This window comes from Emys orbicularis, chromosome 4 (genome assembly GCF_028017835.1).
Source record: "Emys orbicularis isolate rEmyOrb1 chromosome 4, rEmyOrb1.hap1, whole genome shotgun sequence".
Taxonomy (NCBI): Eukaryota; Metazoa; Chordata; order Testudines; family Emydidae; genus Emys; species Emys orbicularis.
Window position 1 is genome coordinate 44,214,637 of NC_088686.1, and position 52,670 is coordinate 44,267,306.

General features: G+C 48.8%; 2 protein-coding genes across 3 annotated transcripts; one reads left to right on the forward strand and one right to left on the reverse strand.

Annotated features, from left to right (window-relative positions):
* Positions 1 to 3,903: 3,903 nt before the first annotated feature.
* Positions 3,904 to 24,609, reverse strand: DLST (dihydrolipoamide S-succinyltransferase). Of its 2 annotated transcripts, XM_065402431.1 has the most exons (15): positions 24,502 to 24,609; positions 18,015 to 18,048; positions 16,454 to 16,502; positions 15,223 to 15,278; positions 14,709 to 14,783; positions 14,227 to 14,282; positions 13,152 to 13,263; positions 12,333 to 12,488; positions 11,926 to 12,011; positions 10,988 to 11,085; positions 8,850 to 8,980; positions 8,115 to 8,188; positions 7,290 to 7,373; positions 6,130 to 6,297; positions 3,904 to 5,488 (listed from the first exon to the last, which is right to left on the reverse strand). In XM_065402431.1, the coding sequence occupies exons 1-15, from the start codon at positions 24,568 to 24,570 to the stop codon at positions 5,354 to 5,356; spliced, it is 1,383 nt and encodes a 460-aa protein (XP_065258503.1). In that variant the 5' UTR covers positions 24,571 to 24,609; the 3' UTR covers positions 3,904 to 5,353. The 2 variants fall into 2 exon arrangements, with proteins under 2 accessions (XP_065258503.1, XP_065258505.1); XM_065402433.1 differs by lacking the exons at positions 15,223 to 15,278; positions 16,454 to 16,502; positions 18,015 to 18,048; positions 24,502 to 24,609 and adding an exon at positions 15,087 to 15,168.
* A 15,418-nt stretch (positions 24,610 to 40,027) lies between these two features.
* Positions 40,028 to 46,780, forward strand: PROX2 (prospero homeobox 2). Its single transcript, XM_065403288.1, has 5 exons — positions 40,028 to 40,379; positions 41,085 to 41,149; positions 43,249 to 43,356; positions 45,114 to 45,308; positions 46,595 to 46,780. The coding sequence occupies exons 1-5, from the start codon at positions 40,028 to 40,030 to the stop codon at positions 46,778 to 46,780; spliced, it is 906 nt and encodes a 301-aa protein (XP_065259360.1).
* Positions 46,781 to 52,670: the final 5,890 nt, after the last annotated feature.

Consider the following 52,670-nt stretch of genomic DNA (forward strand, 5'->3'; position numbering starts at 1 on the left):
CTTGCAACCAGTGCTCCGTCCCCAAGGTTACTGACTTCCCAACCCGCTGGGCTCTAAGGCTGTGGGCAGGAAGAGGTTGGAGGATGAGGTGAGGGTGACTCACTGTGGAACGAATGTCTAGGGCAGGGCCTGCAGCTGGCGTTTAATTTCTGAGAAACTGGCCAAGTGGCAGGAGCAGGCAAGGTGTTAACCAGCTAGAGCCTTAAACCGCTCTGTAAATGCAGTGTAAGGAGAGAGGAAGGCAAGGGCTGTTCCCTGACCTCTGGCAGCTCAAGCCTGTGCTGCAGCAGCCCTGCTGCTATTCCAGTCCTTGACCCAGTAAGCAAGGGCCAGATGCAGGGGTGGGCTAGGTCCAGCAGGGAGCTAGGAGCGCCTGGCAAAGGGACTAAGTTGCCATGTGCCACCTTTGCCTCTGTGCTTGTTCTGCACCGCCTCAAGCTGGGTGTTTGGAGCAGAAACTCCCCAACAGTCTCTGTGGTGTAACAGTGTCTCCTGCACTCTCCTTAGTGGAGAGCAGAGGGAGGGTCCTAAGCCCCAGGGGAGAATGAATCCCATTCACAGAGCCACATGCTGTGGGGGTGGACGGCTGGGAGTGGAATGGGCCTTTCTAAAGTAAACAGCTGCTGGTGTGATGGCTGAGAATAGGGTGGGGGAGCCATTGGTTCATTTCCCCTTTCATCCCTCTTGTGGTAGCCAAAGAGCTGAACATTGACAGCAGGTCTCCTGCTGTTGCGTATTCTGAAGACATGGCACTTGGCTCGCAAAGGGCTCAGTGGCTGCAGTGAGAGGCTCTTTGCTCAGCTCTTGGGTGCTGCCTAGCTAATGGAAGGGCCAGTGGCAGCAGAATGCTAATGGGCTGTGTGCTGCTTATCCTAAGCCCCTCACAGCCATGTTTCCAAGCCCTGTCCCACAAGGGGCCTGCAGGGCAGAGCAGCAGGGAGCTGGTACAGACGGCAGGGAAATCACTGGAGGTGCCAATGAAGCTGCATTGCAGCTGGGCTCCCCTTACCTGTCTGGCAAAGGAAGGCAAACCACCTCACAGACATGAACAACACGGAGTCTGGTGGCACCTTAAAGACTAACAGATTTATTTGGGCATAAGCTTGTGTGGGTAAAAACCTCACTTCTTCTTCGTTTTTACCTACGAAAGCTTATGCCCAAATAAATCTGTTAGTCTTTAAGGTGCCACCAGACTCCTTGTTGTTTTTGTAGATTCAGACTAACAGGGCTACCCCCTGATACCTCACAGACATGGTGACTGGTTCTAGCTTCTGCCTAGCTCAGGCCCTGCCCGTTCCTCATTGATTGCCCCTAGTCAGTGAGCTGGATGGCTGGGGGACGCTTCTACTCAAGAGCAAGAAATGAAACTTAGTAACTGCCTCTCCGGGCTTGTCCTTTTGGCCAGTATGTGGGACACACAGGCTGGGGGTGGGGGGGACAGGGCAGAAGGATGCACGTGTCTGCCTGTCTAGCACAGACATTCCCCTGATGCTCACCCAGTAGCTGGCCAGCTCTGTGGGGCTGCATTGCCCTCACAGTGAGCAGTGTCACGAGCAGAGCATCATGCCGAGGAGCTGGGCAAGCAGGTAAAGAGGACCCATGCAAAAGAAAGCCAGTCCCTCCACCTGACCACCAGCACTCAAAGTGCTTCTGGCAACCACCTCAGGGAGGGAAGCCCTTCTGGAGCGGTGTGCACAAGAGCACCTGCTGGGCAGACAAGCTAGAGCAGCTGGCCTCCAACTTTTTCATCACAGGGGCCATATTTTACTAGAGCAGCCACCTCTGAACACACAGGAACTGGGCTGGTTGGGCACCATCTGTAACTATAAAAGCCCCACTTTGGGAATCAGAGCTAGCAGGGGGTTGGGGCAAGACATGGTTGCTGGAAGCAGTTTTGCCTGGTGAGGCCATTTCCTCACAGCTTTTCCCGCTCAGCTGAGGAGCTGGTTTCTGTGCCAGTGTCAGCTATGTTAAAGGTATATTGTACATGGGCAGAAATGCTAATACCACACTGCTCTGTTGTATTTGCATTAGCCACAGCTGCTGCAGTTTTCACTTCCCAGCATCAGACAGGCATGGAGTATCAGGCTTAATCTGGCCAAGAGACAGCTGACACCATAAATTAGGAGAGTGGAGCATAAGGGTAAAACAGGAAAACTTTAACCTCCATCCATGAGATTCATCCTCCTTCCACCTACAACCCTTAGCATTTGGAGGTGGTGCTGGCTGCATCTGCCCCCAGTGTAGGCAAAAGTGCCTCCTTGCAGCTATTAATTGGTTAGACATCTGTGACCCTTTTGCCCGATTCAGCTCTTGCCCCTGTATTCTGGGCCACTGTGGCATTTTAAGATGATTACAGGGCATGCTGCATGGGCCTTTGCTCTGAGACCTTGGCAAAGCTCCAGCTGCAAAGTGGGTTTGCTCACTGCAAGGAAACAGTAGACTTGTTTTGTATGCAGTTGGGAGACATTTCTCACCCACTGAGCCATCACAGGAGCAGATGAGATTAGCTAATAGGCAAGCTCACAGCCCTGAGGTTTTATGACTTGGGGGAGGGAGAGGTACCTTTGGAACTCACTCTCCACTTGGTCCAAAGGCTTTACTGAGCCTCCAGTCACAGTCCAGGGCCTATGTTTTCCCAGGACTCAGCTCCACAAGTGGGGTTTGCCTTTTGTGTTTTTAACTCTGTGCATGCAGCAGGCTTGTGATATTGGACACATTTTATAACATAACCAGGTGAGCAGTTCAGTTCCACAGGGGCTCTCCCTGCAGCCATTCAATAGCACAATGGCTTCTTCTTTCTTTACGTACAAGGAGAAATATTTTGTACCTCATGGCTATTTTTCCAAACGAACATGAGCCTTCCTGATTCTGGACAAGCCAGAGTCCATCACCAAAGGAAGCAGCCTTGACTCACAGGACCCAGCAGCACAGCGAGCTTTCAGCTACAGCCAGGTGCCTGTTCCCTCTCCTTAGTGCCATTGCTGTAGATACAATTGGATCCTTTAGTAGAAGAGGCTGTTCCATGCTCAGAGCTGTGAAACGGGCAAGTAAAAGCAACTGCTAGGGACCTACTCAGCACCCCCTCAGCAAGGGCTGATGCAGTCCGTGGACAGGAGCTGTTATCTAATGTTTATCGCCCAACGGAGAAGCCCTAGCCCTTGAATGTCACACCATGGCAGACTGTCATGTCTGAGATTCAGCTTCCGATTTTAATTTCTTCATTTTATCTTTTAACCTTCATTCTACCCTCCTCTGCAAACCTAAATGTTCCTCTACCCGCTCAGTGAGAGCACTCTGCAAAGAACACATTAATGGCACCGCCATGCTAGAGCTTCACTTCTCAGTCTTTCCCCAAAAACCAATAGCTCCAGCTCCCTCATTGCTTTGGAGACCCTGCTCCGCGCAGCCGTGATTTGTCAATATCCTGCCAGTACTGGGCTGTCAGTGATGTTTTCTACCTGCAGTGGTCCAGGTGCCACAGAGTAGGAAGAGTATAATCTGTCTTTGTTACATTAGACCCCTGCATTTGCAGCCTAAAATAACACTGCAACCATAACCCCCTGCAAGTTCCTATCCAGTTGGGGTTTGACTAAACAGGCGTCTTGGACACCTAACAGACAATCATGGAACCAAACTACCACCTGTGTTTCTCATTCCCATAGCAGAGACAACAGGCACAGCTCTGAACCCGCCACAGCTGCAAAGATAGTCAAGCTAACACCCATAGCATGATGAGAAACAAGAGTTGATGCTGCTACAGACAGGCAAATAGAGCTGCACACCTGACCCGGTGATTGGAGAAGCCCCCCTACATGACAAGCGAAGGAGCCAGCTGAGGAGGCCACTCCACGCTATATACCCCTCCCCAACAGCTATCTAAGCCCTGAGACAAAAACAGGCTTGCAGAGTTAATGAATTTATTCCCTTGACAAAAAAAAGGCCATGAGAGGGACCTGGTGCAGAGAATGCAGTCAGAAAAATCTTGCCTCAACTTCCATCATCACGCTGGTGGCAAATGCCCTGGTGCAGGGCCCAGCATGAGATTTCCCTCTGTGGGGACTACTCTTCCCATGGTGCTTCCAGCTAGTTTCTTGCACCAAGTCAGGGACACATATTCAAAACCCAGCGCCAGCACGTACACACTCCTGCTCCCCTTTCCCACCCCGCTACACCCCACCATTAGATCATTTCCCTGGTTTATGTCTTTAAAACCCATTGCGTTAAATACTTTAATTACAAAGTTGTGTAGAGGGTGAGAATAATAATAGACCCGGCAGGGACTCCAAGTGCCCCTTGCTCACTGCTTCATGTGCACGCTATGTACTAAGGATATGCCCCCACACACCAGCAGCCTGGGGCTAGGATGCAGGGGCCCTTTGCCCAGCTGTCTCACAGCAGGGGGCAGGCCAGGCCATTGCAGACAGGAAGCTGATGGTTTCACCCATCAACACTGGGCTGTAATTCAAAGGCAGCTGCAGGGGGGGGGTGTTTCTTATACTAACTGCTGGCAGGTAGTGGCCTAAGCCCAGGGGTGGCCCCTAGGGCCCAGCAGGGAATGGAGCTGCCTCCCCTGCCCGAGGTTGCTGACCCTGCCCTGCCAGACATCAGACATTCACACCATGTAGACCAGGCCAGAGAAAATGAACCAAACCGCAACACAGAAGAGGGTGGGAGGGGCTATTTCTGCCTTCCTGTCTGGGAAGGGAGGGAAACAGTTGCCTGAATTCTAATGGCTGCACCTCAGCTGCTAGTTTGAAGAGCAGGAGACAGCAGGGGAGGCAGACAGCCTTTGCAGTGTCCATGCCTCTGAGATCACCAGAACAGGGGGGAGTGCAGGGGTGCCATCAAACACTGCTACAAAGTCACCCCGGGAATCCCAGGCTGGCTTTGTGGGGTGGATGAGAATGGGGTGTTTTCAAGTGGCAGAGACACACAAGAGCCTTTCCCTCCCTCCCAGTGCTGGAAGTAGACTTGAACTGGCACAGGAACCGCTGGGGAAGGCCACCCTAGCGCAGTAGCAGGCAGTTTCTGCTGGAGGTGAGGCGCGCTCAGGTGCCTGGGGAAGGAGGGGAAGGCGAGAAAGAGGCTACATAGGTGGTTCTGGAGAGCCCAGGCCATTTGGTAGTTTGCCCAGTGGATAACAGCCCAAGGGAGAAACTGAACCATCTCTCGAGAGAGACAGCAGGAAAGAAGGTAGGAGCTAACCCCAGGGTTCCCTCCAAGACCCCTCCTGACACAGGGGAGGGGAGGAGACTGGAATGAACTCCTGCTGGTTCCTGAATGCCCTATATTGCCCCTGCTGGTGCTGCGTCCCTGCCCTGGTTGGGTTGTATGGGATTGAGGCTGTGCTCTAGAGGCCCAGCAGCATCACGCGGGGATCCTCCACCACGGCCTTGATCTTGCGCAGGAAAGTCACTGCCTCTCTGCCATCAATCAGCCGGTGATCGTACGTCAGCGCCACATACATCATGGGCCGCACCTCGACCTGAGGAGGAGGAGAAATGGAGCCCGTGAGCTCAGCCCTGCCTCTCCTGTACTGGCTTCCATCCCACTTGAGAAAGACCTGGCTGTTCCTGCCCTGCGTGATAAGGAGGGGGTGTAAAAAGATCACCTGTTCAGCAAGGTATATGCTTCTCCAGGAGAGAAGAGACAACAGCAGGCTGACAGGGCTCAGCTCCGCACCTTCCTAGTGTCATGCACTAACTAAGCACAAGCTCTGGGTGGGGTTGTGCGAGGTACCAGGGAATGCCGTTCAGGAGGGGAGCTGATGTCTCGCATGGAGACTGAAGGCACCCTCTCCCAACAGCATTAAGGGGATCCAGGAAATCCCTTTGCCAGCCACTGCATTCTTCATTGCTACCCACTGCACCAACGTGGAGGGGTGAGGGCCTGTCTGGTCCCCAACACCACGGACTGGCACCATCACCAACATTAGAACCCTTTACAGGTCCCACTGTGTCCTTCCGAGTAAGTAACTTTGCAACAGGAAAGCCTTCTAGGAGGGCTTCCTCCACTCCATCTGGTGCAGCTACAACCAGGGTCCCCTCTGCTGCTGAACCCCTCACCTCTGCCCATTTAACTACACTGAATACAGCCCTTTGGAGCCTTCCATGCAGCTGCACCTACTTTGCCTCCAACAGCAACAGGCCTGTCAAAGATGCCATGCATGCCCAGTATGGCAGACTGGGGAGGGTTGATGATGGGCGTCCCAAAGAGGGACCCAAAGACCCCTCCATTGCTGATTGTGAAGGTGCCCCCATCCATGTCCTCAATGGCCAGCTCATTCTTTCGGGCCTGAAACAAGAAGAACAGGATCTTAGAAAGCAGCTCAGACTGAAGGCACCCAGGACACCAAAGAGGAGCAAAGCTCCTCACTCACTACATTCGTTGGGTGTGGCCTCTTCTGAAAACTCCTCACAAGCAACAGGTGATGGAAAGAACTTCACTTGCCAATTTAGACTTGCTAGTGTAGATGTTTAGATGGGGTTACTTTAAAATATGGGCTCTGTCCCTTTAACGTTAGGGTTTAGCGAGATGCTGACACCACCTCAGCCAAGATAGACAGTAACACGGGGTGGGGAGGAGGGGAGAATGCAGACTTGGAGGCAGTGACAAGTTCATAAGTCAGTGGTGGTACGCTACTGTACAGAGGAGGCACTGAGCTGTACTGGAACTTTCGATATGGTTCCATGGTTTGAACAGCTCCATGTCTCAGCTGAATCAGAGCCATGGCGCGACTGACAGACCACAAGGGACTGACAGTCACTAAAGTTAGGAGCGGGTTATTATTGTTTTCCTCTAGTAGGAGCACTTACAAGGTTTATCCCTTACTTTCACTGAGTTCCACCATTTGATTTGTGATAGGATTCTCTTGCCTTGATTTCCAATAAACCTGTCAGCTGGGGAATTACCTGCCTCCGAAGAGGTAAACAAGCCTTGGTCTTAAGGAGAGGTAATGGGAGCAGGGGGGCAGCAGGAGCCCAAGCCTGCTTGGGAGTCTCAGTTAAAAGGGAAAGACTTAGAGGGATCTGTCCCACAAGAAGAGGTCACAGGTAGGGCTGGCAGCTAGTACAATGCACAGAAGATGCCTAAAGACAAGCAGCAAGTTAGAGGGACCAAAGGTAAACCCTCACACAGAGTGAGCCCACTTGTGCATGGCCAGCAGTCCCTGCCAGAAATCAATGCTGCTTCTGCCATGGATTGAGCTGGCTGCTCGTTCCTTTCCTTCTGCACCCCTCTCAGAAAGCCATGGCCAGCACCCCCCCTACAGTCCCACCTCCTGTTACCTTCTCCCCTAGCTCGTTGATGGTTCGCTCAATGTCAGCAAAGTTCATAGTTTCTACATTCCTGATGACAGGGACCACGAGACCCTGTGAGGGAGCAAAGAGCCCAGTCAGAGTCAAATGTTGCAGCAAACAGGTGCATGGGGAATCTGGTCTCAGGCAAAGGACGTTACCACTGGAGTACACTCAACCACCTGCCCTTCTGAACAGGAGAGATGGGAGCATGAAGAGCAGAGCACATCATTTACTCTCCTTCCCCTCACAAATCCAGAACTTCAGTGTCAGGCAACATTCTGCCTCCCAAACTAGAAACAGCAGATCCACCATCCGACCTGGGGAGCGACTCCTCTCCTCCCTCCTTGAATGCATGCAGCACCCCTGCTCAGGGCCAACTAGGTCTGAAGTGGCAGTGTCCACCTGGGTGTTGTCCAGGGTTTACAGAGACAGCGGTTCAGTACAGCAGGGGAGGCAGCTATCTGCACTGCTCTGTGGGTTGAAGGTTGGTCTCTAAACATAAAGCCAGGACACACCACTTCCCCCACTCCCTGGTGTGCCCACATCAGTGAGGCCAAGACGGGGGGGGGGGGGTCTCACCAACTTGGACTTTCCCAATAACCCGTAAGAGCTGTGGTGGCCGTGTCCCCTGCCAGCTGGGCCAGTGGCCAGCAGCTCTCTCGCTGCAGGACCAGACAGTGTTGGGCATTGGAGTTTCACGTGAGTAGCTTTTGCCACCCTAGAGTGCCATGGCTCAGTTTGCTCAGCTAATTGTATCCCCCCTTCAGAACCTGGGCTGAAGTCTGGGCCAGGTAAAGAGCCCGCAGGGCATACCCTGGGAGTTGCCACCGCAACACTGATATCCACATAGTCCCTGTACACCATCTCTTTGGTTGTGTCATCAATCACTAGGAGAGAGAGGAAAACAGACAGTTACACAGAGAAAGCCCAAGAGCCAGGGCTCTGCAGTCATGAAGGGCCAGAAGTAGTCACTGACCACCAACAACTTGCTCATCTCTAACTTCTATGCTTTTAAATGTAGTGCCAGGGGAGGGTTAAACCCCACTGCCTCTTCAGGGAAGCATCAGCACAGAGGTAAAGATGGCTGGAGAGACGGGGAACTGGCTAGGATTAGCTCACTCCCCTGGGACACCCATACCTCCCCCATGTGTTCCTCTCCCTTCATAGGTACAACTGATCCCCCAGGAGACACCTCTTAAGGGCCTGCCCTCCCCAGACAATAGCCATTCCAGTGAAATATAGTAGGATATGTCCTCTACTAATGAGCAGCCCTGGGTTGGGATGCACCTTAATATACACGGCACCCACCCTGTCAGAGTCTTGAAAGCTCCTGCTGGGGTCACTATGAAGGGCCCTTCCCAGCATGCTGGCTCCTACCTGCATAAGTGAAATCAGCTAGGCTAATTACAGCCCAGAGGTAGTCTCAGCCTCTCCCTCTTCTCCACCTTTCACATGTGGGGATGTGGATCTCTGGAGCCTTTAGCTCTCTATAGGCTTAGCCACATGCTTCAGGAAGCCCCTTGTCTCCACACAAGCTGGCACACTCACCCGCATTCACGATGGGCTGCTCCTGCAAGGCAAAGGCTGCAGCTTTCACAAAGGCTGACATAAAGCCCAGTTTCAGGTTGTGCTTCTTCTGGAAGGAGTCTCTGTGCCGGGCTCTCATCTCCTGGATGTTACTGCAAAAACCAACAGACAACCATTACCACCAGGAATAGAGGGGTGAAGGGGAAAAGAGATGATTCACTTCTTCCATAACTGACAGATTTCCTGTGTCAACAAACCTGCAACAACAAATGTTCTATCCCAAAGCTCCTGAAAAATTCTGCCCCAAGTAACAGACTGGGCAACTTTTAGCTTGTTTCAAGATTGCTGTCAGAGAAGCTGCTTTAGGAATCCCTCCAGAGCCACAAATCCAACAAACCCAGACGAAGCAGCGTAGCTCTGCTGCAGTTCCAAGGATGCACTGCCTGGCAGGAATGTGCTGTGCCCCAGATCTGTCAGAGCTCCAGGGCTGGTGTTACAGAGAGCCGAATCTCTGGCGTCACAACCACTATCCAGTGTCTGGTGCTTTGGGCAGTGGGTACAGGTGAACTGTGTGCTCATTCTCCAGGGGCTGCCCTGCAATCACTGTGGGGATGGGAGGCGAGACAGCACGGAGTGCCAAGGGGGAAGGGACAGAGAAGACTCAGCAGTGAAGCAGGCAAAAGGAGCGTCAGTGCTGGTTTCTGGGGCCCTAGCCACATGTTGCTGCTCCAAGACCTGACCCTCTTGCTTGGTGCTGACAGGCTGTATGCACGTGATATTTTGATCCCCACAGCGAGAGGCCTTCCCAAAATGCCACAGAGATGGCCTGAGCACCGAGCACAGTGTCTGCTCTGCCCATCCTGGAAATAGCTAGTCCCCTCACTCCCATTGACTGGAATAGAGACCAGTTACACACACTGCACTGAGCAGCATAGCCTCAGCTCTGCCCATGCTGGGCTAAGACCACCTACTTTGGAATTGTACCCCCTGCCCTGCCCCCTCCACAGACCATGCGTCTTTGAAGAGGCAGTTTTAGCAGGAGGTGGGGGTCGGGGCTCAATGGGATTAGAATGTTTGTTTTCCTGCACCTAACCTTGTTTACGGCTAGGATTACTGCCCAAAGTCATTAGCGCCTCCCAAGACACAAGGGCTGCAGAAGCGAGGAGGAGGTTTGCTGAGAAACCGGCTCATTATGGCTTCCTCCTTTCAGACGCTGAGCCCCAGTGGGGAGCAGGAGGCCTCAGTGTAGGCCCTTGCGAGTCGGCAGCAGGGCATACGGCTAGAAGGGCAATCAATCCAAACCAGATTATTGGCTGCAACAAGAGCCCGAGGCTAGCGTAAAGCGACACCTCGATTAGCCTCGGAGAGGAGATAAAGCTGCAGCACTTCCCCTCCAATCAAGACTATTTTGCCAACCTTATCGTTCTGAGCCCCAAATATTTACATGTTTTGTCTTAAGAAGCAGAGTAGGATTTCACAGGGCAATTCAATTTGGGCACAATTTCCCTTAATGCACTGAAATCTAAGCTGCCAACCCTCCAAACCCATTAGTGTGGTCGGCCCACAAGCACTCGGCGCGAGTCAAGAGAACCCCACCGACCGAAAGAGATAGGAAAGGGATGCTGACCATCTTGGAAAGCTGCTCTACAAGACTGCCTGGTCTGCTCACTGTGCAGGGCACAGCTGGGGGGATGCCCACATCTGTAAGGTGAGCTACTTGGACCTTACCTGTCCTGAAGCAACTCACATTCCAGTCTCCCCAGCAGTCACCTTAAGGGTTAAGAGGAAGCAGGAGATTGTCTTCATATCGCCAGTAGCCAGAACACAGGCTGCTCCAGCTTTTCCAGCTCAGAACTACCCAGTCCTCAACCAAGAGCTTCACAGAAGAGGAGCCAGGTTGCTCCTGTTACTTCTGAGAAGCAGAGACCCCATGGAGTCCCAAGGACCTTGGGTGAACTACACACCTCATCCTGGGACATCAGGATGGCCTGGAGGAAGCTGCCCAGAGGAGTGCAATGAGAAACCTGACCACAGGAGCCCCAAAGTAACATTGCCCCAGCCTGCCCAAAAAGCGTGATCAGCGACACTTGCTGCTGGTTTGGGTGCAATGAGGGAGAGGCCCCACCTTGCTAGGGCAGAGGGGAGAGCATGGTCCTCACCTCATATCAATCTCATTGAAGGTGGTCAGCATGGCACACGTATTTTGAGCCTCTTTCAGGCGCTGAGCAATGCGCTGACGCATCCTGTTCATTTTCACCTGAAATTGAAGAGACAGTGAGCAAGAGCAGCCATGGGGTTAACAGAAAGGGGAGATGGGCAGAGGAAAACCACAGGGCCCTCAGTCTTCCATCCTGATGATTAGCAGCCTGTGCCTTGGGCTGAGCTGTTTACTTGATCACTCTGGGCAGGGTGAGGTGGACCCATTACCAGCAGTGCAGTGGGCCCAGAGAGCTGCCACAAGCTCACTAAAGAGGCTTCCCAGCTCAGGAAATGGTCTGATTGAAAAACAGAACTGAATCATGACAAAGGCAGAAGGTGGCCCAGATCTGCACCCCCCTGAAGCTCTGCTGAAGGGAAAGTTCCTGGGGCAGAGCTGGTGGGTGGGCTAGCGTGAGAACAGCAGCCTGCAGAGAAAGCCACAGACCAGTGTTCCTGAGACGTTATTGTGTGAGCAGCTCAGCCACATTCCCTTGAGGTTTCACACCTACGGCCCTGGCAGCAGCAGCATTGCCTGATCTCTGCTGAGGACACTTGGGCAGCACAAAACCAGTCATTACCTAGTAGCGACACATCATAGCTTGAGACTCCCTTTTCCTGTCTAGAAGCCCTTGCCCCCACGGTAGTTGAGAGAAGGCCCTTCCTTAACCTCACCCTCAAAACTGCCTAGCCGCTACGGAGCACCTGGGCCAGAGCATTTACCCAGCCACTACAGCCCCTAATTGACCTGTGTGTGAACACTCTCCTCCCAACGCACCTGGGCATGATCATACCCAGACAGTTTAGATAGGCTCCTCAAGGTTTACTCCAGAGAAAGGTCCTCGCCTCTGTTACCCTGCAATGAAGGCACTTTGAGAAGCCCTGGTCCCCTGAACCTTACCCTATGTTCTGATCTGGCACCTTTGCTGGCTCCTGGCTCCACACCAGGAGCTGCCACTGGAGCTGCAGTCGGCTTCACCGCAGACACTGAGAGCAGAGAATACATATGTCAAGATGGGATCTTAAAACAGGGTTAGCCAGGCCCCTGCCAATAACAGCTCGATTATAGGCCCCTCCAAGCCCCGTGTTCAATCAACAGGATATGTAAGGAGTGAACCATGGCTTGTGATTATGGGGAGAGCAGGCTCCAGGCTGACTGGAGAGCTCAGGCCTGGAACATACAGGGCAGCAAAGCAGAGAAGCTTCCATCTCAAACTTCAAGATTGCTTTGCTGCCCTTAACTTTATTTCCTCTCCCACTCAAAGGCAGGGTTTGCCAAAAGAGGACTGAACAAGGCTGCAGCCTCACCAGGTTTGGTATTGATGGGCTGTGTTGACACAGGGGGCACTGGAGGCATCGTAGTGGGGATTGGCTCTGCAGGGGGAGCAACGGCAGCAGCCACAGGCTCAGGTGCAGGGGCTGCTGCAGGAGGGGCCACTGTTGGTTTGGCCTTGGCGGGAGCAGCTGAAAGACAAATGAATAATAATTGTAAGTGCAGCTGCAGTCTGGAACGCGAGACAGCCATGTCCAGGCTCTCACCTGCCCAGACAGGGCTGCGTCTGGCCAGTTACCAACATTCACCTTTCCGGATTCTCGGAGTGCATTTCAGGGTTATAAAAACCTAGAAGATGCTCCTTTCAGCTCAGGAACAACTAAATGGATCTCAGGCTGAAGCTGAGGCCTCAAATATTTATGGTACAGTAATGCTCAGAGGTTCCTTGTACCACAGGGCAGAGAGTTCCACAAGCTAATTATGTTTTCATCCTATTTAAATTTGCTTCTTTTAACCTAACTGAGTGTTCTTAGTTTTGTATTAAAAGACGGGGAGACAGTAACTACTTATCAGTCTCCTGCAGACGCATCCTTACCGTATAAATGTATTCTCTCTCCATTTATTCTCCTTTCCACCTAGAGTCTACTAATCTCCAGCCTATGCACATACAACACAGGACCCCTGTTGCCCTTCTCCATTTCCACTGTCTCCCACTGGAGAACCCAGGAGGGGACATCACTTCAGAGAATGACCATGATACTATCCTATCCCCTTCACAATGCAACTTGCACCTCAAAGTGTCACTGCACATTCTCACACTCTACCCCTGGACTAAATACATGTTCCTGACTTACCTCCACTTTTCCTGAGTTTGAACAGAGGGGTCCCTCCTTCCACTTTCCCCCCATCAGGTACTAGAAGGGCTTCAATCACGCCAGCTGCCGGGGATGGAACCTGCACTGATGTCTGCAAAAAGGAGAGGAGTGAAATTCCCCCTGACCATTGAAAGTGAACAGATATCCAAGTAAATATATGGAGATATACCTATCTCATAGACCTGGAAGGGACCCTGAAAGGTCATCGAGTCCAGCCCCCTGCCTTCACTAGCAGGACCAAGTACTGATTTTGCTCCAGATCCCTAAGTGGCCCCCTCAAGGATTGAACTCACAACCCTGGGTTTAGCAGGCCAATGCTCAAACCAATGAGCTATCCCTCCCCCCAGTAGGAGACCCTCGCCTCTAGCAGGGGGCATGAAGGGAGATGTCCTGTGTCCCAGATTTCACACCACGAGGGGAACCAGAGCTTTGTATTGCCCCTTTTGCACAGGCACCATCTCACCTTTAAAAAAAACAAAAAACTGCTGCGATTTTGAGCCTTTAAAAGAAGCCAGCTGCATAACAGCCTGATCCACCTGCCTCATTAGAGAGGGTACAGCATGAAATGGGGAGGCAGTACAGCAAGCTGCCTGCCTGGCAATGACACAGGAAACACAGCTCCCATGGATTCAGGGGCAAGCAAGCACTTTAAAATAAAATAGTTTGAGGAAAATTCTTTTAAAAATTATTCTGGGTAATTTAAGAGCCAAAGTGACACACTTAAACTAGCCATTTTTCTAAGATCTGAACTTACCCTACACAGTCTCGGATTTCTCCTGTATTTAAATAGAAGCAGATTTCCTGAGTCCTGCTATGTAGACTTGAGTCCCTGACGGGAAGTATCAGTAAAATGGCAGCCCCCAGCACCATCAAATGACCAGAGAGAAGAGAAACTAGCAAGGATTTCACTAATTTAAGATGCAGTCAGCATTTATACTAAAGAACTGAAGGTTTTAAATTGTGAAAGGAGCAGGGGCACAGGCAGGGCCTGCAGTCTTGTGGAACACAGACCCGGGAAAGGGAGCAGAAGGGGACCAGTACAGAACACTCCTACCTTGTCTGTTTCAATCTCACACACCACTTCGTCCTCTGCCACTGTGTCTCCAACAGCTGAACAACATAAGAACCACTGTAAGCAGGAAGCTGTGCTCTGGCCTCCCCTTCCAACCCACAGCACAGGCTCCCAGTAATCCAGAATTTTCACACTAGACTTGCACGACCTCTTTTGTGTGAAGCTGAAGAGATCTACTGCACATTCAGGGTCTTCCTGATCCTAGTTCAGGTATCTCTCTCCAGTCTCATCCTTCTACACCATGGACAGAGTGGTCCTTAGACAGGCAGTGATAGTGCCAAGAGGTCTTTGCCCCAATGGAAAGTGTAGTTATCACACTGCTGCCTCATTCTTCCCAGGCTGAAAGGCGTTAAGAAGCAGCACTTCAGCCAACCAGCTACAAACTGTGCCCAGGGCTGCCCCATGGAAGCATGGAAAAAATGCAACAGCAATGCAAAGTCAATGGGGAGGGGGCAACTTCTTACCTTTCTCCCACCTGACATCTCCCTCTGTGACTGATTCTGCAAATGCTGGTGTGTTAATTGTAATCACGTCATTCCCTGTGGGGGGGAGGGGGGGGAGAGAAAGAGAGAGAGAGAGAGCCTGGTACACATATTCTGAGCTCACTGCACACACTCAAACACCTCTCCATTTTGGCCACTGGGAATTGCCTGGAAAGGGGCAGCCCAGTGATTGTCAGATGAAGTGAGGAAGATGGGCAACACCACACTTTTTGACAGCAAATCACACAGAAAAGAGCTTCTCCCATGGACAAGAAGTCACATAGTACCAGAAACACCCAACACAAGAAAGCCACACACTACAATGGGGCCGAAAGCACAAACCCAACCCCCACCACTCACCCATGGAGGATAGAGTGAAGCAGGCATAGACCAAGAGTGGAAAGGTGGACTCAGTTGTGGCTCAGGGCCACGTGCACTCCAGTCAGAGGGGAGCAGACCAATTAGCCCCACTGGTTCCTGGTTCTTAGCTACTTACTGCACACTGCTGTGATTCTGAAGTAACGGACGGAGAAGACACTGGAGGTGTTTACCCTGGAAAAACAGAGAGAGAGATGAACACAGAATGAAAAAGCCTACGGTGTGGTCAGCCCAGGCCTCCCAAGGACAGCTGAGTGAGGTGCAGAGTTTACACTGGCTTGCTCCAATTGATCCGAAGGCCACTCAGCTGCCCTGATGATGCATACACAGTTGCTCCAAGGGACATTTACGTATTGGTTTATGCTGTAGTAACCCTGCTAGGCACCCAAAGGAAACTCAGCAGCCTGCTACCTTTGGGGAGCCAAGAAGTCCAGGGACAACAGGCATGTACAGAATTTGATTCCAAGCATGTACCCCAGTAATGGCTGTGTTAAAAAAAGCAGCAGGCAGAAGTCTTGGGGCTTCAGAACCTGCCAAAGAGCTGACCCAAAGTCCAATCCCATACCCTTGGCTAGTGCAATAGTGATTTGTTTGTCTCTAATTTAGGAGCATCAGCACTACAAGGGGTGCTTCAAGACTGACACTATCACAGAAAGCCAGCCAGACACTTCTGACACCCCCCTTCAAGGGGAGCCAGGCATCCCAAGTGCTCTAAAGAGATGCCGCAGAAGTGTCATTCTCAGCAAGAGCTAATACATTTGGGAAGCAAGAGTGAACATGCTCTAGCACTACCACAGATTCTTGTAAAGCAGGCCACACAAATTCAGCACACATGGCCCAGTGGGTAATGCTGTGGGCTCCCAGGGGAGGGAGGCATGCCGTGTCTGGGAGAAGTACCACGACCACCCCAGCAGTGCAGGCCTTGCCCTCGCATCACTTGCTCCAGAACCATCCCACTTCTCCTCAAGGAGAATCTGTCTTGCTGTGCTTCCAGTAGGTCCCTGCTGGGAGGCCACCACTAAATATCACAGTGATAGGCACAGTATTAGTGAGAACATGAACAGGTGGATACATGAATCATCCTCTCCCCCTCACCATTGACCTCTTCATTCTTGTCGTCCCTTCCACGTCCCAATATTCAGATCCAACCAGCACATATTTAGGTAACATTCTCAATTCCTGGCCCATAAAGCCAGAGCGCACGAATTCCCTGAGACTAGCTCTGAGCCCCTAGGATGTGCAGAGGGGTTGATGACAATTAGAGCAGACACACCACCAGATACCAGGGCTAGAGCAGCCCCTCCCCTTGACATGCTGCAGCAGGCCTTAGCTTTTCCATGGATACTTACACAAGCTTGCTGCTGTTGGTGTAAGCCAGCCCCTGGCTCCGAGATACACCTGCAAGGTAGAAACCACTTCAACTGAAAACCTCATTATCCTACAGGCAGCTACCCAGCCATACACCCACCACAAAGGGGAGGGTTTATAAGGTTAGAACCAACGCAAAGAGACCCTTCCAAGCATGCTCAGTGGAATCTATTCAGATGTTAACAGAGCCTAAAGAAGGCCCCATGCCATTACTGCCCATCCTGATTGAATGTGGGGCTGCAGCTGGGACAGGGTGCAGTTGGAGGCTGTACAGAGGCCCCTCTACATCAGCTGCCCCATGCAGAGCCTGTCAGCGCATAACAGCAGCTTTGTTATCGTTTAGATTTCTAACAAAAGAAAAAACACTCCTGCTCTGGGATCTAAGCTCCGTTGGATCATTTTTAAAGGGCAGGATATAAACCAGCAGATGTCCCAGAGCCACAGAATTTAGAAAATGGCCAACTAGAGAGAGAAACCAAACCAAATACCCCCTGGCAAGGACCTTCCCTGGGCACTGCTAAAACTTCATACATGTTGGTATTAGAAACAGGGGGCTCCAAATAAGGATAGGACAAGAGCCCCTTGATCCCCAAGAGGCACCCACAGGAAAGCCTGTGGCCCTGTGAGAAGCATAGACAGGGAGAATCTCCCATAAAGAAAATTGCTTTCTGAAAAAGCACTGGAGAGGAAGGTTGTTCCCTCCTGAATAATTTCTCAGCATTTCTTAAACCCTGTAGGCTCTACCATGTTCATATGCTCTCTGGTTTCAGGATGGAGACTAAGCAACCTTTATCATATACTTCTAATTCTGACCTTTGCCTCTCCTGAGATACCGGGTAATTAAGATTCTGGCCTGATCTCAGATTAAGGAGGCTTGGCATAGCAATCTGAGAACATACTGATTTCCTCAGAGCTATGCAAGTGCAGAAGGAAGAGATCATTTCACTGGAAAATGATTCTGAGGAGGTAAGTTGCGACTCTGACATTCTGTTCCCTGCTAAAATACATATTCCCTTTAAAGATCAAAAGCTTGGGGTTTACGACTGTAGACACTGAGCAGCTTTAACTGTTGGTCAAAGCAGAACTGGAAAAATGGAAGGGTGGACATGGACTATGTAGTCCAGAGCAAGAGCACTTTGGGATCCAGTTCAGGCCTTCAGGAACAGCTCTGAGGGACTCATTCACACTAGAGTCTGAAAAAAATGTACTGTAAACTCTAAAATCAAGCACCATTATCTCCAATGAGCTTATTTAGGAGTTACACTCAATCTCTCTGTTGCCTTTGGGAATCTTCAACTTAGCTGAATGGACTGATTATCATTTATACTAACTCATCAGACACCTGTAGAAACACAACTTGTTTTGCTTCTGATTTAATTTGTAACCAACTGTTCGGCTTTATGATGATTTTTGAGGATATATTTGACTCTGATAGCTCCAGTTTATTTCTATCAGCAGCTCTGGTTAGTTTCGCTTCCCTTTGTCTATGCAGTTATGAAATGAAATAAAATACAAGTTGTTAATCCCAAGTGTAAGACTCACCGGACAGAGAGCGTCTCCCCAGATTACAGTTCCCCTGTCAGAGAGAAGAGGGACACTATCAGACCTGCAAACAACAGGAAGAAGCAGCTCCAGAGGTTACTATGTTTTCCCCAGGATTCCGGGCTATAACCTGAACCAATAGGTGGGAGACAGGTCACATGTCCCACTATGTGAGCATATTACTGCATTGCAGCACACTCTAGTCTATAAGAATCTTTCAAATACTCTGACATCTTTTTCCATAGAAAAGGGCCTGGGAAGCAAGACATTCAACTCAGATTCCTTGGCTTCCACCTGCATCTCCTGCTGTTGTGTCCTTGAAAAGGGATGCCCACAGGCAGTGAATAAGGAACAGGTTCCGGAAAGCCCCAGGCACCTCAGATTTGCCATTGCACATTAAGGCAACTTGTAGCAAAGTTAGAATTGCAGCTCCAAACTGCTGGCTCCCACAGCCTCAACAGCTCCAACTGGTGTCCTTTTTTAAAATTTTTAGTTAAGGGACCTTTGGATGAAATCCTGGCCCCACTGAAGTCAAAGGCAAAACTCCCAATGACTTCACTGGTGCCAGGATCTCCCACTTTGTAACCTTCCATTTAATCCCCAGGAACTCATCAAAAATGTTCCTAACTCAGATCAACCTTATTTTAAAAACAAAAACAAATTTCAAGGTGCAGTCATACAAGATCCCTGCCCTACTAAGTATTGTAACTCATATTCAGATAGCACCTTCCAAGCTGGAGCACTCCAGAACTCCTACAAACTATACACAAGGATCACTTCAGCCACCACTGAAATGGAGCCAGTTCTGGGGTGGGACACGACAAAGCATCACTTCTCATTAGTCAAGGCAGGAAATGAAAGAATCCTATTTCAGTAAAATTTCAACTTCTGAGGGAGAGGAGAGTTTGCAGATGAAATCTGCCTTCAACCTCAGTAAGACACACGATATCAGCTATAACTGGGCACTGACTCCTGGGCGTTATGTCTCACATAGACGTATTTCTGAAAATTCTTACAGATCCGATAACACAAACTGCCAGGATTGATGAGATGTTACAGATGCACCAGAGTCCACAGTAATTGACACTTTGTAGAAGATGGAATATAAATGGAACATTTTATACTGTGAAAAACTGGCACAATGTAATACAAGGAAACTCAGTCTGAAATTTTGGTGACTGGAGCTCTGCGGCTTTCACAGTTTAGTCACGAGTACTCCCTTATGGATTTACAGTCTCATGTTACACGGCTCCCTAAACATTTATATAAATATTGAATATACTGAGCAAAGTGAGCTCCCTTCTGTCCCTGATGCCTCTCTTGGGGTACTTCGTGGCAGGGATAATCCTAGCATCCCCAACAGCATTTTTGTAGAGGAACAGGTTGTGTTGTCTCAGATTCTGTAGGAGCACCAGACTCCTATGTGTGCCTGCAGAGACCCTGCGCTGCTAGGATCCAGCTCACTACAAGCATAGACTTTGGGAAGCTCATGCTACAATGGGTGGTTGTGGAAAACAAAATCCACAGATGGTACTTTCCATGGGAGCGGAGTCTTTGTGTGTTCTAAGAGCTGCTGTTATGCCCAGGGAAATTCTAAAATGCTCTAGTGTAGCTGAACCACCCTACCCTAAAGAACTGAAGTCTTCTGTAAGAGAAGAGGCAGAGGGCCTTATAGTGAAGGGGAGAACATCAGAACAGCCATTCTGGGTCAGACCACTGGACCATCTAGCCCAGTATCCTGTCTTCTGACAGTGGCCAATGCCAGGTGCTTCAGAGGGAATGAACAGAACAGGCAATCCTCAAATGATCCATCCCATCATTCAGTCCCAGCTTCTGGAAGTCAGATGCTAGGGACACCAGAGCATGGGGCTGCATCCCTGACCATCTTGGCTAATAGCCACTGATGGACCTATCCTCCATAAACTTATCTAATTCTTTTTTCATCCCCATTATAGTTTTGGCCTTCACAACATCCTCTGGCAACAAGTTCTACAGGTTGACCATGCATTGTCTAAAGACAGAGGAGACAGGTGGGAAGACATTCTGATTCAAGATGTTGAGGGTCTGTATACACTGCACTGTGTTCATTAGGGCTTTCTTGCTTCTACCCCTCAGGGGTGGTGTTCCAGAACACCCAGCCTATAGAGGATGTTTGGCAGGGGAGTCATTAACAGGCAACATCCCATTTCCAGAATAAATCTGCTGGGACCACATCTACTCTCAGGGACACTTGGCATTAATGTCTGACCGAACAACTAATGCTGGCACACCCTTCACAGGAAAGTAGGGGCCTGAACAGGAAGCAAGAGCTTTAGGTCTAGCAAGCTGACCTTAGCACAATGGATCTCTTAAGAGAGCCAGCCTTAACATGGAAGAGTGAACCGCTAACAAAAATTTGACTAATACCTCCCCAGATCAAGCTATCAATTTATTTAATCTTTCCCTAACTCCACATAACTTCTCAGGACCATTCAACATGATGGAATCAATCTGACACCAGAGGCCCATCTCCTGCATCCTACCCTTTATGGAAGTGCCATCCATCACAGCACATTTGAACCCCCACTCTATGGAATACATAAACCCCGAGATGGCTGTGGGCATGCTGTGTGTCTGCAAATTCCCTCTACAGTCTCCTTATTTCTATCCTGGAAACAAGAGCCAGTTCAGATAAGAGCATTGAGAGAACAGAACCACGCCAGGCAAAGCCAGTTTCATGGCCCCAAGTGGAACTTGCATTAAACTGAATCTAAGGGCTTGACAGCTTTGGAAGTGGCATGACAGGAAGATCATAGAAGAGAGGGACCAGCGAAGCAGCAATCAGCCCTGTGGAAAAGGCTGCAGCCCACATATAGGAACTGGTGGAAAAGCTGCTTACAGCAGAAATGATTGCTGCACTAACAGGCAGGGCCAGCACAACCCATTGCTGCAAACAAGAGATGCATCCAGGTCTTCCACTTTACTCACTGGTTTCAAGTCAGTAATTACACATACACCTCTATCCCGATATAACGCGACCCGATATAACACGAATTTGGATATAATGTGATGAAGCAGTGCTCCGGGGGGGCGGGGCTGCGCACTCGGGCGGATCAAAGCAAGTTCAATATAACGCGGTTTCACCTATAACGCGGTAAGATTTTTTGGCTCCCGAGGACAGCGTTATATCGGGGTAGAGGTGTAGCATTACTTAGGTAGAGAAAAAGATGGATGCTGAGATGAGATGCAGACAGTAATGCTGAGCAGATGGAAGATATTGTTACCAAACTGGCAGCTTGACCTGTTCTCTAACTCCCCACCCATGCAATTGCCAACCTCTCCACTAACTTATTTATGGCCTTTTTCTGGATTAATCCAAAGGTCTCATTCACCTTGAATTCTGCTGCCTTCAGTGCTGTAGAGTACACCATCTTTCTTAAGACCCTCTCCTCTGTGGGCTTCTGGGGCCCTACCTGCTCAACCACTCCATAAGTGGTGGTTCTCTTCACTGTTGTGCCCAAGTGGCAGTGGTCAATGCCCTTCTCTTCTTCCTCTCTCTCACCACCTCACCACTTGTATGTTCCCATGATTCCTATGCTGGCAACTCATCTCTCTTTTCTCCAACCCCATAGTGTTGCTTGTCTCTTCAAGTTCTCTTTCCACACATCCTTTCTTCCTCATGTCAAAACCCAAACCTCTCTTCCTTCCCCCTTCCTCTATTCCTGCTGACCACTCCCCTATCCTCCAGTCACTCAAGCCCACAGCCCTGAGGCTTCTGTCTTCCTCTCCTCCCATTAGACTTCCATCAAATCCTGGTGCATCTCCCTCCACATTTTCAAAATCTGCTTCTTCCTCCTTACTCCCAATGTCAAAACTCTTTGTCTATGTCCCTATTCTCTCTTGCCTGGATGATCACCACCTCCCTGATCTCCCTGGCTTTCTTCCCTCTCCACTATATTCAACACACTGAACATAAGAACATAAGACTGGCCATACTGGATCAAACCAAAGGTCCATCCAGCCCAGTATCCTGTCTACCGACAGTGGCCAATGCCAGGTGCCCCAGACGGAGTGAACCTAACAGGTAATGATCAAGTGATCTCTCTCCTGCCATCCATCTCCACCCTCTGATAAACAGAGGCTAGGGACACCATTCCTTACCCATCCTGGCTAATAGCCATTAATGGACTTAACCTCCATGAATTTATCTTGTTCTCTTTTAAACCCCGTTATAGTACTAGCCTTCACAACCTCCTCAGGCAAGGAGTTCCACAGGTTGACTGTGCGCTGTGTGAAGAACTTCCTTTTATTTGTTTTAAACCTGCTGCCCATTAATTTCATTTGGTGGCCCCTAATTCTTATATTATGGGAACAAGTAAATAACTTTTCCTTATTCACTTTCTCCACACCACTCATGATTTAATATACCTCTATCACATCCCCCCTTAGTTTCCTCTTTTCCTAGCTGAAAAGTCTTCTCTCCTCATATGGGACCCGTTCCAAACCCCTAATCATTTTAGTTGCCCTTTTCTGAACTTTTTCTAATGCCAGTATACCTTTTTTGAGATGAGACCACATCTGTACGCAGTATTCAAGATGTGTGCGTACCATGGATTTATATAAGGGCAATAAGATATTCTCCGTCTTATTCTCTATCCCTTTTTTAATGGATTCCTAACATCCTGTTTGCTTTTTTGACTGCCACTGCACACTGCGTGGACGTCTTCAGAGAACTATCCATGATGACTTCAAGATCTCTTTCCTGATTAGTTGTAGCTAAATTAGCCCCCATCATATTGTATGTATAGTTGGGGTTATTTTTTCCCATGTGAATTACTTTACATTTATCCACATTAAATTTCATTTGCCATTTTGTTGCTCAATCACTTAGTTTTGTGAGATCTTTTTGAAGTTCTTCACAGTCTGCTTTGGTCATAACTATCTTAAGCAGTTTAGTATCGTCTGCAAGCTTTGCCACCTCACTGTTTACCCCTTTCTCCAGATCATTTATGAATAAGTTGAATAGGACTGGTCCTAGGACTGACCCTTGGGGAACACCACTAGTTACTCCTCTCCATTCTGAAAATTTACCATTTATTCCTACCCTTCGTTCCCTGTCTTTTAACCAGTTCTCAATCCACGAAAGGATCTTCCCTCTTATCCCATGACAACTTAATTTACGTAAGAGCTTTTGGTGAGGGACCTTGTCAAAGGCTTTCTGAAAATCTAAGTACACTATGTCCACTGGATCCCCCTTATCCACATGTTTGTTGACCCCTTCAAAGAACTCTAATAGATTAGTAAAACAGGATTTCCCTTTACAGGGAATAATTACAAAATTATGTTCCTTGCCCAATGCCCTGATAACCTCCCACCCCAAACACATCTCCCATTTACTGACTTCCTGGCTCATTCTACATCAAGTACAAACGCCTTGTCCTTGCTATCATCTCTCTTCCCTAGCTACTCACCCATTACTGGGGTATCCAACTGCCACTCCTTGTCTTCTGCCACACTTCCACTTATATTTTGCCAACTTCTCCTACCTTAACAAATCTTCCCACAACACTGCTTTTGGAGCAGAGATCAGTCCTTGTGTGCCTGTAAAGTTTTATGAACACCTAAGGTGCTGTAGAAATTACTAGCATCTCTAGAGTAACAATACCAAGACAAGACACAGAAACCGGATAGAGAGCTGATACAAGAAGGGGAGATACCTGTGTACTAAAGGGAATATGTATTAGGAGAGCAGGATATGAGTGGATATAAAAAAATCCTGGTATCAGACAGCTACAAAAATGTTTAGTTGCATGCGCTGTACCTTTCTATTTATTTAATGGAGGATGACCTGACAGCAGTACTGCCCCTGTGAACAAGAGACTGTCCCTGTAACTCCATCTCAGAAGGCTCCTCCAGCACTCACAGCTTGTAACAGCTGCCTGCTCCCGATATGAGCCACAGCGATGGTGTCAGCCTACCCTGCATTTGCCCTTTCAACTCCCTGTCAGGTTGGGGTTGACGTGGCCCTGCTAGCCCAAACGGTGCAGCCTGTGGCTACGCTCAGGACCAACTCCACCAGCCCCACCCTGATGGGCCTGCACTCAGATACCCCTGGCCATTCAGGAGTCCTTTAGATTGGCAGGCCCTGGGGTTGGGGCTTCCCCCAGCTACCACTCCCCACGCCAGGCCGGTCCACCGACAGACCCCACGAGGGATTTGCCCCCCCGCCGGCTCCTTGTCCGCAGTGACCCTGGCAGGAGCCCCAGCAGGGGAGGGGTTGGGGGTCACGTTCCCCTGAGGCTGGCGGGGCGCACGGCAGGAAGCTCGCGGGGGTCCCACGGGGAGCGGCCGATGGGGGCGGGCCGGGGTGGCGGCGGGGGAGCGGGCACAGGGGTTTCTCCAGGAGGCGGCCCAGCACGGGGGCGTGACACCGCGTCCCGGTGCCCTTGGCGCTGCTGCTGCTGCCCGTCCGTCCCTCTTCCCCCCTGGGCGCCCCCCCGGGCGGTACCTGCCGGAGGACGCAGAGCGAGCGGCCGAGCGCCCTGCTCAGACCGCGCGACCGGGACAATAGCAGCATCGCGGCGACAGCGGCAACGGGCAGGAGGAGCCGGAGGGCGGACACCGGAACCAGGCCCGGCGCAGGCCGGAAGCGGGCCGGGGCGGACCAACCGCGGGTGCAGCGGGGGGGGGGGCACTAGGGGATCGTACCAACCACGGAACCGGAGGGGGGAGAAACTGAATTACCCTAAGTGGGGAGCACGACTGAACCAGGGGGGCTAAGCTGGTGGAAGCAGAAGGGGATGGCGGGAAGCGTGAACCACACCGAGGGGACATGCGGGGTGTGGGGGCTGAACCACCTCGAGCCGATGTGGGGAGCGTGGGGACTGAACCACCCCGAGGAGAAATGAGGGGTGTGGGGACTGAACTACCCTGAGGGGTCCCCTGAGGTGGTGCTGGACCGCCCTGTTATTGGTTGCATGGCAGTGATGGGCAGAGCCGTGCTCAGGCCAGGATCCCTGGTGCTGGGTGCTGCACAGACAAGGTCCCTGCTCCAAAGAACACAGGAAGCGGAGTGACACCTGCAGGGTGTGTGGGGGATACCGAATGGATAATGTGTCCGACCCTCCCCCACCCCAGTCATCCCTATCCAGCCAAGTTCTCACAAGGCTGGTGTCAGTAGTGGGATGGGAGGGTTTGATAGAGGTGAGTGCAGGGGCCTGATGGATCAGCTCAGCGAGGGTGGCCTGTATGTAATGAGCCAGTTGTGTGAGAAGCTGACAGACGAGCAGACAAGGCTGGCATGGTTGGCGGAGCAGAGGGGGCTGGGGTCATAATCAGAGTCAAGGGGGAGATAAATAGGGGAACGGCAGAGGAGCCTTTCAAATGAGGACAAGACATTGGAACCTGATGAGGTGACACTGGGAAGCCCTTACAGGGATGCAGAGATGGGAATGCTGTGGTCAGTGACCGGCCAGGAAGGTGATCTTAGCAGTTGTTATTTGAATGGACCAGAGGGTGCAATATGGCTGCCAGAGAGGAGGAAGAGGTTATAGTTAGGAAGATGGGAGATAAGGGGGTAATGGAACTGAACAAAGTAAGGGTAAAACTCATCTGTTCAGGAGACAGAGAGTTCCCAGGGGCCAATCTAAGAGTATAGAACAAACTCCCACAACAATTGAGACCCATCACAAACCTCACACCTTCCATTCCAACTTCAATGAGCACTTCTGCAACCTTGTTTTTGCTAATATAAACACATAGCGCAGTGTACCTCTCTTACATTATTATATACACAGAAATACCCTGCGCCCGTATCCCCACACACAATTACTCCCTGGAGAGAAGAGGAGAGAAAGAAAGAACAACACTTGACAGATGCTAGTCATTCTGCTCACTGTACTTCTGAAAGGTTCTCAGATGCTATAGGGATGAGGGTGATATAAGAACCTGAATAGGGTCTGGACGAGAATTTTAGTTATGGAAGAAGAGGCAAATATTTATGATTTATAACCACAGACACTTTTCTTTCATTAGGAGGATCCCAAAGGCCTATAAAAACATTATCTGCAATTTACAAATGGGGAAACTGAGACTCGGAGAAGTGAAGTGACTTTCCTAACATCACAGAGAGTCAGTGACTGAGCAAGGAATGGATCTCAAGAGCCTTGACTCTTAGTCCATTATTTCTGACTAACACACCACATGCTCTCTTTTAGCTAGGAACAGGACCCAAGAATTCTGATTGCCAGATCCTCTGCTCTAGCCACTAATCAGACATCAGAGGTTCTCAAACTGTGTTCTTGTGTCCATGGAGTTCTTGCTTGTGGGCCACAAAAAGCAGGCTGATTAAAGACGCTATAATCCTCCTTGTTTTCACCTGCTAAAATCACACTAGAGACAACTAGAATAAATTACTTTCTGGACATTACATTTGAGATAAACAATTGCTATAGTTGCCACAGGCATGTTACCTGGTTAGAAATGGGAAGGGAGGTCATCTGCACAATTGCAAATGGGAAGAAAGGTACATGAAAAAGTCTCCCTCTTAACATGTGGTGAATTCTATTGCAAGGTTTGAGAACCCCTGCACTAAATCATACAATAGTCTGTGATCATGTAATAAAATACTGTATTGTAATGAGGCATCTGCTCCAAAGGGTATAGTAAAGATTGCTTGTACATCTATAATTTAGGCATTTCCTATATTTTGAGCATCTAACTATGTAACCTTAATACTCTCCATAGAATTTTGCAAGGAATTTCCTAGGGATTTTTAAAAGGAAAAAGATGAGAAAAAAATCAATAGGAGACACTGTCCAAGGCTTTGAAACTCTGCTGGCTTGTAAAAAAAAAAAAAAAAAAAATGGAAACAGAGCCCGTAAAGCTCCATACCTAGAACTTTTTCAGTTATTCTTCACTGGAATGCTGCTGTCCTTTAGCAAGACCACCAGAAAACAGCTGTCCTTAACAAAAGATTCCTGCCTACCAGGAAAAAATATGCATGGTAGGCTTTTATTAAACAGCTCTCTAATTTAAGTATCTGGGGGTGTGACGAAGTGGGACTGTTCTTAATGTTTCCTCTGAATACTGTGTGGGTGCCTCAGTTTCCCCTATGCATTTCTTAAGTCTCCAATGTGCATAAATGGCCAACAATCTGTCTCCTAGCAACAAATGGCCAGGGCCCTTCCCCCCTTGCAAGGGGATAGCTAAAGGTGAACAATGAGATCAGGTGACCTCCTGGCCCGGGAAAGAGACAAAGGCCAGAAAGGAGGGGCTGGAGCGGGTTTTCAGTTTGGAGCTGGCTGGGGACGGGATGTGAGGGCAGACGGGGTTGTCTTGCTCGCTGGGCCCCAGAATGGACCTGGCTGAGGGATCCTGTTCTCTGTACCTACAAACTCTGTTTTAGACCGTGTTCCTGTCATCTAATAAACCTCTGTTTTACTGGCTGGGTGTGTGTGCAGGACCCTCTGGCTGCCCCAGGACCCCACCTGGGCGGACTCGCTGTGGGAAGTGCACGGAGGGGCAGAGAATGCTGAATGCTCCAAGGTCAGACCCAGGAGGTGAAGCCGGGTGAGCTGCTTGCCCTGAAGACAGTTTGCTCCGAGGGAGAGGCGGCTTCCCAAAGTCCTGACTGGCTTTGTGGGGAGCAGTTCCAGAGCTTCGCCCGGGGACTCCGTGACAGGGGGGAAATTAGAAAAATAAAAGTTTTAGTAAGAGTAATAGATTAATTCAGCTGAGCAGATGGATTCATTGAGTCTGGTTCCAGGGAAAATCAATCCTCACCAGAGCCCTCCAGCAAGATAGCTAGTTACAAACATGACATCATCTGAACAAGCTTTCACTAGTCAATTATGCTTCCCCATGAATGAGAGGTGAAAGATTCTTTAGTCACTCTTTGGTGTCCATTCCTAAAGCCAGGTAGATTATTTCTCACAGTATATTTACATCCAGTTCTAAGGGCAGGAGGACACTTATTTACCAGCTACTGTGAACTACTTGTTCAAGTTAATAGAGTTACTGTTAGCAAAGTGCTTTGAAGATGTAAAATACTATGCACCATTGTTCTTTACTCAGGCTGTCAAGTGATTAAAAAATTAATCGTGATTAATTGTGCAATTAAAAAAATTAATCTCAATCGCACTGTTAAACAATAATAAAATACCCATTTATTTAAATATTGTGGATGTTTTTTACATTTTCAAATATATTGATTTCAATTCCAACACAGAATACAAATTGCACAGTGCTCACTTTATATTTATTTTTGATTACAAATATTTGCATTGTAAAAACAAAATAGTATTTTTCAATTCACCTAATACAAGTACTGTAGTGCAATCTCTTTATCATGAAAGTTGAATTTACAAATGTTATGTACAAAAAATAACCACATTCAAAAATAAAACAATGTAAAACTTTAGAGCCTACAAGTCCATTCAGTCCTACTTCCTGTTCAGCCAATCGCTCATACAAACAAGTTTGTTTACATTTGCAGGAGATAATGCTGCCCGCTTTTTGTTTACAATGTCACCTGAAAGTGCGAACAGGTGTTCGCATGGCACTGTTGTAGCCGGATTCATAAGATATTTACGTGCCAGATGCGCTAAAGATTCATATGTCCCATCATGTCCCAGAGGACATGCGTCCATGCTGATGACGGGTTCTGCTCGATAACGATCCAAAGCAGTGCAGACTGACACATGTTCATTTTCATCATCTTAGTCAGATGCCACCAGCAGAAGGTTGATTTCCTTTTTTTGGTGGTTTGGGTTCTGTAGTTTCTGCATCAGAGTGTTGCTCTTTTAAGACCTCTGTAAACATGCTCCACACCTCATCCCTCTCAGGTTTTGGAAGGCACTTCAGATTCTTAAACCTTGGTAGGGTGACCAGATGTCCCAATTTTATAGGGACAGTCCCGATTTTGGGGGCTTTTTCTTATATAGGCACCTATTACCCCCCACCTCCTGTCCCGATTTTTCACACTTGCCCTCTAGTCACCCTAAACCTTGGGTCAAGTGCTGTAGATATATTTAGAAATTTCACATTGTTACCTTCTTTCTGTTTTGTCAAATCTGCAGTGAAAGTGTTCTTAAAACGAACATGTGCTGGGTCATCATTCAAGTCAAAGGCGCCGACTTCCCCACTTTCTCCTGGGTGCTCGACATGCCCCTGGCCCCGCCCCCACTCCCTCCCTTACACGAGGCCCTGCCTCTTCCCACCCCTGCCCCGCCCCCATTCCAACCCCTTCCCCAAATCCCTGCCTTGGCCCCGCCTCTTCCCCACCTCCTCCCCCTCCCTCCCGGAGTGTGCTAATACCACCAAACAGCTGTTTGACGGCCACTGGGCGGAAAGCGCTGGGAGGTAGGTGGAGGAGTGGAGACGTGGCACGCTCAGGGGCAGGGGAGGAGGTGGGGCCGGGGGTATGGGGAGCTTGGCTGCCAGTGGGTGCAGAGCACCCACTAATTTTTCCCCGTGGGTGCTCCAACCCCGGAGCACCCATGGAGTCAGCACCTATGATCCAAGATTGCTATAACATGAAATATATGGCAGAATGTGGGTAAAACAGAGCAGGAGACATACAATTCTCCCTCAAGGAGTTCAGTCACAAATTTAATTAATGCATTATTTTTTTAACGAGTGTCATCGGCATAGAAACATGTCCTCTGGAATGGTGGCAGAAGCATGAAGGGGCATACGAATGTTTAGCATATCTGGCATGTAAATACCTTGCAAAGCCAACTACAAAAGTGCCATGTGAACACCTGTTCTCACTTTCAGGTGACATTGTAAATAAGAAGCGGGCAGCATTATCTCCAATAAATGTAAACAAACTTGTTTGTCTTAGCGATTGGCTGAAGTAGGACTGAGTGGATTTGTACATTGTTTAGTTTTTGAGTGCAGTTATGTAACAAAAAAATTTCTACAATTGTAAATTGCACTTTCACACTAAAGAGATTGCACTACAGTACTTGTATGAGGTGAACTGAAAAATACTATTTCTTTTCATTTTTTAAACAGTGCAAATATTTGTAATAAAAATAATATAAAGTGAGCACTGTGCACTTTGTATTCTGTGTTGTAATTGAAATCAATATTTGAAAATATAGAAAAACATCCAAAAATATTGAATAAATTTCAATTGGTATTCCATTAACAGTGCGATTAAAACTGCAATACATCGTGATTAAAAAAATTGTGATTCATTTTTTTGTTACATCATGTGAGTTAACTGCGATTAATCAACAGCCCTATGCTTTACACGTTACTCCTTTCCTATGTGTCACATACACCTCAGAGCTCTCTCCAGCTGCAGTGAAGAGCAAAATCCCCCATTGTCATCAGAGCTAGAATCTCACATTAGAAACTGTTGGTCACTACAATGTATTGCTGAGGATATCTGGAATTTCAGCTTCCCCAGTGTCCATAGATGGCCAGTGTTCTCTTCCAGCACCCTTTATTAGCTGTTGTAGGCCCTGCTTATGCTGGGGGAGCCTCATTCTGAGTGAGATGCATTGTTGTCTCATGAGCCCCGCCCCTGTCTCCACCATGGATGTGAGTACAATAGCAACTGAGGAACTGCATATTCCCAGACCAGGTTCAAGTTCCAAAATCCTCTAAGATGTTGCTGTCTTCCCACCTACATTATTACTATGGTTTTCCTAGGACAGCACAAGCCACTGCTGTGTTCAGCTTTGCAGGAGAAGAGAGTCTTTACCATTAGGACTCCTCTGACGCAGAGGCAACCTCTTTTTTCCCTTCCTCAGATGGCCCAAGAGAGACGCTGTCAGCCAGCCTCAGTATTGTCACAAAGCTCCTGAATCCTCATGAGCTCTCTCTAGGAGCATGGCTTGTCAGAGAATTATCACAGGGATCAGAAAGGCATTTCCCCATGTGCAGCTGTGCATCCCTCGCCAGGTGCAATATGGGAGATTTCACCTTCCTCTGAAACACAGCAGGCATTAGATGGTGTGATCTGGCATGGCAGAGGTGGGATTCTGGGTGACAATTGCCCTTGTGATATTGGGGACTGTGCTGTTCAGGGCTAAGCTTCCCAGATAGAGAGTCTGGACAAGATGCTGTGAAGCCCTTGTTATTATGCACAGCCAGTTGGAACCAGATACAGAACAAAGCAGAGCTCTTGCAAGTTCCTTAAACGCTGGGTGGTCACTCAACAACACAGCTCTGGGGTTCCTCTAGGAACCAACAGTTCCAGTCCTGCTCCCACTGCTCATCCCTGCCCCAATGATCTGCTCCTACAGTTCCATCCTGATCTATGGCAGCTCCTGCTCCTCCTGTCCTGGCCGCCCCATACGCAGCTCTGCCAATGCATAGATATCCTTCCTGACCTGCAACAAGTTAGAACCCAGAGGCTAATGCACAGAGCTCTTCTACCACTGGGCATGGCTCTATCTGAAAAAAAGATTTCACATGTTAAGACCTTCTGAGACAGCTGACTTCCTGTGTACCTGAGTGGCCCAGCTGCAGATGGAAGGTCTCCCTCCCTGCTCCCTGGCTCTGAACCTGACCTCTTCTTCTTTCATCTGCATATTCAGAAGCACCTTGAAGCTGGTTGGCTGCTACTGGCCTCCCCATCCCCCTCTTTAACAGGGACCAAGCTCAGAGGATTCTTCAATGCTAGTGCTTCAGTGCCTCTTCTTGTTCGACACACTCTCCAGATACTCTGGGAACACAGGGTACCCTGCAGGCGCCTACCACCCGCCCCCGCCCCCACAAAGGGGGACCCAGGTGAGTGCACCGTCTCCCTGGGGGAGGAGAGAGACTAAGCTGGTTCCTATTCAGGGAACTGGGAAATCTGGCAGTTTTGGGGAGTCTCTCCATGGGGAGGGTTTGCAGAATATATGGCTCTTCTGAGGAGGTTTGCAGATGCTTGTTTGGGGTATAATCTGGTTAAAGGAGGGTATTTTCAGAAGGTGTTGAGGGTAGTCTGGCTATTGGGGGTGTCTGTTCTCGGGGAGGTTTGGGGGGTGTCCGGCCATTTAGGGTGTTTGTTCTTGGGGTGGTGGCTTGCTGCATTCTGAGTAGCCTCTTTTGGGGTTTTTTCTCCCCTTCTTGTAAAGAAGCCTGGGTAGCTAATAGTAACACTCAGCATGTATAGAGTGCTTTACAAACATCCACTAATTAATGTGATAAAGGAACGGAGGGCTCAGACAGCGCAATGGCAGGAACAATTCACCCAAGAGCTAATGTACAAGTAGGGCAGGACCAAACCTGAACTCCAGGACATTAACATGTACATTGCAAGAGGTAGGGGGCACTGACTTGAGACTCCTTCCCTTCCCCTCCTCTCCCCTCCCAAAGTATTTTGGTTGTCCCCCGGTGCCCGAGTTTGCCTCCGTCCTAGAGGCTGTAAAAAGCTGGTATGCTCAATGAACGTAGGTGAGCTGGAGTCATCCCCAGCAGCAGTGGAGGAGACCCCTGTGTACAGCAGAGTTGCCCTGGGTCCTGGAAAAGCAGCATTCCTTGCTGAAGAATCCAGTGTATGTGAATGAGATGGGAGTAAGCAGGTGTCTCCATCTGCCATGGAAGTCAGGGTGCAGAGTACATTCTGCTTCTAAGAGCAGATGCTTTGGAGGCAGGGATCTGAAAATTTTCCTCAACTTGTCCCCTGGGTCCCTTGATGTGGGTGAATGGAGGGATTCTGCCAAGTCCCAGAGATGCAGCCTCTGGCCTCATCCCTCCAATACTGCTCTTTCAGGGGCTATTTTTTGGTTCTCCATAGCTCATTGGGGAATGGCTGCTGGTGCACAGGGCACTCCCTGTATGTGCCAAACCCCTCATGGGCTATAGAAAGACTGAAGAAAACCACGAAAATTCAGTGGTGCTAGAACTAGGGGTGCTGCCGCACCTCCTGACTTGAAGTAGTAAAAAAACCCCACCAAATACATGGTCTCCATCATCAGCACCCCCACTATAGAAATTGTTCCAGCACCCCTGCAAAAATTCAGCCAAAAGGCAACCCAGCTAGAAAGGGCCCCTTCAAGACAATCAGCAAATGCTCAGTTCCCCTATCTAGCACTCCTGGGATGCATAGGGGCCTCACAGAGTGCATGCAGCCCTGCTCCATCAATTCTCTGATACAAGGTTTAAAAGGTGACCATGAGCATTTACAAAACCCCTCATTCCAAAGGAAGATGAGGAGGTGTAGGGAGGTTTCCAGGAGGGAGAGAAATAGGTTGAAACAGAGGGCTTGTGTCCCACTCTCTGACTCTTTGTGGGGCAGGAGCAGCTTAGGTTAATGGGAAAAGCTGATTCTAGTATTTTTGGACAAGTTAAAAGTTTATGGCCAGCTCAATAGATATCTATTGTATTTACAAGGAGCCTAGCACCTTGGTGTCTAAATCAAGAAAGCTTCAGTTTAAGGAGTTTGTAAGATCCTTGACTTTACCTTTTCAGGTAAAAAAGATGAGGCACTGAGAGGGGGTTAAGTGCCAAAAAAAGGAGGTTCTACAACAAACTGATACATTAAAGAACAAGGCTCCAGTACATACAGTATGCCATACATCCAAGTGGTCTGAAAAAGCTCAGGAAAGAAGTGGCTGAACTATGCAAATATAGGAATTATATATGACTCTGTTAAAATCAGCTCCTATACCAGAGGACTGGAGGGGTAGAAAATGTTGAGTCTATCTTTAAAAAGGTTAGTAGGGGTGATCCTCGGAATTACAGACCAGTGACCCTTACTTTAGTCCCAGGTGAATAGATTGGAATTATCATGGGAATGGGCGACAGGGGATGGATCACTTGATGATTACCTGTTCTGTTCATTCCCTCTGGGGCACCTGGCATTGGCCACTGTCAGAAGACAGGATACTGGGCGAGATGGACCTTTGGTCTGACCCAGTATAGCCGTTTTTATGTTCTTATGAAAGACAGAATGATAAAATGCCTAGATGAGCATACGATTGGGATAAAATAGCAGGGCGTCTGTAAAGCCACACAGATTTCTGTGTGTGTCAACAAAACAGCAGGGGGAGAAAAGAGAAATGGTTGCTATAACTTACAAAAACCTTTAAAAAAACTTTGACCAAGCCGCTCACAAGAGGTTGTTAAGAAAACTAAACAGTCATTGGGTGACAGGCAAAGTACACTACCGCGGTAAATCGACCTACGCTACGCAACTCCAGCTACGTAGCTGGAGTCGACATACCTTAGGTCGAGTTACCACGGGGGGTCGACGGGAGAAACTCTTCCTTTGACTTACCTTACTCTTCTCGTCGGGAGTAGAGTACAGGGTTGACTGGAAAGAGATCTGCAGTCGATTTGGTGGGTCTTTACTAGACCCGCTAAATCAACCGCTGATGGATCGATCTTGGAGCGTCAATCCCGGCTGTAGTGTAGAGATAGGAACCAAAGGGCTTATCTACAATACCACGCAGGGTAGATCTAAGATACACAACTTCAGCTACGTGCATAGCATAGCTGAAGTCGATGTACTTAGATCTACTTACCGCGATGTTTTCACTGCGGTAAGTCGACAGTTGACGCTCTCCTGTCGACTCCACTTGCACTCCTTGTTCTGGTGGAGTACCGGAGTCGACGGGAGAGCGCTCAGCAGCTGATTTATCGCATCTATACTAGACGCGATAAATCAACCCCCACTGGATTGATCGCTGCCCGCCGATCCAGCGGGTAGTGTAGACAAGCCCATAGAGTAGGACTAAATGGTCAATTTCTAGCAGGGCAAAAAGGCTCCCAGGGTTGGTGAACATATTTATTAATGCTGTGGAAAAGAGGGAGAACAGTGGAGTGGCAACATTTGCTGATAACACAAAGGGTGTGTCTCCACTGCAGTGGGGAGTGAGTGTCCCTGCTTGGGTAGACAGCCGGACCCTAGTGGGGCTCCAGCTACCCTGGGTCTGAGCTCAGGTGGCTACCTGAGCCTCTGCAGCAATTCTTAGCGTGCTAGCTCGAGCCCAGCTAACACGAGTCTGTCTCCCTGGGCTGGCAGGCTCGATCCCAGCTCCAGTGTGGACATCCCCTAAGATATTTAGGTTAGTCACATCTAGAGAAGATAGCGAGAAACTTCAGAGCAACCTAACACAGCCGAGTGAATGAGTAGCATGATCACAAATGAAACTCACTTTTGACACATAGGAAATAATGATCTGAATTACTCTCCCACACTGGTAGGGTCTACACCAGTGGTTCCCAAACTGGGGTTCGTGAACCCATGGGGGTTCGCGAAATATTACAGGGGGTTCTCAGGAAAAAATTCCCTAATGGCGGACAGAGCTGTCCCTAGGGATCCCGGGCAGCATGGGGCCAGCAGCCTGGAGCCCCTGGACTTCCAAGAGCTAAGCAGATCAAAGCAAGCATATCTATCACACTGAGGAGATTTAAACTTCAAGACTCCTTATAAGAAATAGAAAGGGAGGTGGATATTTTTTGCTGTTTTTAAAATTAAATAGGCAGCTAGTATTGCTTTTAAAATTATTATGAAGAACAAGTTTGAACTTTGTTGTAACGTGCATTGTTTGCCTGGACTGCTCAAGACCTGAATGCTTGTGTAGGAGGAACTCTTTGAGTTGGCTTCTTAAATACCTTCCTGCTGTTTCACATCTGATACTCATTGATGAAACGTAGGAGCCTTGTCTTATAACAGGCTTTTTCAAAGTGATACAAGCTACGAAAGTGAAATCTTGGAAGAGTGTTGCCGTTTTCATAATGTAATAAAAATACTGTAATGATAAATAATAGTTGTTAATAAATAGTGTGTAATAAGCATGTCATAAAAACAAATTTTATATTTCCAAGATCACTGCTTTTATCATTTATACTCAGGTAAAGGAGAAAATCCCTGGAAATATTCATTTTTAGAAGGGGGTTCGTGAGACTTGACATTTTAGTGAAAGGGGTTCACAGGTTGTTAAAGTTTGGGAACCACTGGTCTACATGTACTGTAAACACTCAGGAAAAAGCCCGTGTTATTGTAGGCAGCTTAATAAAGCGTTTGTTCAATGTGCAGTAGCAGTTAAAAAAGCAAACTAAAATGTTAGGCTGCAAAAGGAATGGCACATAAATCAATAGTATGCCCTTCCCTGGAGCGCTGCTCAGTTTTGGTCACCCTGTCTCAAAGGGATATAGCAGAAGTAGAACGGGTTCAGAGGTGGGTGAGCGAAATGATGAGTGGCAAAGAGAAAAGAGAGATTGAAAAGACAGGACTGTTCAATTTAGAGAGGCGATATGCTAGAGGTGTGCAAAATAAAGCATGATTTAGAGAAGGTAAATCCAGCACTCCTATTTACCCTTTCTCATAATATAAGAGCAAAGGGATGTTCAGAGAAATTGAAAGGCAACCAGCTGGAAACCGGACATATATTTTACACAATGCATAATTAACCTGTGGGATTCACTGCCACAAGATAGCATTGAGTAGAAGACCTTAGTATTATTCCAAAAAGGATCAGATGTTTCAAGGATAATAAGAACAGCAACTGACATATTAGATATTATTTTTAAATGGTTAGAAGTAATATATGACGGGTTGAATCACAGAAACCTCCTTGGGAACTGCCAAGTGATGTGCCAAGACGACTTCTGCCCCTGCTTTCCCTGCCCGCTTGGGACCCCAGCACCCTGTCTTGCTGAGCCAGGCATGCCCATCTGCTCCAACACAGACCCAGGGTCTGAATTACTTGCCCCAAAGCTGCAGACTTAACTGAAAGCAGCTTACAGAAATGTTCTTGTCTTTAACACTCAGATGCCCAACTCCCAATGGGGTCTAAACCCAAATAAATCCGTAAACTCATAAATTGTTCGCCCTCTATAACACTGATAGAGAGATATGCACAGCTGTTTGCCCCCCCCCCAGGTATTAACACATACTCTGAGTTAATTAATAAGTAAAAAGTGATTTTATTAAATACAGAAAGTAGGATTTAAGTGGTTGCAAGTAGTAACAGACAGAACAAAGTGAATTACCAAGTAAAATAAAATAGAACTTGCAAGTCTATGTCTAAGAAACTTAATACAAATAACACCTCACCAGTTCCAGTAAGCTTCCTTTTACAGACTAGTCTCCTGCTAGTCTGGGTCCAGCAATCACTCACACCCCCTGTAGTTATTGTCCTTTGTTACAGTTTCTTTCAGGTATCTTTGGGGGTGGAGAGGCTCTCTCTTTAGCCGGCTGAAGACCAAATAGAGGGGTCTCCTGGGGGTTGAAATAGACTTTCTCTTGAGGGTGGAGACCCTCTCCTCACTCCTATGCAAAGTCTAGCTCCAAGATGGAGTTTTGGAGTCACATGGGCAAGTCACATGTCCATGCATGACTCAGAACTACAGGTAGCAGCCATGGTTCACATGCTACCTTGAACGTCCTCAAGTAGACTTCTTATGTGGATTGGAGCATTCCAAGATCTATTGTTCTTTAAGTGCTTCTTGATTGGGCACTTAACTTTGCAAATTCCTTTCTAAAGAAGCTGACCAAATGCCTTACAAAGCTTACTTAGAAATCAAGCAAGTATTCATAACTTCAAGTACAAAAATGATATATGTGTACAAATAGGATGAATAGATTCAGTAGACCATGACCTTTACAGAGATAAGTTACATGGCACATGTAGCATAAAACATACTCCAGTTATGTCATATTCCCATAAAGCATTATTGGATACATCATCACAATATAAACCCTCCTGCTTCAGGATGTAATCCAGCCATGAACTGAGGGTTAAAAGGAAAAAGCCCTATGGGTGGGTTATTCTGTAATTGTCCATTACAAGGTTTGTTGCATCTTCCTCTGACCCATCTGGTACTGGCCACGGTCAGAGACAAGGTACTGGCTAGTTGGAGCACTGCTCTGGTCTGGTATGTTAGTTCTTATACTCCTAACTGCCAGGTCAGTGGCTCATGCTCTGCTCATCTAATCCTCCCTACCCCACTCCTTTCATTTTCTTCTAAAAAAAAAGAAGCTCCTAGAAATAAAATGCAAACCATTGTTTTAACTCCTTAGTTCTAATGTACATTGATAACTGGAGGCAACATTAAAGAGTGTCACTGCTTCTGGATCACTGAAACTTTTGGGTTGCACTGCCAGCTCTGCAGCTCCTCCGAGCCTGATGCTGAGTGGTACCTGGGTCTGTGTGTGTCAGACCCTTCTTACCCAAGCACTAGTCCTGCTTGAATGTGTGTATGCCTAGGTGCCCAGGGCTGACAGGCATCTTACTCAGGAACCAGCTGTGCCCGGCTGTGGGTGCATTCAGATGCCCAAGGCTGGCAGAACCAGGCACCACCTGTGCCCAGCCTCAGATATATTTATATGCTACTAATGAGTGTACTGAGGAGCTGGCTATTCAAACTGAGTTGAGTGTAATGTCTGATACCTGTATGTTTCAGGCAGAGGCAAAGTCCCCTGTCCTACACTATGTGGATGATAGTGCAAACACATGTAAAACCCTCAGAGAGTCACTTTCTGAACATTAGTATTCATGTATCCAGACCCTGGGAAGGATGGAGTAGTGAGGCCATCACAGAGAGATTAGGCACTTGTCTATTCTCCAGTTGCCACAGCCCCAGACGTGGGAAAGTCTTGTGAGATGTAGAGATGCACTGAATGCTGGATGTATTCAACAGCACAAGTGAGCACTGAAACACAAAGATGTGGGGCTCAAGAGGAGCAGTCAGATTTCTCCTTTCAGAGTGATTCAGAAGGGGTTTTCTGCAATGCGAGTAAAGCCAGGACAGTCTGAGCTGAAGCGTATCCATAAGTGCCACCTTCTTACAACACCCACCTCAAGCTGAGGAACTTCTAGGATACAGCCCTGAGCTCCCTTTCCTGAGCTAAGGGGCACCTCAGAGAACCTCTACCAAGGCTGATGCTTGGTTGAAACAGAGTTTGGATCTGAAATCTCTCTGGGTATTTATACTATGCTCATCACCACTGTATCTGAGTGCCTTACAGAATTCCATGGGTCTGCCAAGTAGTCTAATCAATGCTGTTTTGTGGTTCTGTCTATCTACCTATCTTCTGTCTCTCTTTAGGCATTTACGTTGCACACATTGTCTAGGATTCTCTTGCTCTGGATTGTGGGGAAGGGTGTATAAGACATTTAATATTATTTATTGGGAAGTCTGGCAAGGAAGGCAGCAGTGAGATTTGTGATCATTTTAACCTCTCATGGAAGGATAATCCAAAGCTACAGGCTGTCTGCTTAGAAAGTTTTGCCTCCTATAGCTGACAGTTCCACTGTTCCTGGGGATGCAAATACTGTGGCTGCAGAGAGAACCTGGGCCCAAACCATGAATGAACATATATTGAATGGGAAGCCCTTGTACTGTCCCGAGCACCAGGAAGGTGTGCTTGTGCTTCCTGCATTGTATAACAGGTAAACTGACATGTTTTTAACTGGCTGGAGGCTTTTCAGCACTGGTGGGTGAAGTGGGTTACCATTGAGCAGGGAGGTCACAGGGAATCGATCACAGGGAATGAGTGAGGAAGAACTGTTCCCACACAAATGGAGAGCTGACACAGTAGAGTTCATTGGGTAACATTTCTTGCTTTTTTCTCAGCTCCAGCTCTCAGAAACAGCTGGCACATTAGCAGTCCCCAAGTCCTAGGGTGTTCCTGTATAACAAGTACCATCATCAAAGCAACTGCTGAGTGGCAACTGTTGAGTGTCAGCTCTTCATCTTCAAGAGTGGAAAAAACGATGAATGGGAGCTGTGTCTCTGAGCAGGATGGGGATAGCTCGAGTTCAGGACACTCAGGTGGGCAGAAAGAAGAGCCCTGTCTCCAAAGAGACTCGTTGTTCTCTTCCCCCAGTGTGTCCATCATATCACAACTCCTCAGCCAGACAATCGCTAACAGGGGACTGGATCCAAACTTCCTTTTCCCTTCCTCGCAGACAACAGAATCACCCCAGGAAGCCAGGGACTGCCCATCTTTTAAGGAAGGGACACCAACCCTGGCCTCCCCTATGTGCTACACTCCAATCTCCAGTTTTGGTGACACAGACCAGTTCTATAATGAACACTTACGAGCTAAGAGGGCCAGAGTGGAAAGCATTATCCGAGGTATGAGCCTCTCACCAAACCCTACCGCACTTGGTACCAATGAGGAAAGAGACAGAGAACGCCCTGTGGAGAAAAGAAGCGAGAACTACAGGGAGAACAAGAGAAAGCAGAAGCTTCCCCAGCAGCAAAGCCCACATGTAGCACAGCTTGCAGGAAGAGGCAGGAGCAGCGCCAAGGCAGAGGAGTGCCACCAACTGAAGGAACAGCTTCAAGTTTTGCAGCAGCAGCTGAGGCAGCTTCAAGAGAAATTCTTGCAGGTTTATGAGTTCAGTGATTCAGATCAAAGCCACAAAGGGATGGAAAAGACCATGCACTTACTGAAGGGGAAGTGTGGAGACAGTCTAGATGAAAGCTGTCAGGCTGCTACCAGTGACCAACACAGAACTCTTCTTTGGAGGAGCATCTCAGGGATGGAAGGCCACAAAATGTCAGAAGAAGAAAGGAGAATGGGGGATCTGGGTGAACTGTCCTCTGAAAAAAGAACCTTTTCTGAGACATTAAAGCATGAGCTAGCCACAGTGGTATCTCAGGCTGTGGACACGGTTTTGAAAAAAATATTGTCCAAGCCATCAGGCCATCTGGCTCAGCTGTACAACAGCCTCCTAATCTCAGCGCCAGACAGCAGAAGAGAGGATTTTGCCGCTGAGGAATATTCCAGCAGAAAATGGCTTCCTGGGGCTTCCTCCCAAAATTTGGTAAATTCACTGACTGAAGCCCATACAGAGGCCTTGTCGCTAGTCATGGATAAGTCTCCAGACTTTCATGTTCACCCAATCAGTTCAAGAATGGCTAGAAAACCCTGCCATGTACCTAACATGAATCACCCCTCGGTCATGACTTCTCAAGTTCAAGAAAAACAGATTCTTAGCCAGCTACTAGAGTACAGTCAAAATGGCCATTGGAACAGCAGCTCTCATAGAATTGCCCCAGACAGGTCTTCTCAAGAGTCCCTAGATCTACCTTGGAGAGCAGTCAAATTGAAGTCATCAGTCATGAGACACCAGCAATATCCAATGTCCCTTAACACCGCTGAAATGGAAAGTTTGGCTCTTCTTCCAGCCAGGAAGGCAGAATGTGGAGAGCTGCAGACTGTAATGGATGGGGTGCCCTTCTCCTCAGTCCATATATCCTTTAGTGACCATTAAAGATCAGAAGTTAGAGCCTCAAGCATGAGTAGCTGCTCTTAAGGTTGCCCCCTCACCTACATGCATGAATCAGAGATAGTACAGGGGCTGATTAGCTAACAGGGTTTCATGTACTACTGTGAGAATGCAGGTCATGAGGCTCCCCTTTCACATGGTGCTGGCAGAGGAGCCTAGGCAGGAGAGACCAGCTGTCTCAGATCTGAACCCTCCTGAAGGCCTAACACATAAGCTCCCTCTTCTCCATTCAGGAGGGCTATACTGGGCTCTATTCAGAGCTCACTTTTGTTACTCCTGGTTGACCAGAAGGTGGCGCTATTAGCTAACACTGCTCATGTGAAAGACTCAGAGAGATCTCATTGCAGAAGACAGAGTTCTCAGCCTGCCGGAGCTCCCTCTCCCATCAGACCCCATCAGAGACCCCATTAGTGACCAGTGCTCCCCAGGACAGGCCCATGGACTGAAGCTTTCTTCCCACCCAGAACGAACACATTTGATTTTCAGCAAAACTGTCCAGTGGACTAGCAAAAGGCCCATTTTGGTGCTAATGCTCAGCACATCCAATATTAGGGTTGCCGGGGTCCGGTCCGTTTTGGACCGGAATGCCTGGTCGAAAAGGGACCCTGGCTGGCACTGCCGACTGGGTCATTAAAAGTCCCATCAGCAGCGCAGTGGGGGCTGGGGCTAAGGCAGGCTGCCTGCCTGCCCTAGCTCCGCGCGGCTCCCAGAAGCGGCTGCCAGGTTCTTGCAGCTTCTAAGTGCATGGGCGGCCAGGGAGGCTCTGCACGCTGACCCCGCCCTAAGTGCCAGCTCCACAGCTCCCATTGGCCGGGGACCACGACCAATGGGAGCTGTGGGGGCGGCGCCTGCAGCTGTGAGGGCAGCATGTGGAGCCTCTCTGGCGGTCTATGCGCCGAGGGCTGCAGGGACCTGGCATCTGCTTCCTGGGAACCATGGTAAGCGCTACCGGGACCCCCACCCCATGAACCCCCTCCCGCACCCAAACTCCCTCCCAGAGCCCACACCCCTGCAACCCCCTGCCCCAGCCCTGAGCCCCCTCCTGCACCCCAAACCCCTCATCTCTGGCCCCACCCCAGAGCCCACACCCCTAGTCAGAGCCCTCACCCCCCCACACCCCAACCCACTGCCCCAGCCTGGATTCCCCTCCTGCATCCAAACTCCCTCCTGGAGCCCACACCCCCCAACCCCCTGCCCCAGCCCGGAGCCCTCTCCCACACCCCAAATCCCTCATCCCCAGCCCCACCCCAGAGCCCGCACCCTCAGCCGGAGCCCTCACCCCCCTCCTGCACCCTAACCCCCTGCCCCATCCCGGTGAAAGTGAGTGAGGGTAGGGGAGAGTGAGCAATGGAGGGGAGGGGGATGGAGCAAGCAGGGGCAGGGCCTCAAAGAAGGGGTGGGGCAGAGGTGGGGCTTCAGGGAAGGGGCGGGGCAGGGGTGTTCGTTTTTGTGTGATTAGAAAGTTGGCAACCCTATATACATCATATTCCAAAGCACTTTACACACACTAACATATTATCCCTCTCCCTTCTGAGGTAGAGTAAATAGTATCAATGTCTTTATTTCACATGGAGGCTACTGAGACACACAGGTGGAGTGACTTTCCCCAGGCCGAGAGGATGTCGGTGACAGAGCTGGGAATAGAACCCAAGCGCTCCTGACTCACAATCCCATTCTCAGGCCAGCTCTTAAATCTTGGTGGTCACATGATCCTGGCACTGAAAACAGATTTTCCACATATGTCCACATTACTGTCAGCCAGGGCAGGGACTCCTGCTGGCTGTGGCTCTCCTGGGACTGTCAAGGGGAGAAGTGTTCACTAGTGGAGTCTTAATTGGGGTCAGATAATTAGAGGACCCCCTCAGATGGGGATTCCTCAGGAAGCACCCTTCTTCCATCACCCCATTACCATTCAGCAGAGAGTGGGCTGTCTGTGCAGAGGAGACATCACAGGTAAAGATGGGCATGCTGGAGGCATCCTCAGGAGTGTCTGGCCTTGTGCAAATTCAATGATTTGTATGTGCAGGCAAACAGGAAACCGTTTTTCCTTGACTCTGGGGTAAATCCAGGAGGCTCTGACCCCTGGCCACCTGAAGAAGGCCAAGCTGATGTTCTTCTTCACTCGCTACCCCAGCTCCACTCTGTTGAAAACCTACTTCCCTGATGTCCAGGTACAGCTGCTTAACCCAGCCCTGCTGCCAACCAAGCCCAACTGGCAGTGCTGCCAACCTCAAAGCTCCCGTTTTTGCCGATCGCATGTGAAAAGTAGCCCAAAAGTCACCAAATGACAGTTTGCTTCCAAAAGCCCCAATTTTTGCCATTTCAAAGAAATCACCATGGTTGGCAACACTGGCAGCGGCTGCTCACTTGCACGCGGGCCACTTCTGGGTTTATACCCCATTGCTGCCTCCCCATTGGCTACCTCCCCACCCAACTGGAGACATCCCACAGCCAAAAGTAGGGTAACCAGATGTCCTGAAATTATCGGGACTGTCATGATCTGAGGGGCTTCATCTTATATAGGCAACTATACCCCCCTCCTCAAAAAAAAAGTGTCCCCATTTTTCACACTTGCTATCTGGTCACCCTGGCCAAAAGGAAGCCCTGCTTTACCACAGCCAGCAGGGCTCTGTTCCCAAGGTGCATGTGCCATGTGGCTTCTGCTGGCCGGGAGAGGCGGACTTAGTCCATCTGCGCATACACCTCAGTATCTGCTCATTCAAACAGCCATCAGATGCCAGCAAAGAGACAGGGACTGGGGAGCAGCAGGGCTCTACAAGTTTGTCTACACGAGCCCTGCAGTGCAGAGTATGAGGATGTGAACTGCAGCTCGCAGAAAAATGCTGCGTGTAAATATCTCTCCCTCCCTCCCCCCGTGGACGCTGCAGATGTGAACTAAAAGGTGCCCAGTTTGCATGAACATAATCCTCTTCAAACTTATGTGCACGCTGCAATTTACCCCTCTGTAGTCTGCACTGCAGGGTCGCACTGTAGCATAAAAAGCTGCCTGTTGCAGATTCAAGATTGTTTATCATCGAGGCCTTTCAAAAGTAGCCCAGTTGATGAAACATCGCCTAGGGTGGCAACACTGCTTACTGGCCTAATACCCTGGGTTACACTATCTTATGCTAGAAGGCACGAACTCACAATGTTGTAGGTCCTCTATGTGCTTTAGCGGCCCGTATGGCTGATTATGGAGCAGCACTGTCTTCTCATTGGGCTCTCCCCACCTTGCCAGCGATAGAGTGGGTGCAGGGACAGCAGCTGCTTCAAAAAGTGTGTGTGTACGCAGGGGATAGAACAGAGGAAAGGATGGTCAAAATCTCAGGGTAGGAATGAGCATCCAGATGGTCCTCTGCAGCCTTACCAGCTACCCCTGCTGCACATACACATCCCTGTGTAAAGGACATGGGGCATGGCTAGATGGGATGCTTTTGCCAGGGCTGATGGATCAAAGGAAAGTTCAAGCTAAGATTCCTGGGCACCATCTGTGACATATGTACCAGGACTGTACTATCCTCCCAGCTTCCTGATTAATTCTGCCCCCTCCGACACTGAACCCCTGCATAGAATTCCTCTGCATTGATTACATGGTCTCAGGTGCAAGGCAGCATTTCAGCTATTCTTATGCGGTTGGGGGGGGGGGGGGGGGCGGGACAGGCAAAATACAAGGAGAATCTTTCCTTCTCTGTTGGCAGATGATCACTGAATTTCACCCAGTCATTCCCCATGTGAACTGTTGGGGGCCGGGGGTGTGTGTGTGTGTGTCGTGTTTTTGAGGAAGCTGAATGGGTTCTTTCACATTTTTGGTGTCTAAGATTTCTACATTTATTTTCTTTGCTGAAATCTGGTTCCTTCTCATGGCGTCCAATGGGAACAGGGGTATGTTTAACCCTTCCTTGTTCCTCTGGTGCATGTCCTTTCACAGTTCAACCGCTGCATCACTTCCCAGCTCATCAAGTGGTTCAGCAACTTCCGTGAGTTTTACTACATCCAGATGGAGAAGTTTGCCCGACAAGCCATCTTGGAGGAAGTCACGGATTCCAAACACCTGATGGTTTCTCGGGACTCTGAGCTATTCAGGGCCCTCAACATGCACTATAACAAGGGGAATGACTTTGAGGTAAGACTGTGCTCAGCCAGGATGGAAATGTCGGGGTGCCCCGGAGTGCATCTAGCCAACGTGTCTGCAAGCTGGGATCAGTGCCATCCCTTAGCTCCCATCACAGAGCAAAGGGATAGAGGGGAAAACAAGTTCTGACCATAATTACAAAGGATAGAAAAACCAGGCCTAAGGGCCTACAGCCGTAATTCTGGCATCACTAGCACATGTAACAGAGTCAATTGAGTTTGTGCTCAGCGTTGCTTGTAATCATTTGACTTAGGGGCTTGATGGTAAAAAGACAACTGCAGGCAAGTCACTTATGGGCTGATTTTCACAGGCACTGTAAACCTGCAGATCCCATTGTTTGCAAAGGCTGCTGGGAAATCAGCCCATGCATACTTCACACTTGTCATCTTCAAAGCATTTTACAAATATTGATGGATTTCTCCTCACAGCTTCCAAGAATGTGAGTGAGGCATTAGTCCCATTGTAGAGATGGGGAATCCAAAATACAGAGAGGGTAAGTGACTTGTCCCAGGCCACGCATTGGGAGTCGTGTCACAGCTGGGATTGGGACTTCCTGGTTCCCAGTCCCGTGCTTACTCTGCTTGATTAGACCTCTCCATCCAATTATCTGTATTCTTATCCAGTGCCCATCTCCATGGTCACCAAGTGTCCAAGTCTCAGGAGGGACTTCTCACCCCCATGTCCCGAGCTGAAACTCTGACTTTCTTCGCAAAAGCTTTAACTGTCCTGAGATGTGAAGGGCTGGACTCTGGGCAGTGCCTTATGTACTCTGGGACAACCTGCCATCTTACGGCCCTCATGGGAATCACCATCGACTCAGAGGGGGCAGTCTGAGCTGTATGTCCGCTTAGTGCTGAATCACAGGCTCCTTATGTGGGAACATTACGAGTGCTCACCCATCACCCTGTAGGGCAGGACTAACCAGATCTTCTCCACGAAATGGAGGAACTATAGCAGAATTCTGACCTTGCTGTCTGAGAATGAAACTGTGTCCTGGTTGGGAAGAACCGTATGGGAAAGTAGTTGAGGTTATTTGGGGGAATCAACCACCCTGCTAACCTGAATGAGCAGCTGGGCTACTTGTCTGGGAGGGGAGATTGGAGAGAGGTTCAGCTGCTAGGGAGCTGGGTATCCACCCCTGGGGGGGCTGGGAAGGCTGCCAGTATCTGTGTCTGCCAGGGGGGAGACCAGAACTCCCTCTCCTTGTGTATGTTTGGCACGGTGTGCAGCAGCCCTTCCCATCCTCCTCCTAAGTCTCCCTCTCTCTTTGTCTGCAGGTCCCTGATCGCTTCCTGGAAGTTGCTAGCATGACCCTGCGGGAGTTCTTTAGTGCTGTCAGGGCAGGGAAGGACTCTGACCCCTCCTGGAAGAAACCCATTTACAAAATTATTTCAAAACTGGATAGTGACATCCCAGATGTGTTTAAATCTTCCCGCTGCCTCCAAGAACTACTCCAGAGTTAAATCTGCATGGGAAGTGGCCTAAGACTATGTCATGCTGCAGCTTGATCAGAGAGAGGCTGGCCTGAGCTATGTAGCTGTTGGGCCCAGCCTACATTGTGGGTAATGTTACTAGTATAAGACAGCAATAGCACCATTTCTTATGACGATATCTAATCTGGCCTGAAGCGTGCCCTCCCCTCTGGAGAGGTCTATCTATTACATACTTGAACTGCCAGTATTTTATGTCATTCGTTATACCAGCGGTCCCCAAACTTTTTACCTCAGGGGGCTGGCAGCTAGGTGCTGGGAGCAGAGCGCCGGACTCGGGACTGGGACTGGAGTCCCTGGTACAGGGCCAGCAGCTGGGGCCGGGAGTGGAGCTGGGTGGCACTCCCTCTCCGCCCTCCTCCCCCCAGCCATGTCCCCCCGAATGTTTGTTCATGCCCCCCTACGGGAGTGCGCCCCACAGTTTGGGGACCTCTGTGTTACTTTGTAGCTCAAAGCAAGTGAGGCCTCATGCCTTAGACCTATAGGGAAGAAGGATGGTGGTTATGTCATCTGGCTGGAAGATCTAAGTTCTACTCCTAGCGCTGCCCTAACACGCTGTGTGACCTTAGGCAAGTCACCTTCCCAGTCTGTGCTTTGGTGTCCCCGTCTGTAAAACAGGGCTAATATCATTCCTGTTTATAAATCACAGAGGTCCCTGATGGAGGGTCTTAATAAAGTGCAACGAATTCTTGGCCAAGTGAAGCGAGGTCCTACACTCAACAGCATTTCTGTTTTACCATCTGTTTGGAGGTAATATGATAAATTCTGAATACTGCAATGAACAGTTCCAAAATTTCAGGCCCCAGGACTAGCATCAAATATCAACAGGACTATCAACACGCCCATGTGATAGATGCAAAACAATAATTCCTACAATGGAGCTCGTAATGGAACGGATGGAGGAAGTGGGTAGCATCAGAGAATGCAGGTCCCTTTCCTGGCTCCCCAGCTGCCTCCTGTAAGAGCGCCTCATAGCCTTTGCATGCTGGATCCAAACATTTGAGTGTACTTTTTAGTGTGCATTTGTGAAATAGTATATCAGAAGAGATGTCTAGCCAATGACTCTCTCCTTTGCTGTCGCAGGAGAAATGGGGGGGGTGGAGGAGGGAGGGAGGTTTGAGCAGCTGACCAGAGCAGAGCCCCATGATCAGTTGCCGTTAATGCAACTGATATTATTCTTTAGTGCCATCCTTGATCAGCCACTTGCCTAGGGGTGGAAACTCACTGAACTTATGCCATTAAGCTCCAAGTTCTCTTTGCACTGACTTGTATTTCTGTTGACATAAATTCCTTAACATCCTGGTGCCACATTTAATCTTCCTAACTAATAAAAGAGGAGAAACCACCTGGTTCCCTCTTGTGCCAGCACTGATGGTTATGATTTAGGGTCTGTCAGTCCTGCATCCCTGCTTTTTCCAAATCAAACTAGAACTCCTCTTTTCTGTGATGAAAGAGGCTGGGATGTTTGCACCCCTTACTAAGCCAAGTGGAAGGCCTGTTCCATCACCACACACACCTATATAGTAGTTTCGCAGATACTAACAAGGGTTACTGGTCTTATCTCCCAACAGTCTAAAATGCAGATATGCATTCTGGATAATACTGAAAAGCTCTGGGAGCCGTTTCATTCAATGTACAGGTGTAGTTGAAGATCTTCTAGTAGAGCTTTTTGGATGGAACGTATAAAGACTTGAAGTCATTGCACACGTCCCTACCCACCACTCTCATTTCCAGGAGTGTCATGTGCAATCCAAGAGATATGGAGTCTCTCTTCCAGAAGTAGGGTGACCAGACAGCAAGTGTGAAAAATCGGGACGGGGGTGGGTGGTAATAGGCACCTATATAAGAAAAAGCCCCAAATATTGGGACTGTCCCTATAAAATTGGGACATCTGATCACCCTATCCAGAAAAGACAGAGCAAGGTACAGCCCTAGAGCTGTCCCCCAAAGCTCTGGCAGATCTCGCTTGCTGAGGACTTCACAAAATGACTATGCCAGACTAAATGGGATGCCAACATGAGTTACATGTTCTCTTTTCCAGAGCTGTCTTTAGAGCCGAAAGAGAATTAAGGCTGGTGGTCTGTCATGGTAAAAGATGCAACAAACCAATGGAGGGAAATGTCAAAAGGTCATTTTGAGAATGTATCCTTTATTTTGCAATTAAAAGTATTTAAAACCATTAAAAATCCCAGCTCACTCTCCCTCCTTTGCTACAACAGACATACATGAAGTCAAACAAACATTCACATAATCTTGATCAATATCTGGCTGGCTGGGATGCCAGCTGAAGACTTTTTGTAGAAAAACATCCGTGTCTCACATTCTGAGTGATAGTAGCCCCCAGTCTGGAAGGAATTTAGCATGTGACTAATCTGAAGTCATTGGGACTATGCACATGCTTAACATTGGGCAAAGGCTTAAGTACCTCTCTGAATCCAGCCCAGTATCATGAGTTCATCCTCATCAGCCTACGCTGCTCTTTGTTGCCACCCAGGATGCTCCTCCAAAGCCTCCTCCCCACACCAATCATTTTACAGCTCCCCACTGATGACTTCGCCTCTCCCAAGTGCGTCTTCCTCCATCCACTTCATAAAACCAGGTTGGTAACTGCCAACCAAAGCTGAGAGGTCCACCAGCTCCCAGAGGCTGTGCAATGCTCCCAGCCTGCCGTACCTCAGGGGCTAACGTCCTACGTGATGGATCTCTTGCTTGCTTCGATAGATTGCTCAAAATTCTCATTTTGCTTGAAGCTAACAACTGAAGCAATCCATCTCGTGTATGACTAGTAGTTGGCTGCCCTTTCCTGTCATATTTGCTGGGATAAAATGCTCAGCCTTAAATTTATTATGCCTTTTTTAGATGCTCACAAAAATGGAAGTGGATGATGGACAATCTGAATATGACTAAATACCAAAGTATTGGGACTGGAGCAGTGTGATTTTGCAATGGTTTGTTAACCTCTTTTTTTCTGGAGGTGACCACCCTCTTCCTCAGCATTTGAATAGGAAAGGCCTTTACAGACCACTAGCCTAGATTTATACGTCCCTTTCCTTCTGGAGTCCCAGCTGGCCAGGGGCACACTTCCACTAGCTAGAAGGGATGGGGAACAGCCAAGACTAACCCTGTGGTTTGGCTAGCAAATGGTATCAGAGCAGCAACTCACAGGAGCTCTCCTGCTCCTAGAGCTGAACAGCATCACCAATGTAAAGCACTTCAGCTCCATCAGCGTTAGAAGCAAGGGACTCAAGGTCTCACTTCCCTGTCATAGGACTCCCCAAAGGCCATCCATGCTGGGAATTGATTTGTCTCAGTGAGGAAAGTGTTCTTTACAGGAAATCCTGAAAAAGGTTCTTCTCTCACCTGTCATTCCTCAGAATTTGAGGAAAGCCCTACCTAACCCTATAAATAGAAACAGTTACTGTGAGATCAGATACTACAGACAGGCCATATAAGTATCTTAACAAACAGATACACCGATTCCTTATATCCCTCATTCCAGTCTGTAGAGATACAGGCTGAGATTCTGTACTACAGCTCCATGAGGTGCAGCACAGTAAGGTGCAGTCTAAGGCTAAAGGAGCAAAGGTGTCTTTAACCACAGCTCTAATTTTTCTCTCCTTCCCTCCTATAGGTCGCACTGCAGCCTACAGCAGCTGAGAATCCCCATAGCTGTGTACACTAGGGGGACTCACCTCCTACCCACCCATAAGACACCCCCTACACTGGGGCTTGTGAAAGCCTGCATAGTGCCTGCACAAGGGGAAATTCTCCTCCAGTCAGATAAATGGCTTTCATGGAGTACAGGGGCATAGAGAAGCTGCTGGAAGAAGGCAAATGCCTTCCACAGACTGCTGCCACTGAAACTTGTTCCTGATCAACTTAAATCAATACATTTTTCAAAAACGTTAGTTATAAAAAAAACGGAAAGTGAAGCAGTCTGACTTAAGGAGACAACAGAAATCTACCAAGTATTAGGATGTGGTTAAAAAAACCCTACGCATGAGAGAGTCTGGAAATGGTTAAGATTTCAAAAACCAATCTTCACTCTGCCATTTACCCTCATTTCTTTGCCCCTGGCTGAGACTCCCATTCCTGCAATGACCCCTTTGCAAAGCCCGACATCAGTGGGGCTTCATTTGGGCACAGAGAGCTGTACACAAGCAGCTCATTGTAGGACTGGGACCTAAATTGTAAAGTAAAAAACGTAAGTGGTTCTTTTTGTGTCAGGAACTGCCTCAATCTGGTGTCTTCTTGTAAATAATCTACCCTACACTCACCCTTCTGGCCTGTATCAGACATGGGAGTTAAGGGGCATCTTGCCAGTGCCTGTAGGGCATTTGAGACTTGTAGTCTGCAGCAGTTTAGGCTGGGTTCTTGTATTTGGAGTGTGGGCTCTCTGACCAGTATGAAGAGAATGAACGGGCTCTGGGGTATAGACAGGTGGTGAATGTGGGCAGGAGCTTGTGCAGATCATATGTGAAGAGATTTCTGGCCTGCACTGTGAGGGCAGGGAACATATAGTAACAGGTGTGTCAATAAATACATTCCAAAACAAAACACCCCACTGCACACCCTTCTCTGCCTGGGAAGAGGATGACAGAACAAACCCCATATGACAGATGCATAGTCATGTTGCTGAATGTACTACTGGAAGACACTCAGGCCCAGATCCTCAGAGGTATTTATGTACCTAAGTACATTTGAGGAGCTTCAGATACTATGGTGATGAGTGCAGCATAAGAATCTCTACAGAATAGCATAGGAAAGTGTCTAGGCTTCAGCTTCTGGTCAGCGAGAGTGGGGATGAGCGTCCAGGTGAACTGTTTTGGTTTTCTAAGGTACTGGGGAATATAGTTGGAAGTTAGAGGGGTTTGGGGCTGGAGACAAGCGGCAGAGTTAAAGGTGATCTTGGAACCTTCAATGAGTATTTCCAGGATTTTCTGATTTTGTTTAAAGTTTTAAATGACAGGTTTTTCAAACATTTTACAACCTTAATCCCAAATTTACTTACTCAATTTATAAAATAAATACGTAATTCTAATATTTGCTTTATATCACTAGGAATCTCTTGACAATGTGAACTCTAAAGCTTTGGTCTCTGAACTTCTTTTTTTCTTTCTTTAAAGAATACCAAAATGTTCAAACTGTGTGTCTCTGAACACCATTTTAAAGCACAGTACAGCTGTGGCTAACCAAAACTCACTCATTTAACACCCCCCAACCCCCCACCAGTCCTCAGGCATCCTTTTCCCCTCCATTCACTTTGGAGAAACTGTGAACGGGCCCTTTCCCGTAAGCTGCTACCCTACGCCATCTAAATCCAGTTAAAAGGAAAACAAATAGCCAAATAGCCAATCAGGAAAATCAGAAAGGGCCAGAGCCATCCCTTGGGTACGCTGAATCAGGGCAACCGCCCCGGGCCCTGCGCTTTGGGGGACCCTGTGCTTCAATAAAATTGTGAGAAGGAGGGCGGGGAGGTGAGGCGGGAGGGCGAGCGGAGTGAGGAGGTGAATAGGGAGGCAAGCGGCAAGCTGGGGCAAGGAGCCCCCTTACCAGAACTTCCACCCAGTGCCTCCTGCCCGTCGGCGAGCTCCGGATCAACGCCTCCCCCTCCCTCTCAGCACCTACTGCCTGCCATGGATCAGATGTTTCACGGCGTCAGGAGGCGCTGGGCGGGAGGGAAAAGGAGCAAGGGGAGGGGGCAGAATTGGGCGGGGAAGAGGCGGGGTGGGAGCGGAAAGAAGCAGGGCAGGGGTGGGGCCTTGGGGGAAAGGGTAGAATAGAGGCAGGGCCTGGGCAGAGCATCCCCAGGCAGATTAGAAACTCTGCGCCTCTGTCCTGGGCTCCGCACCCCCCTAGGGAC

What these genes read in the sequence shown, in the direction of transcription:
- DLST (XM_065402431.1), bottom strand. Translation starts at nt 24,570, where the DNA reads ATGCTGCTATTGTCCCGGTCGCGCGGTCTGAGCAGGGCGCTCGGCCGC. An exon ending in TTCAATGAGATTGATATGAG is followed by an intron (nt 8,981 to 10,987) that starts GTGAGGACCATG and finishes TGGTTTTTGCAG; the next exon opens with TAACATCCAGGAGATGAGAG. An exon ending in TCAACGAGCTAGGGGAGAAG is followed by an intron (nt 6,298 to 7,289) that starts GTAACAGGAGGT and finishes TTCTTGTTTCAG; the next exon opens with GCCCGAAAGAATGAGCTGGC.
- PROX2 (XM_065403288.1), top strand. Translation starts at nt 40,028, where the DNA reads ATGAGCCTCTCACCAAACCCTACCGCACTTGGTACCAATGAGGAAAGA. An exon ending in TGCCCTTCTCCTCAGTCCAT is followed by an intron (nt 41,150 to 43,248) that starts ATATCCTTTAGT and finishes ACTCTGGGGTAA; the next exon opens with ATCCAGGAGGCTCTGACCCC. An exon ending in CCTACTTCCCTGATGTCCAG is followed by an intron (nt 43,357 to 45,113) that starts GTACAGCTGCTT and finishes GTCCTTTCACAG; the next exon opens with TTCAACCGCTGCATCACTTC.